This window comes from Aptenodytes patagonicus, chromosome 17 (genome assembly GCF_965638725.1).
Source record: "Aptenodytes patagonicus chromosome 17, bAptPat1.pri.cur, whole genome shotgun sequence".
In the NCBI taxonomy this organism is placed as follows: domain Eukaryota; kingdom Metazoa; phylum Chordata; class Aves; order Sphenisciformes; family Spheniscidae; genus Aptenodytes; species Aptenodytes patagonicus.
Window position 1 is genome coordinate 6,269,976 of NC_134965.1, and position 70,111 is coordinate 6,340,086.

The 70,111-nt window shown below is 55.8% G+C and overlaps 1 protein-coding gene across 1 annotated transcript; it reads right to left on the minus strand.

The window, feature by feature from the left end:
• Positions 1-32,500: 32,500 nt before the first annotated feature.
• On the minus strand, positions 32,501-58,375 carry TMEM132E (transmembrane protein 132E). The gene is made up of 9 exons (XM_076354754.1): positions 58,111-58,375; positions 44,433-45,330; positions 43,353-43,493; positions 39,630-39,822; positions 39,242-39,385; positions 35,187-35,392; positions 34,328-34,607; positions 34,055-34,246; positions 32,501-33,529 (listed from the first exon to the last, which is right to left on the minus strand). The coding sequence occupies exons 1-9, from the start codon at positions 58,181-58,183 to the stop codon at positions 32,501-32,503; spliced, it is 3,156 nt and encodes a 1,051-aa protein (XP_076210869.1). The 5' UTR covers positions 58,184-58,375.
• Positions 58,376-70,111: the final 11,736 nt, after the last annotated feature.

The following is a 70,111-nucleotide window of genomic DNA, read 5'->3' on the forward strand; positions in this document are numbered from 1 at the left end:
CCAAACCATCACTGCTGGTGGTGGAGCTGATCTGGGCTGTTTGCGAAGGTGAAGATCCGAAGCCAAATCCAACCCTGAAAGGTTCACCTTCAAGAGGGGCATCGCTGGTGCCCTTCCAGAGTTCTGCTATTAATAAGGAGTCATTAGCAGAGCAGCTGTTGGAAAGGGCCTCCTGGGACCCAGCATGTGAGAGCCATATGGTGTGGGAGGGATGGGTGGAAGAACGATGTCAGAAGCCTGTCGGCTTCTGCCAAGCTGGAGCAATCTGGGAGGCATCTTCTGCCACATGCCATGTGATAAATGGTGCTAGGAGCAGGGCTGAGATCTCCATTTGCTCCTCTTTTTTGTGTAGCTCCTGGAAATCTTCTTCATGCATTGGGTCGGGGCCATGAGTCTCTCCCACATGTGTGTGCTCTGGTGTCTCATGGAGCTGGTGGGAAATTTGCCATGAACCGTTGCTGCGATTCGGGATTTTCAGGTTGCTCTTTTGCACTGTGTTAATCTTCCGCACTCTGGAGCAGACTCCAGTTCCCAGCGCTGACTGAAAGGAGAATTTTCCCTTGGTGAGGAATCAGCTTCTTCCTGATTCCTTTTCAGTACCTGCCAGGATGAGAGGAAAAATCAAAATATGCTAAATCTCCAGCTGGGTATGAAAGACCCTTTTCGACCCTTCATAACCCACTTTGCAGTCTGTTAACACCAACTCCGTTATCTTATTCTCATTGATTTTTGAGAGCTCCTGGGCCATCCTACAAAATTCAGAAGCTGTCCAGGTCTCTTTTTTAATTTTTTTTTTTTTTAAAAAAAAGAGCACTTTCTTCCCAAGGCAAAAGCCAACTCTTCGAGCATGTCCTTTTCACGCAAGGCAATTGGAGCTCACTTTGAAAAAAACCACGAAGGCAGGCGTGAATCCCACAGCCCTGGGTCCCAGCCTTCCTCAGCTGCACTGAAGCAAATTAAAAAGCAATTTGCAAGTCCTCATTCACAAGAGCTCAACAAGGGGGAAGTACAAGGGCTGAGTTTACATTCACTCTCTCCTTGACAGAAGAGGGAAGTGGCACATGGCTTTTGTTTGTCTTCAGCCTCTTTTTAAATGAACAAAACATTGGACATGAGCTACTGATGGTGGAATTTCATCAGAAATAAGAAAGCAGTGATGGCAGGAGAGCAGCTGGAAGCCTTTTTGAGCCCATCCGATGTAGGCTGGGGTGTCTTAGCATCACCTTCATCTCGTTGTCCTCTCCCATGGCCCCTCTCAGCATCATGCCCATCTCCACCGCTTGGAAAGCATAAGACATCCCCCGCCCAGAGACTTAGCTCTGAGCTGAGACATGGCTATTGTAAACTGCCCCAAACCACTCAGTGACACACGAGCTCCATTTTCTCACAGGAAAAACAAACTCCAAAAGAAATTTTGTGCAAAACAAGAATCTTTTTTTCCCCTCCTAATTACAGACAGAAATTTGGCTTTTATTGGTGAGTTCGGGGAGGCTTTCTGTGGAAAAGGTGTGAATGGAGACCTTTACTTGCCTCCCACTTCTATCCCTATTTTTCTGACTTTAAAAAAAATTCTAGTCTCCATGAAAACCTCATCCTACCTAACAAGATCACATTGCTGCTAATGAAAGAATTCAGCTATTGTCATTTCGCGCTGGGATGGCTTCCTTGGCCTCGGCATGATGTCGCAGGCGAGGAACAGAGAGGCTCATGGGAAATGAGATGCGCGTAGGATGGAGAGGAGACTAAATTAAGCAAATGTCCAACCCCACTCGGTCCCTCCACAGCTTGGACCATCTCGGGGGCTGCAGTGTCCTCTTGCTGGTGCTTCAAGGTGGGGCTGGACCTGCCTTCCTGAGAGCTGGTGCTCCAAGGAGATGCAGTCTCTGAGATAACATCGTTACGCCCATCTCTCAAGCGTGCAAATGAAGGGCGTAATTAGGTGCATCAAGGTGCAACCAAACAGACTCGGGCCACAGCTGGCTGTCTCCCTCCATAGACATGGGACATAGCTTCAGGTTCCCAAAGAGCCCAAACTCTTGAGGTGACTTAGTGTCTGGGGACTGGATCCAGCTCCCAGACTCTCCGGGTGACCTTGTGCCTTGTCCTAACGCTCCAGACTGTCTGCACCCAGGGTCTGCAGTGTCCCAGCTCCCAATTTCCTTTGAGCTGGCCCAACCAAGGTCTCAGCTGCTCTCTCTCTCCCACCCCAGGCCAGCTCCAGCCCCACCACAGCATGCTCCAGGGGACTCCTGCCACCCCACAGTGACCCTTTCTCCATCAATCACCATCACGTTTCCTGCTCCCCTTTTCACCTCTCCCCGGATCTGAGCCATCAGAACAATTTCTCTGTGTTTTCTTTGCATCCCCAGAAGGCAAAATGTATTCAAAACCATGACCGTACATCTGAACTGTTGTGTTTCTCACTGTTGTTTTGAGGAAAAAGGGCTTGAGCTTGTAACTGTGATGAGTAAGTAGCAGTGAAAGAACCAAGTTAATAAATATGAGCAAAAAGAGGATCTAAGGGAGGAGATGGATCAAGACTCTGACTGCTCACACAAACTCTCCAACAAGTACTGTGTGCCACAGTATTGCAGGAGATGGGACTTTATTGCCCAAACCTCTTGCAGACCCATCTTTTCTTGGAAAAAAAACTCCTTTTTGCACAGCTCAGAGAAAAAACAGTAGATTCACATCAGTCTAACCTACCACTTTTTTTCCCCATCTCCAATATATTATTTCTTCTGAAAAGTCATCATTTTTCCACTTGATCCACCAAGCTCTTTGTACAGTATTACAAGGTGATAGTACATCCAAGGCCCATTTACAACATCACTTCTGACAGCGCAGACACCGGGGCTCTGTGTTTAGGAAGCTTTCCTTAGCTGAAAGCCTGTTCCGGTTGGATGGCTTCTGTCGACAGAGGCCGGTTGTCTTGGTCTCTCACCCTCGCTTACATCTTCCAAGGCACTTCTAGCAAGTGAATGCCCAAGACCTCTTCCCAGGATGAAGTGATGCACCTCTTTCCTTGAACAAAACCCAAGCCAAGAATTGGCTGACCCTCTGTTTTGCCTACACGGGTGGTATGGCTGAAATGGCAAAGACATTCCCCCCATCCCAGTGCATGGAGCAGGCCGAGTTCTCCATCTATGTCTGTTCAAGACCAGTCGAGAAGGTTGGACAGGCAGGATTTTGATTTCTGACTCTACAGCCCATTGAGTTTTCCCCCCAAAGCACCACACTGAAGCTGCTGCCAGTAGCCACATGCCCCGGAGCCAGCCCTCTTTATGGTCAACTGCCCAGATTTAAGTAGAAAGCACCTTTGGCTCCTTTGAATGTCAACCCTTCAGCTTGGCATCTCCATGTCTTATGCTGAGACGGGACTCTCCCCTTGACATACAAAGACTCTTCCAGGCCAACCCTAATATTACGTCCTCTGACAAGTCACTCACAGTGCCAACATTTTACTTGCCAAGTCCCTTAATTTTTGCTTTTTAGCCAATTTCTCCTGTTTGACTTGAACATAGAATTTTTAGCTCATGGAGCAATGGCATTTGGTACCAGACACCAATCTCTGCTTGCATGGCTCATGGCCAGCAGCTCTCTTCCTCGCCAAGGGTTGCATCTACATCCAAGGAATTGCACCCCTGGATGGTGGCTTGGGATCCTCTTTGCTTCTTGTAGTCTTGCACAGCATAGAGATTGGTGCTGGGAACAAGGTGTAATGGGAACAGTCACCCAGCAGTTGTTCTGGGAGATGTGGTGGCCTTCTTTTTCTCTTTGCATCGAGCTTGTAGCTGCAGATGGGCCCAGCTCAGACAACTGATGGACTCACAGCTCCATGCCAGAGCTAACGTGAGCCCAGTACCCAACCTTCCCAGACAGACCAGAAAATTTCCCCCTCAAAGTTTTTGCATTACGAGCTGATACAGCCCGGGCTGTCTTACCTGGGTCACTGTTCATATCTTCTCATGGTCCTAATTCTGTATCCTCATGTGACGCAGAGGTGATCTCTTCCTCTGTACAGATCATTGAATGCCTGGGAGGCAGATCTGGTGGGAGATCAACAGTTTTCTGGCCAAAAAAACCACCTACCTCATAGCTCATTGCAGGAATGAGCCTCAGCCCACCTTCCCGCTGGACTTTCTGGCTGGCGCAATAGCAGAAGACCTACCCTGACTACCAGCAGCCTGGGACATCAGCTGGAGAGTTGAGGACCAGCTCAGCTGGGGAGGCCTGACCCTGGGCTCCCGTGGCTGAAATCAGTCCTCCTCTGCTTCTCTCCCATGCACATCCCTGGGGAGCGTCTTTGTTTTTCTCACTTTGGAACAGGACTAGCAGAAATTGGGTGCCCCAGGCTCGGAGCAGTCTCTTATAGGAGCCCAGGGCAAGGGAGCGAGCCCACCGCAGCGGGAGAGGGTGAGTGAAGCACTCAGGGTGTTCTCGGGAGCCTTTTTCCCTTTTCTTTGCCCTAAAACCCAGGCTGGGTCATTGCAAGATTTATTAAAGATCCCAGTGATCTCCTCCGGCTTTTTGGGCCCCGGCTGGGGCTGAGCGGGTGGGTGGTAACTGGAGCAGGTGCTCTGGAGTTGGGGATATTTCTGTCTCATCTTGATTGCTCAGAAAGCCCTTCAGAAACCCTTCCCCTGAATTATTGTCCCACTGTCACTGCTTGTCCCCACTCCTCCGGGAGGAGATCAGAGGCTGAAGCCAGAGACAGTCGGTTCCTCCCCAAGCGGGGCTTCATTTTCCCAAAACCAAGGAAGGTTTCTCCTCTCCCCAAGCCCAGTGCAAAGTCAGAACATGGCATAATTTAAAGGAAAAAACAAAGTTGGTTGTTTAAATCACTGCATTCACGAGGAAAACCGGTCCTTTAAGTGCGCGGCTGGACTGAGCCTCACCTGCAGCCTCCCAGGTGATGGGCTGGGGCAGGATCAGGTGCTCCTGGGCTGGCTGGGAGCTCTCTATAGAAGGAGTCCCTGGGCTCTTAGAGAGGTTTTGGCTCCTGGGTGGTGGTGAGTATGTTTGGTGCTGCAGTAAGAGAGACCTATTTTTGTCAGCCTTCTGGTGCCGCAAAGGGGACAGGCTTTTTTTGGGGATGCTGGTGATGCTTTGCTCTCGTTTCAGATGAAGGGGGGGCTGCCAATTGCATGACTCAGGGTGGTTTAAGGAAAAGTGCAATGAAAATATGAGGGTGTTGGCTCCCACCTCCTGTCTCTTCTGCTGCTGGGGTTTGTACAGCTGTTTCCTTTAGCTCAAAACTTGATGCTAAAAATACTTCTGAAAACTTGGGGGTGCTAGCATCCCAAATTGCCTTATTTTGAGCTTTTTCCATGCTTTTTTTTTTCCTTTGTTGCTTTCTCCCTGAACAAAGAGGCTGCCAGGTGCTTCCCTGCTCTGTAACAGGGGTTTCCAGCAGCAGGGTTTGGGACATGCCATTTGCTCCCTGTGAGAGGTGCAAGGATGTGGAGGAGGCAGATGAGTCTAGCCAGGGATGAGCAGAGCCCAGCTGAGTCAGAGCTGGGGAAGTGACCCCTGGGAGCAGCCAGATTTACACCAGCCCCAGGCTGTTATGGGTCTGGCAGAGAAATATGCCTCTTCTCCCGCCCACTGCCTTCTCTCCACTGGCCGTGAAGCAGGAGCCATCCTGCTGTCCAGCCTGGAGCTGCTGATGGGATGCTGTTTGCCCCAGGCAGCTGGGGCATCCCCTGTCCTGGTCCCTGAGATATGATCCTGGGCAGTGGGGAGAGGAGCTGGGGGAGCAGCACGATGCTCTCAAGCTGCATTTATCCTCCTTGCTGCTGGGCACGGTCGGAGGCTGGGTTTGGGAAAAGGCTGGATTTTGGGCTGACCCCGTACGGCTGTTCTGGATCACCAGCCCATACAGAGCAATAGCAAAGAGCAGTAGGAATGCGGTGGCCTCTCCTCCATGTCATCCCTGGGGGAAACTGAGGCAGCAGACAGGTGCCCTGTGTGGTCATGTGCATCATCTCCTCCTGCTCCCTGTTGCTTCCCGCACTGAAAAGAGAGGGACCAGGTGGCTGTAATGTAGAGAAAAACCATCAGGAAAATCCACCCTGCCTGGGGATTTTGTTCTCTCCCCCCTGGCCTGTTCTCCCCCATCCCTGGGGCCCTTCCCTGTGGCACAGTGGGCTCCAAGCCCCCCTTGGACAGCGTGTGGCCCCTGTTTCTGCTCTTCAGAGCAGCCCCCACAACTGTGATTGAAATGCTTTCTGGATGCTGAGAGATCCAGGTGCTATCGGACTTTATCTGCAATCACCCTCTGGGATGCTGATCCCCAGCTGAGTAGAGAATTACTCCGAGCAACATTTCCTTTCAGATACTCAATTTTAACTTCCTCTTTCTTAATTTAATTCCATCATTCCTCCATTTCACCCCCCGGGAAGCGATATCGTATCCTGATATCCAGAGAGAATTTGCTTTGCTGTCTTTAATTTGGCTCTGCTATTAAAAGGCGAAGAAGAGGCGACACTCCAATTTGTCTGATGGGATCTTCGCTAGCCTCTCTCATTTCACCCCTCTTCCATGCTTCCCAAAGCCCCGAGTCTGTGCTGGCGGCAGATTTAGGAGCTCCTGGTGCTGTGCCAGGAGAGGGCAGGATGAGGCCCCATACCCTGGTCCCCATCCATCCCGCTCGGTCTCCGGCACGGGGTCAGCCCCAGCCCCTCCATCAGCTAATCCCTTAATGTGTTCTGCCAGGATGCTTCTGCCATGCTCCCGTTTCCCAAGTGCTTCCTCTTCCCCCTGGAGCTACTTTTGAGGCCTTTGTTACTTCCTAAATTGTCCAAACCACTCTTCCACATTTCTCTTGATAAAGGCAGATTTTTAAAAGCAGTTCAGCATCTCAGCCATTTTAGAGTCATCATCTGCTTCATCCCTTTTATTGTTTAGCAAATGGCCTACTTTCACGAGAACATTTTTATCCCCCCTTCCCCCCCCCCAACAGTTGATTTTTTTTTTTCCCTTTTTTTAAAGGCTTTCTTCTACCTCTTAAATAATTCCTCTTACATTGGCTCTTTCTGCCTTTATTTTATTATTTTATTCCCACCCATTTCTCTGCTGGGCTAGCCTCCGCAGGCTCTGCCTCTCTCCCAGTGCTGGGACTTGGGTTTATTTTATTTCCTTTTCCTTGCAAACCTCTTGGGTTTGGGGCTTTGTTGTGTTTGTTGAAGAAGGGGAAGCGCTGGTACTGGGTTTCATCCACCCACGGCGATGTGCTGGGAGTACAGGGCGATGGTTGGCATTACAGCGGTCATATGAAGCAGGGTTTGGGTTTTTTTACTTTTCCAGCCTTTTTTAGCCAAAAAATGTTAAATACATCCACTGTTCACGCGCAGCTTCAGCCCTTCTCTGGTGTTTCCCAAAGAAACCAGTTGTTGGAGGAAAATCCCAACCACCCCCCAGTCCTTTACCCAAGTAAAGGGGGAATTTGGCCCCAAAACAGAGCCCTTGGAGCTGCCAGGGGACTGCCATCAGCCTCGGCAAATTATTTCCTATCAGAGGGAATGAAATGGAAAGGAGGCAAAATGCATTACTGCAAAAGTTTTGTTTCCAGATATTAAAATAAGGGGCATGAAGGGAAAGGGAACTTTTAATTTTGGAGGCAAAGAAACCCTTTCCCTCCAGTTGATGCAGGTGAGATTGCAGGAGGCAGGTAGCAGATATGACAATTTGTTACTGTTTTCTAAATGCTTTTTAACTCCTCACCAGCCCTGCTGCGCCCAGGCCAGCCTCCTTTAGGTTGTAAGGATACAGAATGCCAAAAAAAAAAATCCCTCTGGGAGGTGATGCTGAATCCCACCCTGGTCCAGCTGAGTCCCGGATTGATGTATTTTGGGGGACCGGCTTTGCTATAAACTTGACAGAAACAGGAGTTTTGCATTTGCTGTTTAAGACAACTTTTTAAGGGAAAAAAAATGTCAGGAAGATCAAAGTTTAGGTTCGAAGCAAGCCTTTCTATTAAACCTCCTGAGGATTCAAATTGTGAGGTTTGAGCAAAGTCCTCGGCTGCAATAGCAACATTCAGCTGGATTCCAGGTGTAACAAGTGATATTTTAACTTTAAAGATATGTGCAGTGCATCCCTGTGCCCGCGCAGAGCTAAGTGGAAATGGCAGGCCAAGCGTGTCAGTCCTCCAAGCATGTGTAGACGGTCTCTGTGCTGGGAAATGTAGGGCAGCATGTACTGTGATGCCTCAGTGGAGGGTGAGGATGGAGGGAAGGATCCAGCTGGTGAGGACCATGCATGCCCATGGGCTCCTTGTGTCTGGCTGAAGCTCCTTCCTCCTCCTGGTGCCATGGCCACAAGCGTGGGACAGGAGGTGACTGGGTGGGTGAGAAGGCTGCCAAGTGGCACAACTGTGTAGTAGACACCAGAGAATCCACACAGGAGAGCAGCGGCATGATGTCCCAAACAGGGGGAAAGCTTCCTCTGCCAGACTTGCCCCAGCATGCCCCAAAGTACCTGCTGCCAGATGGAGTTTCCTTACTGGTGGCTTCTCCACTGGCTAATGCAAATGCTGACCAAGGCTTTCCCCCTGGGGACTGCTCTTAATTGCCTGTAGATTCTCTGAAGTCTAGTAAGGAAAACACTCACAACGTGACCTTTTCCTCAGTGGGGTCATTAATTATGTCTTTCACTCCTCTGCCAGGCTGTGGATCTTCACCAAGCCTGTTGGAACATAATTCTCTTCAGATTCCTATTATTACTGTCAAGTTTGGTTCAAATTGCCTTGTAAGGTATAAAATGACGAGGGAAGATGCGCTGGTTGTCTCGGGCACGGGGAGTGTGATTGCATAAACCTCTTTTCCTTGGGAAACCAGGCTTACAGAAACCAAAATACCCTTTTTTTGTTTGTTTCTCTGGAGCTCAGCACATTCATCCTGGCACTGCTGAGGGACGGCAGCGACGCAGCTGCGGTGGCAGCTCTCCGGCAGGCAGCAGCATCCAGGGACCACTCCCTCCAGGGATGCTCGCCCACAGTCTCGGAGCCTCGGAGCGCTGCCAAAACCCCCTCCCAGCAGAAGCCCATGATGAATGACCTGTCCTCGAGTCACAGGAAAAGCTCCTGACCAAACCCCGCCCTGAATTTTTCACTGAGCTGGAAGCACATGGTGAGCATCGCAGTGGGAGATGCCCTCTGCCTCAGGATTTCACACCAGGGGGTTAAATGGGTTTTAGCTATAGGATAATTTCTTCTTTTTTCCCCAAATAACCTCTGTGGGGTGCAGAGCTCAGTGCTTTCAGGGACCAGGAGCACCTCTATTCTGAGGGCTCACAAACCAGTTAATGGGGCATCTCCATCCCTTCCCTGGGATGCACTGATGTCCCTGCTCGTGTGCAGTTTGGCACTTGCCATCTGCAGAAAAAACAGAAGAAAAATTGTGTTATAAGGTTAACCCCAGGGGAATGGTGTCCATCCTTTGTCACCCTCACATCTCCATAAGTGAGTGCCAGGGAGGGTGGGAGTGGCTGGCCAGGGCTGGAGGAGGGATCCTGAGCAGCCAGATCCATCTCGACTCTGCAACAAACTCGAATAAAAGATTAAATGTTTTCTCTCCCTTTTTAGTGTGCCTTATGCCTTATTTATGACTCTCATGGAAGGCAGGGAGTGAGCGCAGGGACGTGGGCAGAATAATGCACTGGCTAAAGGTGGGGGAGAGGAATTACAGGTGAGAATAACTTCTTGCAGCGAAGCCAGGGCTGTGCTGGGGGGAGCGATGCAGGGACAGGGACCTGTCCTGGATGGGGAGCATCCAGGCTGAGCGTGAAGCATGGCTCAGGAGTTATAATATAAAAGGTTTGAGGAGAAAACAGGGATCTGGTGGTGGATGAGGGCTTGGGAGTTGGGTGCAGGGTGAGAGCAGGGAGGCAGGGCAGGACCCTGGGGGCAGCTGAGCCAATGTGGCCTTGGTCAGGCTGTGCCTGGGGACGAGAGCATGAGCTGGAGTGTCCTGCAGGCTACCAGGGCACCCAATGGGAAGGTGAAGGATGAGGACCAATGTGTGCTTACCTGTCCAGGAGGACACCTTGTACGGGCTGCTCGGCCCCTGTGGACAACTGCAAGGAAAACTCTCTCCCTGAGCGCTTGGAGGCTTCACTTTTCTCAGCCCGTCCTCGCTGTCTGGGTTGCAAAGCTGATGTTGAGCGAATGGAGAATTGAGATGGTTGGGATGAAGGTGCTGAGCTCCCCTCCGCTGCCTGAGGATCCAGCCCCGAATCCAGTGTGCAGCTAATCTAAACCCTAGAAGCCATTTCAGAGGGAAAAAACAGAAGTATCGCTTCCATTCCGAGCGCTTCACAGCTTGCAGAAGTTGTTTGTGCTGCTTCCCCCCAACGTGGAAAGGCGTGCATGCAAACACAAGCCCTCGCTTCCTCCGGTGTAAAGTAACCTCCTTCTCCCAGGGAAGGAAAGCAATGAAATTAAATCATCATCCTCCACAAAACACCAGAATGCCAAAACCAGCCAAGATCCAGCTCAAAAATAGATCACCAGGGCATTAGGTGGTTTGATATCACAGTGTGTGTGTGGCTGTACATGGGGGAAGGCATGGCATGGTAGTTTTGTGTGCGTGAGTATTTGAATGTGCCTGTGTGCCCTTGGTAACTGTGGGTGAGTGTTGGGCTTACCATAAACCCATTGTAAAGGACCACGCTTCACTTCAGCATGCCAAGAGCTTGGAAATTCAGAAATGCTGGAAGTTGGGCTACCAAAGTGCAGTTCATGCAGCTGCTCTGTGCAGAAGCCTTGCAGACTGAGCTCAATGCCTCTGAGCAGATGTTGCTCATCCCATTACACCAGCACTCACCTGCTTCACAGCTGCTTAACAAGCAGCTACTTTCTACTTTTTTCCCTTGTGCTGTGGGTCATCCTGGGTCTGAGTGATTCAAAAATATTCATGGACCGTGTAGCCCAGCACAAGTCAAAGGGTTTTGCTGCGCCATGTGGCATTGGGAAGCTCTGGTCCAGCGATTGACTGGGAGGTGGAGTTTGGGAGCCTTTTAAAGTCTCTTTTAAACCTAGGATGAAGCAGCAGGGTTGATAACATGGTATATCCCTCACTTTTCCTCCAGCAAACTCCATCTCAGGGCTTTGGATGCTGCAGCACAAGATTCACCCGCCGTGGTAGAGGATCTGCGCAGTAGGTGGTCTGAGAGCCCCCAAACTTGTCGCACACAGGATGCTTTGGTGCCAACAGCTGGTCTTTTTCAGATGAGGGACTTTGGAAGGGAATGTGCATCCTACCTCTGACATCTCCACTGAGCTGTATTATTAGTTTTGGCGATTAAATAGAAACCCGTTTGCAGGTGACAATGCTGTAAAAATAAGTAGGTACCAGAGCCGACATCGTGAAAATAAGGCAGGAGAACAGAGCTCAGGCAGCATACATAATCCGTGGGGAAATAAGTGTGTGAATAATGAATGTGCACTGGAAAAATAAAATACATTATTGTGGTAAAGATAAGTCTGTTAAAGTCTTGCTGCAGAGCCTGTGCTGGGATGCCTGATAGATTACTGAGTTCTCTGCCTCCAGGTGCAGCTCTCTCCTCTGCTCGGCCGTGTGCCCCCACCTGAGCATCCACCCGGTGTGGGCTCGCCAGATACCCCCAACTCGCCTGGGGCAGACACCTCAGACCTTCTTGGGCCCCTTTTCCTGCTCCCCGTAAGTGCCCTGCAGCGGCTTTTAGCTGAGTTAAGGGAATCGTGCACTGGGATGGGAGTTAGGTGCAGCTGGCAGTGCTGGACCCCAGCCCCCCTTACCCCCCGCCAGCGCTGCAGGGCTCAGTCCCTGAGCGCTGGTGGGATTTCTATTTAATCCCACTGCAGGCTCTACCTGCGCACAGGCTCAGCCTCCCGGCATGGGGACGGTGTTGCACCAGGTTTGCTTTTGAAGAAGCAAAGCTTTCTGCTTGCCAAATCCAGAATTACCGTGCTCGGCTGCGAGAGGCCATGGGACTGCCAAAGCTCGACCATCACCCCAGCATCTCCACGAGCCAACTCCCTCTCCTTTTTTCTCTCCTAGTGCCACCCATTGCACCTTCATCCAGGGCTGAACTGCCCTGAGATGCCCGCACCCCAGCAAGAGTAGGTGGTGAGGGCTTGAGGGTCCTGGGGGGATTCATCTTTTCATCACCCTCCTCTGCACACACCTGGGCAGGGAGTCCCTGGGGCAGACACTCATGTCCTGTGGGATGCCCACAGCCATCTCACATGCTGCCCTGCGTTGAGTCCTTCTTGCAGAGAGACCCTAGTATTACAAACTCTTTTCCTGCCCCAGCAGCCCCACAGGTGCTGGCAAGGGGGAGGACATGTCCATCCATCCCTGCCCAAACATGAGTGTAGCTGTCGCTGCTGCTCTGGAGGGTAAAGGCAACCCCTTGCTCACTGTCTGGGCTCTCCTCGATCTCCAAAACTACCCGAGCTGAGCAGGTGGGGTGACCTGGGTAGCAAATGCTATTTCTTTGCTCCATCAACCCCAAAGCAGTGGCAGCTGAGGGCGCGGTGTGCCCAGACCTTGTGGACGGCGTGTGTGGACAGGGCTGGATTCACATCTTGGGGCAGGCAGGCAGCTGGCATGGCCCCGTCCCCAGGCTCAGCCCCACAGCAAGCTAAGACTGTCTTTGCAGACCAGGTGGGCTGCCCTAATTAAAAACGCCCAAATTAATTGATGTGGTGCTTTTCCATCACAGCCTCTCCGGCTCCGAGAAGAGCCTGTGTTGTTCTGCACTGACCTGAAACGATTTGTCGGCGGTTGGTTCAGCCATGGTGGGGGACGGTGTCTGCTCCCATTACGGCTTTCCCTTCTGATCTGAGCTTGGTTTCCCTGTTTCTTTTCCCAAAGAAAAGGGGTTTTGTTCGTGCTTCTCCTTCAGCAGGAGGAAATTTCCAAAGGAGCAGTCACTCTGAATCAAAATCTTTCCCTTCCAAATGGGCCGGTGCAGTTTGGGGTGATTTTGCCCATTTCTTTTTGAACTTCTCCTGGATGCAGCGTGGGTGAAGCGGGGTGAAATAGGGTGTGGGGCCACTCATGGGTGCCCTCCCACTGTGGCAGGTGGGACCCTGGGGCAGTTGGTGGCTCTGGGCTTTGAGGAAGGTGTGTTTCTCTGTTTGATATTCAAAGAGCAAGAATTGCTTTTTTTTAAATGCAAACGCCTTCCCTAGCCAGTGGAGACCTGAGGATTCATCACCTTGCCTTGTCCAAACTCAGGCAGGATGCCAGCGCTGAAACCGATACAAGCGACACTCAGACCTGTAGCTTTGTGGTCACTTTAGTCTTCGAAAACTATTTCAGATCTTGGCTCATGCTGATGCCCTCGTGAACATTGGCCCCTGCATTAGCCCCGCAGCTCCATCACCCACTGAGAGGAGGGTGGTCACGGCTTCAGGAGGGATGATGGGCTGCACTGACCACCAAAGCTCCCCAAGTTGGTTTTTCACCATGTGCATGAACTGGTGATGCGCATGTGCTGGCTGGCAATGGAAGCTCTGCTTTTGTAGGCATTGCCTGAAAATGAGGAAAAAAAAAAACCCGAGGGTCGAGGGGGGAATAGCATGAATTATACACGGAGAGCTTCACAGGAAAGACACAAAGTGTAAGGATGTACTGGGGCGGGGTGGAAAGGCACCCTCGATGCTTTCGGCTTTGAAGATGGAATTGGAGACTTGAAGGTTTGTAGATGGGTTCAGTTTGCTTTGGCTTGTTTTTTCTTATTGATAGGGGTTTTTTTCTCCTTTCAGTAGGATATTTTTAACCTGGATTCTCTTTTTCCAAAAAGGTGGCAGTTGGGAACATTTTATTTTTTCTTTAAATCCTTTTGGAGGAAAAGGACAGGAAGGCGATGCCTGGGGCTGGGGCAGCTCTGGCATGAAGGATGCCGGCTGGGATGGGTGGGTGTTTCTGAACTTCCTGAAGAGCCTGTCGGTGAAAATCTGGGTAACTGGGCTCTTAAAAGCCAGATAAAGGAAGGTAGGTAGAGATTTCCAAGCATAAAAACCCACCCATCTGCCCCCTCCTGTAGAGCCATTTATCTAGCCATGAATTTCCACTTCCATTTCCTTCTCCCCAGCCTCTGCATTAAGCAAATGTCTATAAATCTGAATGCCTAAAACACTGAGGCTTTTGGAAAAAAATCCCAGACCTGGTCGCCTCTCCCACTGGAGCCAGCCAGCTCGCTGCTGCCAGCATCCCCAGCCCACCCGACTGGTGCAAATCAGCATCGTGCCCAGGTAGCATCACCCACGGTGAGCCCAGCTGGGGGTCAGGGTTGTCCCTGTGCATTTGTCCCCTCCAGCCCTTCTCCATGGCACTGAATTTGATCCCTACAAGAAATGTGGAGAGTTTTACCAGCAATTCTTGCTCCTGCTGGGAATAGGTGTGAGCTCTCCCAGCGTGACCCCCTTTCAGCTCTGCTCTGTGGGAGAGCAGGGGCAGATGTGAGAGGACAAACTGCTGCCTGATGTCAATAGCCTGTTAGCTGAACTCCTGCCTTGTGACAGATCAAGGGAAGTGGCTTTGGGGTCTTTATCCCCCCACTTTAATCTGGAGCCGTGACAGCTCGGGCTGTGGCTGAGCATTTGTCACCGCAAACAGGGCAGCTGGAGTTGGGAGGCTCTTTATGTTCTCAGCTGAGGCTCAGTCCTGGGCCTTGATGGGGAGACTGGGAGGACCACAGCGCTGATGCTCCAGCGAGGAGCTGCAGGGCCGCAGCTAAGCGGCGTTGCTGCAATCGATATATGCATGCAAGTGTGCATCGAGGAGTAGCTGAAAGCAGCTCAGGGAAATCCTGCCCCCGTCTCAGCCACGTGCCTGCCGGGCCTGCTGCACGGGAGAGCTGTCAGCTGGGAGATGCTGCAGAGCACGCGTCTGCTTTGATGATGAAAGGTAGGAGTGGAGAAATCTCTGCCATCATGGGAGAGGGAAATCTGTCAAGTTGGGCTATGTAGCTAGCCGCCCACCTCCAGAAAAGTACTATGTACCCATCCCCATATATGCTTCCTGGCCTCCTCCAGATAAACGTCCATCCCTCTGTCCGTCCGACTGCTCTCACTGGCAACGGGGCTTGTGAATAGGGCACAGACTGACACTGAGCAGAGGTGGGATCTCAGCCTGATCCTGGGACCGTCACTGTCCTGCAGCATTTTGTAGTGGGAAACTGCACCAACATGATTATCATTCTGCTGAAAGATAGAAAAAGAGAGCTGCTTTGGGATGGTCATGTAACTTTCAACAAAGGGCAAGATAGCCCTTGCTGGGCACATGAGCACTGCTGAGCATCGTTTCCTCGCTCAGAGCTGCATCGAAGGAGCTCAGGGATGTTGTTTTAAAGCAGTCTGGGGTTTCGCACCCGATCACAGCACTCGGTGCTGGTGCTGTGCCCAGAGGGGAACCCAGGTTTGCCCCATCCCAGGGTGATGCTCACAGTCTCCATGGCAGAGCCGCAGCTTGCCCTTCTCCTCTGTGAGCTGCCGTCCTCCTGGGAAGGCGCTGGGAAGGTTTCTGCAGCAGAGAGGAAGCACCAGCCCCAGTTTGGTGGTTGAAGAATGAGTTTGATGCACATTGTGGGATTTGGGGAATTGCAGGGGGGAGAGGGTGGTGGAGGAAATGGCAGCTAGGAATATTGGGGGTAAAATAACATCGATAACGAAAAGCGAGCAAGAAGGAAATCAGCCAGGGCTGCCCGTCAGCTTGCTGATTTAAGATTCACTTTGAAAACCTATTCCCCTTCAGGGGAAACACGTGCCTGCCCCGCCGGCAGCCGACCCCAGCATGCTGCTCTGCGAGAGGCAGCATCGTGCTCCCTGGAGGAGGCATTTGGGCAGGGAAGTAAGTGATTTCAAGAGCTGCCAGTGTGTTTACAGCAAAGGGGAGTTTTGCAGTGCCGAATCGCTTGGAGAGAAGAGCTGGGCTGGCAATTCCCACTCCCGCAGCCCCATCACACTTTGACAAATGGAGTGCAGGGCCACGGGTTGCTCAGGGCTTTGTGCTGGGAGCCAGGAGTGCGGCCAGGGCTTCGGCTCGCGGTGGTCATGGGGAAAGTGCTGCAGTGAGTCCCAGGGTGAGGACTGGCCTCGATGTGGGAATCCAGGCAGATCTTCCCAGGAAGAGCTTCAAAGGCTCTCCCTCCTTAAATACCTTTCCTCCTTATAGCCTCTGCTTTGCATTTTCATTTTTCAAACACCTCATAATCACACTGATTAATACATTCTGGGATAATTCTTCCTGGCCTCCATCAAATTTAAATCAGCATTTATTAGCATATTGCCGTGTCTGTATTGTTTGTTAAAGTCCAGCATAACCTTGTACTTCATTATGAACCCAGGAACTGTTTCAGAAACGAGCTGCAGCGCTGGAGAGCAGTGAGCTGCGATCAGGATGCCTGCCTTTATTTTCCTCCCAGGTCATTAGAACCCTTCTGGGTACTACAGTAGCATCTTGCTAGCACCGTGCCCACAGTGAAATTCAGCTGCAGCCAGCCAATTCGTAGTCCGTATTTGCCCCCCAGGCATTTAGGCAAAGCTTGAAATCACGGTGGTGAGGCCAATATGGTCTTGTGCATCTGGTTGACCCCAGCAGCTTTCCTTGGGGATGCTTTGCATTGTCTCCCCAGCGCAAGTGGGTTACGGTGTTATCTCAGCTGGGTGCCAGGTCCAGGCTACCCTTCCCCGGCCACTTCCTTCTCCCTGGAAGGTAACACCATGAGATAAGTAGAGACTGGCTAATGCTGTTTGAAATCAGTCCTTGCTGCTAAAAGAGGTAATTTTGCCTTTTGCCCCTGCTCTCTTCTTGCCTTCCCTTCCCGCATGCCAGCAGGAGTGATAGAGCAAGCTGGGGATGGGTCAGGATGGGGTGGGACGGGCACTTGGGTGGCTTTGACTCCCCAGGGCCATCTATCAGAGCCAGGCACAAAGCAGCTCAAACACCTCTCGCTCTGTCCTTGTGAAGGCCCAGGGAGAAGGAGGGTATCTGGAGAGGGCCGGGTCGTGGCAGGCTCTGCCCTGGGGAAGGGGTTCAGTGTGCAAGTCCATCGAATGTGGGATGTGAGGTTGCGTCCCGCTCCCCCCTGCCTGCCATCTCTCGCAGGGGGAAAGTGGATGTTTAATCCCTTTGATAGCCAGATTTCTGTGGCCAGGGGGGTGAGAAAGTTTGGAGGCTTTACAACACAAATCACTCAAGATTTTGGCCTTTATGTTTGGGGTCAAAAGCCACCCTGCCCTGTCCCCTCCGTCCTGCCCTCAGCAAGCGCAGAGAAGGTGCAATGTGGGTAACTGAAGAGGCTTAAGGATCTTTTTGGCACATTTACTCATGTCCCCTGGGAAATTCCCACTGCAGAGCAAAGCCAGCCCTCCCTCCCCTCCCCGTGCGCTCTCTTTCCTGCTCCCAGCAATAGCAATAGCCGCAGCCACCGTGATCAATTCTTGGTGTCAGCGCCGGCCCCCACGCGCTGGGGCAGGTCAGGCATCCGCGCCCCCAGCGCTGGCTGGGATGCGGAGTAAAAGTCAGCCAGATAACCGTCACAACCATTAATCATAATTAGAGGTGCCAGGGCGGGTCGGAGCAAATATACCCGATCTCATCTCGGCTGTCACATCGAGGTCCCGCGGGGCTGAGCCCCTCCGTGCCCTGGGTCGGGCTGCTCCGCACAGTCTGGGTCTGGAGGGACATGATGTAGCCCCTGGGAAGGAGCAGAGAGAAGGCAGGGAGGCTGGAAATTAATGGGGAGGAGGTGTGCAGAAGTCTTCTTTTTTTTTAAAAGATAACACATATATTCAAGCCGTGCCCTTGCTGGGACAACCACTGTCTCCCTCTCCCTTTCTGTCCCAACAGCAACAGCTCCAGGACCACCATTTCACAGCCTGATGCAGAAGCCCCTGAACGGGCCAGAAAACAGCACAGGTTACACCGAGATTAACGCTATCCCTATTGTTTTCCAAGCAATGGTTGTTTGCATGGAAAATCTCAGAGGCTTTTGCCTCTGGCTAACACATTCCCCCATCGCTGCACTTCTCCTCCTGAAAACGTTCCCAAAATATTCGTGGAGCTTTTTTCCATCTGTCTGGCCAGTTAGAAGGGCAAAAAATGATCAAACTCCACCGGCTGCTCGGTGCACGAGCACTCTGCTGCTGCTTTAGCTGTATCAGCTTGGAAAATGTATCCTTCAATCAGTTTAAGCCCCTAGGCTTGATGTAATTTTACTGCTGCCTTCTCTCTAAGGTACTTTTACGGCTGCTATCTCTAAGTATTTATTGATGGGGAGAGCAGCAAAGTGAGAAGAGACTTTGCTCAGTTTGTCCCCAACATGGGCAGCAGCTCGAGGGTCGGCAGATGGGGCTTTTCCCCTCACGGTTTGGAGGGACGCACGGTGGGACCCATCCTGCTCACTGTTACGGGCAAGGAGCCCATTTCGACACCAGCAAAACCTCCAGCCTTGCCAGGAACCGCGGCATTTGCTGGTCCTTAAATCTTGCCATTCTGGATCTTCCCTTGGGGTGGGAATTGAACTTGCTGTGGGTGCAGCACCTTGCAAGGATGCTCTCTGATCTCTGCTACCCACTTCTGTCCCTCCAGTCCCCTCTTTAAGGTCCAGCATCAAGTTCCCGGGGGCAGAAAACCACCCTGGAGATGAGCGAAACTGCAGACTGGGTTGTCATGCTGCACAAGGAGGCACGTGCGTGCCCACACTGAGCTCTCCACATGCTGCCACCCCATGAAAACCGCAGAGCTGATGGCTTTCTAATGTCAGTTTATAACTGAGTTAGATTTTGCCTCCGTCTCTGTTCATAACAATTATTGTTGGACAGGTCTCTGAAGCTTAAACTGTCAGCAGTGCTACATTACGTTTTTAAATAAATCAGTCAATAAATCAAGTGCAGAATAAGCAACAGAGTTGGACGTATGCTTAATCTGGAGTCAGTGAGACAAAAGGACCTGCTTAAAGTTAAGCATGCGCTTAACTTCTCTTCGGGGTGGGCCAAGTTTGCTGAATCCAGCCCTGCAGAGATCTTTTTAAGTATAGCTAATTTCACAGTGTGTGTAATGGGCAAGTTCTCGCCTCCGAAATAACCAACAATTAATTATTAGGAACATTCTTTAGCAGTCACATAATAGACACCGATGGTGCTCTGTGGTGGTGCCTGTTCCAGCTGTATTTGCAAGGTCGGTGGCGTTTTGCTCGCTTATATATAATAAGTGGTCTATGAAAGCAGAATGGGGGCTGTGTTTCAGACACCTCATTTAGAGTGGCCCTGAGCCATCTCCCACCAGGATGTGTCAGAGTGGGACCCACACAGCAGCCAGAAACCCATGGGGGGACCAGAGGGGGGAGGGTAGAAGTGATGGGACCCCTCGCCATGAGCATCACTGGCCTGCAGCTCTCCCCATTTATCCTGCACCCTGCAAACGAGGTGGTTTCTGCACTGTTTCTGCTTACCGGCTTCTTCTCCCTAAGTGCAGTTCATGCACGGGGGGAGCCCTGCTGTCCCTGCTCTGTGCACACCCTGGCAGAAGCATTGTTATCCCTCTCCTCCTCCTCCTTCTCATGCGCTCCTGGGCTACTTGGGTTGATAACTCCAGCAGTGTCCCATGTCTGAGGGCAGTGTTGTAGTGTTGTCTGGGGATGCTCGGGCAGGAGGGATGTAGCAGAGCCAAAGTGTCCCACCTGGGGGCTGCAATGACAGCCTCAGCCTTGACTCTTGGGGACGTTCATCCCCACTCGCTTTTAACCTGAACCCCGTGAACCCCATGAAACAGCTCATCCCAGAGCCAAGGGTCTTGAACTCCATCCAGCTTCTCTTTCCTTGGATGAAACCCATCCCAAACCCACCCCATGCCCATGCAAGACTCTCTGACTCTCTAAATGCTTTTTATAACCTACTTTTTATCCCACCCTGCAGCTAATTGAAGTTAGTTTACCCACACGGCCCCAGAACTACCACAACCTTCTCCAGCGCCTGCTCTTGGGTTTTGACATGTCGCACCCAACTCTCCCTCTTCCAGTCATTTTACAATAGCCCTGTATGGACTGAAGTGCTCCAGGTTTGGGTGGCAGAGATAGGAAATGACCACGGAGAGCAACAGAAAACTTGTCCTGTGATTTTGTAGGTCTCCTTTCATCCCATCCCTGAAAGGCATGAGGGATGCCCACCAAACTGATGTGTTTTCTGCCAGGTGGGGCATTGTGAGCAGCATCATGCATACAAAAAGCCCCTCTGTCCATCCCTCTATCCATCCCTCCATCCACTGCATCTCTGTCTATTTGGCCTGCGCTGAGGCAGGGCCACTTCTTGCCTTGACCATGCAGATGAAGGTATGGTTGTTAATGCAGTAAATGAAATTCATTAATCAAGGGGGAGAGAAAAACCTGAAGGGAAGAGCATTCATTCATCCACTTACTGACATGTCTAATGGTGCTTTTGTTTGCCTACATCTTCATTTTTTTCTTGCCTCGCAGACACGCACGCAGAAATTTCAGGACCAAGCCGAGTTGGAAATTCCAGCAGAAGAAAGACAAAAATCCCCCATCACTACCTCCCTTCGCATCCTCCAAACTGGGGAGGTTGCTAAGTGACAGCATTTCTGCTCTCACTAACTCACTGAGAGAACCTGAGCACTTAAAAGCAAGAAAATGGCTCTTTAAGGACATGATAACTCACGTTCTTCGGTAGCGACCAACAAGCTGTTTCACCCAGAAATTAAATTTGGAGGGGATGGGTAACAGCTTCGGTGAGAACTTGGCCTTATCTACACCTTGTCTGCAAACACATGCTGGGACATGGACCGTGCGCAGGAACCCGCGTGCACACGTGGAGGGATTTTAGCCCAACTTGTGGCCACGGAGCCCATTGGGCAGAGCCCGGGGGGTCCATGCACCCGTGCCTCAGTTTTCCTGCCCTGTGCAAGGAAGCTCAGGACCTTGCTGTAGGGGCAGTTGCGTGCCACATCTGGGAGTCCAGCACCATGGATCCTGTCCCAGGTGTGATGCTGAAGAGCTGATCCCAATTTTACTTGCAACACCCAAGACAAAGGAGCAAGGGGAGCTCACTTGGACCTTTGCAAGCTCGCTCCTCACTTGGCTTTACCCAGGCAAGTTTCCGAGCAGGTCAGCTGGATCCTGTCTCCTATATCCCATGCTGGTGGTTCCAGTGCCCGTCACTGGCGGCAGAGCCTGAATGCAATGAGCGCGGCCGCTTCGCTTCTCCTTGCTGCCGACAGGCTCCATTTATTTTTTTTTATTCTGCTGTTGTTGGGATTGCTATTCTGTGATCCCATTTAAAATCATTGATTTACCACAGAATCCTCAATAAGCAATTTGGAGCAATTGAAGCTGTTATCTTGCTATAGATCACATGGTGCTGGGAGTGGGGGAAAGGGGGAAGGAGAGGAAAAATAAGAAAGAAAAATGGCTGGAGCTCCCCACAGCCAGTCTGGATCCGTCCTGCATTGCATTACACATCTTGGAGCCCCATGGAGGTCGGGCGGTGGTTTGCACGTTATGATCCAGGAGGGGAAAGAGGGTCTTTGCTCCCTTTATTAGGATTTAACCCAGATTTACCAGTGCAGAGAGCATGAGCTCGGGCTGGGACCCAGGGGCTTTGCAGGGCAGGCAGGCACGGCATCTGCAGAGCCTGCGGGACGGGGGAGACTCAAGGTGGGTCCCAAGGGTCAGAAAGGGAGAAGGAACTGGATTTTTCCACCATTGATTGGCAATGACCACAATCACGGACATGAGCACTTGTGGAAAGTGTAGCACAGCCCCATGCACCAGCGGTTTCATTTCTTCTTCAACCTGGGTTCAAAGGTTTCTCCTCTCGCTGCTGGGGAGGAAGGTTTGTAGCCCAGGATGCCACCTCCCCTCCTGGCTGCCTTTGCCTCCTCTGTCTTCTGCCATGCACTTTGGTAAAACACCTTTTTTTGAAACACTGAGGGTTTTTTTGGGGAAAGGAAAAAGAAATCGCAACCTGATTACAGGGGAAATTTGCTATCTCTGCATCAGTGAGCTGTGAAACAAAACATTCCCTGACTACATTAGGCAAATAGCAATTTGCAGGGCCATCGAGGGGAAGATAAAGCATCTGGGCACCACGGGCTGGGGGCTGTAGTTTTTACCAATAGGTTTTTAGTAACTTAGTAAACCCCCAGAAGGGAGCTCAGGTCTTCAGAGTTAGAGATGCCCCAGTCCCAAAAGCACAAGGAGGGCTGGAGTTAAGGTACCTGTATCTTCTCAACCACAGCCATTAGCCGTAAGAGCCCAGGGAAGCTATCCCAGAGAGACTTTGCTTCCACGCTAACGGATGGAGAGCTCTTTCCTGATCATAACCTGCAATGCAAAGCCTAAATACAAAATCAGGTAATAGAGAGAGGACCTGGCAAATGTGTGCACTGCAGTGATTTGAAACATATTGTGAACGTTTTGAGTGCGGAGAGAAAATAAACCGATTATAAAACAGCTACCTGAGAGCCACAGTAAAGATGGCTTTAAAAACATACTAATGAAATGATTCAACTGCTTTCAAGAGGGTTTGGGAGCTGCTGTATGCGGGCAGAGACGTGCAGGAGGGTGCTTGTGCCCTGGCTGCATTCACAGTGTGCAGACCCTTCATCTAGGCAAGGCGACACCATCAGCTGTGGTGGGACCAGAAGTGATGTTTCTTGGTGAAATGGCACTGAACTTGTTGTTGCCATTCCTGGAAAGCCCTGGCTTGTCTCTCCCACACCTCCAATGCTTTCCAAGCCCATAACTTCTGCTTAGCCTAGCTGAAACAGAGGTGACCTATGATGCTTCTCATGTGGACTCATACTCACCCAAGCAAACACTGCCCGGTCTGTGTGGTTACCCCATGCAGTGTCCCATGCGATCCCAGCCAGCTGAGAGGGCTGGGGGCCAGCAAAAACCCAGCAAAGTACCAGAAGGAAATATCTCAGCTAAAATAAACTTGCAAGTTATAAAGTACCCTAAGGGTCCATTTTTTTCTTGGGGGGGAAGAAGGAGAACTCAACGACAGTGTCAGTATTTGATGAGCCTGGGCAGGCAGCTTTCCCCGTGCAGCAGGACCTGCTGCCTCTCCATCCCTCTGAGCCTAGATGAGAGACCAAATACTTGAAATCTCCCCCAAATGGGATCATTTCCATGCTGGAGGGCCTCATTTTGGCTTCAGGGGTGCTCCTCCATCCTCCCGCTGCCAAGCACCCCAGGGGCCCTGCTCCTGCACCCCCCCCAGCTCCCCTCCAGCTTTTGTTGGAGGCATTTTGGCATCTCTGGCTGTTGGTAGAGCTGAGCCAAGGCCAACCCCCCCGGAGACCTCCACATGCTCAATATCTTCTTCTCAGCTGTGCCAACAACAGATTTATTTGGGGTTTTTCTTCTTCCCAGTTCTGGAGCAGTTCAGGAAAAATATCACTTTCCAGAGACATCATCTGTGCTCCTGCTCTGTTCCAGTCAAAATCAAAAGGGCTTGGGTTGATTTCCAGCTTTTTAAGGCAAAAAATAAATAAATGCAATCAAAGGACGTGGCGGGGGGAAGAAACTTCAGATCAAAAGATTGAAGCGGCTTATTGAAAGCCAAGAAAACATGTCAAAAGGAAATATTTTTATTTTTGAATGTGTTTTTTCTGTCCTTTTTCTCCTGGAGTGTCTTGGTGTTTCAGCCATGAGCAATCAGGCGAAGCAGGGACAAATCCAAAGGACTCAGAGCAAACTCCTGGGATGCACCATGCCCATCGTTCCTGAAACAGCCAAGGTGATGCTTTCCCCAGCCCCCAGCAGCATCTCTGCCACCGCCTGGTCCTACCTATTTGTCTAACGCCACAAGATGCGTCCTGTGAAGCTGAAATCACACAGCAAGCTGGGAGTGCTAATGAAAAGCCTCACTGGAGTGGGTGATTTGGCCGGGGCAGGCTCAGCCTCAAGCCCCTGTGCCCAGCCTGGGACACCCGGGGTGACACCACCATGGTCCCCGATGGCCCCTGTCCCTTCTCCCCCTCCAGGGAGCATTTGCTTGGGCAGCTTTTGGCTCCTCTCACCTCCAGACCTGTTTTGTGCATCCCTCTTTATGTGGAAGCATTCACCCTTTGGGGTTTGAATATCACTGAGACGAGCAGCATCCAGTGATAGATCGGGAGTGGCGAGGAGCCCTTCCTGCGCTGCAGAAGGACTTTACGAGCTGCTGAGACCACAGAGCCAGCTGGGGCAGGCGTCTCTCCCACCATCACCTCTGCCTGCATTTGCATTTTGGGTTTTTTTTTTTATTGTTTTGGGTTTGTTCTCCCCTGCTTATTTATCTGGCAGTTTGCTGAGCCTAATCCTGAGAAGCAGCAGTGTTCAGCAGGTCCCTGTAGGCATCTGGGGCAGGGAGAGGTAGTTTAGGGGAATGCACCGATTCCCCATGGAGCTGCCCTCTGCTTTTAGATGTTCCTAAACCTCCTGGTCAGTGCCCAGAGTGGCCGGGAGGAATGAGGATCAGCAATATGGTGGGGGGAATAGGTGGGCACATGAAGAAGAGTCACAACCCTTAGTAGCCACTAGAGAATCCATGGTGGGACTCAGACCCACTCATGGACCTTGCAGGGGTGATGATGAGTGCAGGTGAGCTGGATCCAGCTCTTGCTGGGTACTTCTCCCTGGCTCCTGGCTCGTGTCCCCTGTCTTGAGCTCCCCGGAGGACTCCGGCTCCATAAACCAGTGGTTGGATTACACTGATCTAGAAACGACACTTTTTTTTTCCCTTCCACTACAGGTACAACTCAGAGAATCCTCCTTGTTCACTAAGTAATCCCAGGACCATTCGATAGCAGCTGCCAGCATGATGTGAGCAGCAATTATTCCTCATTTTGTTTAACTGTGTGTGCGGGAGAGCCGGGAAAGGCGGCACCTCTACTCGCACACCCCCAGACCTAAACCGGGGCGATGTTTATTAATCTGCTCAGCAGGGTCCTGCCAGGCAAAATGTATTTCACTGTTGAAACAGAAAGAAATAGGCTCCCAAGAACAAGCAATATTATTTACATGGCATTGATCGGTGCAGAGCTTTTGCTGGCTCAGCAGTTTGAACCCCTGGTTTTCATCAGTGGAGTGCTTAACCCTTGGCTAATTGGATTTGCCGTCGTTAGTGTGATCTATGCTGCCTCCAATTACTCTTTGCATGGCCCCAGCTGGGCACCCACCACTTTCAACCAGGACAGGGAGCCAAAAGGCCTGAACCCCCTCAAGGTCGGGGCGGGCAAATGCGTTCTGGCATGTTGGGACATCAGATCCCTGGTAAACAATGCTGACAAAGCTGGAGCTGGAGCTGGGTGGCAGTTTGGGCCGAGGAAGGATTTTATTTGCTCTAAGGTGGGCTGTAGTTTTAACTGTCCTAAATGGCATCTTGCAAAGGGCAGAATTAGACTCTATAAATCCAGGGAGGGAGACAGAGAGGGTGTGAAAATTGGCTGAGATTAATTACATAGCAGTGAATTATTATTTCATTAATTAGGCTGCATCTGAGACTGCAGCCCTGAGCCTACATAGTCACAGGCTTCCCAGCAGGGTAAGGACATAGTAGTGTCAAGGCAAACTGAGGCACAGATGGATGAAGCCATTTCCCAGGGCCACCCAGGGGAGCTTTGAGGCACCAGGGCTCTGCATCCTGTCCCCATCATGCGGGATCATGACAGGGATGCTGTTTCCATCCCTAGTCTGGTCTTCCCAGTTGCATCCCAGTTTAAGCCATTTTTCCCTCGAGGCTGAGCTGGATTCTCCCACCACAGAGGTCCCCGTCCTGCAGAGCAGTTCCTTCTTTGGGTTCCCAACAAGGAAACAGAGTGACAACAAAAAAAAGCCATAAAACAGCTAATTTGCAAGGAACGAGGATTCATGATTTTTCCTGCATGGCCAAAAGGCTTCGTTTTCCCGGGACTGGCACCAAAAACCACTCAATGTTTTGGCCCCAAAAGTGCAGAGGCCCCAGGTGCTCAGCTGTCCCTCAAAAGCCAAATATTTGAGAGGTGTTTTCTCCCATGGTGGGCAGCCTTTCACAGGGAAAATGAAGGGGCCCAGCCACGTGCGGGCCCTCGGAGCCTTATTTTCAGTCATGGCCAAGAGAAACCCTTTAATCGGACAGAATGCAGAGCCTCAACAGACGGGTAATTGGGTGCCATCCACTGAGCCGTGTCACAGGGGGTCAGACACGATGCTCTTTCATGACCTTTAAATCCATGAACTAATGCAATTGGGGCCTTTCTTTAGCCGCACTGCTGGGACCGCCAGCAGCATCTGCTGCCTGCCCTGCCTGGCTCTGCTGCGTGGGCAGGGACCGGCCAAGAATAGCTGTATTTAGCAAAGCAGCAGCTGGGCACTCGCTGCACCCCTCTGTGGGAAGCAACCCACCTCCATCACCGTGGGCGAGCGCTCCTCATCGGCTCCAGCGCAAAGTCAGCCTGCTTCGCCGGGCTGGAGGGGGGACGTGGCATCGCTGGGCGCAGTGGTCCCACCTGGCTGTGCCAGCGGTGCCCTTGGCATCGGCTGGAGCCGGACCCCCACAAGGACGAGCCCTGTGTCACCCTGCCAGTGCTGCCCTGGGCACGATCCCACGGGGTGGGAGCGATCTGCGGGAAATTATTCCCCCCGGTGCTGAGTCAGCGAAATGAGAATGAGCATTTTACCTTACGGGAAGCAGTGAAGCGTATTTAAAAATGCAGTGGCGGTTAAAGGGCTCTGCCTCTCCTAATGCCATCTTAATAATATCTTTACTGAGGCGCTTGAACAAAAGCCCAGAGCAGGTCTGGGGGAGCAGCCGCGGCAGCTGGGAGCACGTCTCTCTGTGCCGAATGTGGGGCCTGGTGCCATAGGACCCCGCCACGATGGAGCACCCCACCACTGCCCATGCAGCTCCATCCATGAGCTCCATCCTCCCATCACCCAACGGTGCTTTGATTTTTATTTAAGGGGAATTTCTGGACGTGCAACGATTGCATGATGTCAGCTGAGGCAGAGCATCCCACGGCTGCTCACCGACAGGCTCCGAGAGGTAGCCAGTGCCTTGGGGGCCACAGACAGCTGGGGAAACTGAGGCACTCCTGGAAAATCAAACCCTCTTTCCCTCTTTCTTGTGGTCTGGGCACTGCAGTGTTTCGAAGCTCTACTGACCCAGCTATTGATTCGCTGAAGCTGTTATCCAAGGTGTGCAGCCAAAGGTTTGGAAACCAGCTCTGGATCTGGGAATTTATGAGAAGCTACAGGAAATTCCTGGAAAGGGCAGGGAAACCCCAGAAAAGCCCCGGAGCTCCCGGCAAGCCAAGGGCAGTCCTAGGGAGCAGCAAAAGTCCCCAGCAAGCCCTGAAAACCTCCTAGATGGGCTCCGGTCCCACAGTCCCTGGAAAGTGCCAGGGAATTCCTAGAAAACGGGGAAATTCATAGCAAGATCCTTGACCCAGGAACTGCTGTCACCTGGGCGTTTCTGGTTTTCATGGACCTAAAACCTTGCGGAGACTCCTCGGTGCTCCCATGTGTTTTGGGGATCTGCAGCCTGCTCCCACCCCAGGGCTGCCGGCTGGGGGGCCGGATCCAGCTCCAGCTCTTCTCCCTGCACCAGAAGCCCTTGCCCAGGGGAATATTTTGGCAGCACAGAGGGACCCACAGTTGGCAGGAGTGCAACAGCTTCCCAGCACAGAGGAGAAGCCCCAAAAAATTTGGGACCTGATGGGCTTTCCTATTCCCGCTCCCTGGAGCCACTCAGGAAGCCTGTCCTCAGCTCCAGCTGGTCTGGGGAAGGGAGCATTCCTCCTCTTTCCTCAGGGAGATATCTTCACTGAGCCAGGCAAAAACGCAGCCGAGAGCCCCCAGAAATAATGGTGCAAATTACCAAAGTAATTATCCTGGCCGCTGTGCAAATCCTGCCCAGTTAATGTCAACAGCGAGGGTGGGGCAGTGCGCGGGTCCCGCCTGCATTAAACTTCGCCCGGCTAGTCGGAGGAGACAGCTGCAAAGAAGCTCTAGTTACCGCTTGTATTCCCAGAAAATAAATCTCTCCCGCTGTCGGGAATATCCCTCCATCCCCTGTGATGTGAGGCAGCTCCACGCACAGGACCACGGAGGGTGGAGGTGGCATCATGGGGCGAGAGCGGGGATGGAAAAGCAGTCGGGTCCTCCACAGCCCCTTGGGTTTTGTGGTCCCTGTCCTTGTCTGAAAAGTCCCATCATGGGGACAGAGCCGCACGTGGAGGGCATGTGGCTGGAGGCATCTCAAGGGATGGCACAACAGGGATGTCCTGGGGTGGGATTGGGGAAAAGGGGCCCTGATAGCTGTTGCTGGTCGAGAGGAAACCCAAGGCACGAGAAAATGATGGGGGAGATGATGGGGGGGGTGGATGGAGGAGAAGGAGTGGGGGGAGACTGGGGCATGACTGGGGCTGACCTCAGCAGAGGAAAAATTCCAATTTTTCACCCTCCTTTGCTCCCTGCTCTCTCACTGTTGCATGAAGGGGTTGGATGCTTTATGAGGTTTGTTGGGGGTTTTTTTGAGTGTATCATTTTTTAAGGGATTTTTAAGGCAGGATCGGGGGGAGCCGAGCATCCCTCTGGGAGGTGGGGGCATCGGGGTGCAGGGGTGCCCATTCCCAGCTCTGCCTCCTCCTCACAGGTGGTTGGTGCAGCCTCACAACACTGCATTAAAATGCAAATTTGTCCCTGCCTGCTGGAAGCAGATAGTAAAACGCTAAACAGGAAAGAGGCAGCGGAGAATAAACAGAGGGCAGCGTGAGAGGGGAGCTGGAATAGAGGCTTCTTTTTAATTATTTTTCCTCTTTCTTTTTCCTTCAGTGAGATTTGGCTGTTTGGTGGGGGTTTATTTAATGGGATCTGAAGCAATAAGGGAGGAAGTTGCCGGTTTTGGACTAGCTGGGTGCTGGGGTGCAGGTGGCCAGTGGCCTGTCCTGGTGGGTGCCACCAGCCCCCAGTGCGGTGGTGGTCTGCAGCCTAAATCGCACCATCTCCGACTGCTTTCTTGGGTCTTTTGTTTTTTTAATTCCATGTCCCAGCTGGTCATTCCTGATGGGAGAAAAATAAAATCGCAGTAGTAGGAGTGAAGAGGACCAGCTGGGGAAAGGACCAGGCACCATCAGACTCCACCGGAGCCTTTACAGTGTTCCCATTTTCCTGGGGTTTGTCCCCAGCATTTTGCCTGCTGCCTCCTGATGCATTTGCTGACAGGCTTCAAGGGCATCAGAAGCCCAAATAAATTGTTGGTGAGCTGCTTTCCTCCTGTGTCGAATGTGCAGGGGGAGCTTTTGAGGGCTGGGGTGGTGGGTGATGCTCAGGAGAGGGGGGGGGGGAGGGAGGGAGAGTGTGTATTTATATGTGTATGTGTGTGTATACAGGCACCTTTATACCTGAGCAAAGCCCTTTGCATCAATCCATACAGGGCGTACACACATACATCCTTTTTATATATATATATATATAAAAAAATAAAAAATAAATGAATATATGCACACACACTATATGCATATATATACATATGTATAAAGTATAAATATATACATATGTATGTATGAACTATAAATATATACATATTTATATATCAATAAATAGATAGCTATACAGCTATATAGAAGGTTTCGCTCTCTTCATGCAAAAGCTGAAGCTGTCCTGAGCAGGTCTCTCACCCTCCCCACTGCCCATCGCCCAGCACTGCATGGTCCCCACTGGCTACAGGGCGGCAGCGGTGCTGGCAGGGGTGAAGTGCCTGGATGGAGGTGCCTGGGTGGCGAGAGCCACTCTTAGGACACAAGCTGGGGATGCTCGGGCATGAGAGCATCATCAGCCCCTGCAAACAGCTCGGGCTCCTCTGGTCCATGCGCGCTGCCTTCCTAAAGGCTCATGGAGACCCGAGCTGGATCTGTCAGCTGAAATGGGAAGTGATGGGCTGGAAAACCGCCACTGATGCTTGGTGTCAAACCTTGGGCCCGGCTATAGCCACTGAGCACCAGGAGGAGACGATGGGCGAGCAGCCAACGCTGCTCAGGGGGGCTGGCGGAAAGTAGGCAGAGGAAGGGGAGCAAAACCTGGTGGAGGCTCAGCCACAGGGACACTCCACGCCAAGTCCAGCCAAGCTACTTTGTCCCTGACCCCTACGTGTCTGTGTCGTCCCCCCCCCCCCGCCTTCCAACTTCGCAGCCCCCAGACACGCTCATGGACCAGGAGTCGGGCACTGCCGTGTCTTATTACAATTATAAAATTTTATTATACACTTTTCTTACCTTTCCCCCGTCCTTTTCTTCCTTTTTTTTTAACAAATATTCATATATGTTAATTTAATGAGGAGGTTTGGCAGTTCCAAGCAGGGAAGTCGGCTATATTAATTTTACTGCTCAGAGCCGCTATCAGCTCAGCGGCTCGTTCAGCCAGACCTGGGTCCTTTAGATAACAGGGCACAGTAAAACCTAACTGCATCATCCGCCTGGCCTTTGAGCACATCTCAATTCCCCCTTATATATGTGTATATGGATATATAAAATCAGCATAGATCTATCAGGTAAGTTTTAAGGCCACTCGGGGGAGAAATCTTCATAGCCCAAAATTGATCAACTCTTTAAAAAGGCTTTCGAAACACCGCACACCACCACGGACTGCTGCTTGCCTGCCAGGGAAACTGAGGCACAGGGGCCAGCGAGGATGGGGCTGCAGCATTGCCGGTCTTTGATCAGGCTGCCCAAGAGGGGAGGATTTTGGAGGAAGGAGCCCCAAATCCACAGCTTTGACCCCAAAGTGCTCAGAGCTTAGGTGGGGGTCAAAGCTGAGCCATGCCCCCAGAACCCTGGCAGTGTGTGTCCTCCCCCCAGCAGACCCCGTGCCCACCGGGGCTGACCCCCAAACTGCTGGGAGCACCCGCCCCAGGCACCGCAGCAGAGATACGGCCCATCACAGTGCTGCAATGCCTTTTGGTTTCGACTTTTTGTTTCATTGTTTTTTTTTTCTTTTCTGGTCTTTTATTTAAGAAAAAAAAAAAAAAAAAGAGACACAGTGGTGGGTAACTTCCGATCCAGAAATAATCCGCTGCCAGCTCCACCTCCCCCCTCCACCAGGTGATGCCAGGGGGTGGGGGGGGTCCCTGTCCCCACGCGCTCAGTGCCCATGGGTATGACTGCACAGGCTGGGACCCCCAGCCTGCCAGCCCTGGTACCGCAGGGTTAACCTGGCTGAGGATGCTCTGTGCTGGGCTGGGAGGTGGGGTGGCCCTGGGCTGGGGGGGCTGGGAGCTGCCACCAGCCAGCACAGGGTGACAGGGGAGGCATTGGGTTATGGCAGTCAGAAGGCACCACGGAGGCTAAGCCTGGCTCCTGGCATCCCTGCTAGGCTGGAACTAGCGGAACTGGGCTGGCACTGGGAGCCCCAGGCCAAGTTTGGTTGTGGGTGTCCCCACCCAGGCTTGGACCCCCGGGGCAGTGGGAAGCCCCTGCACCACCTCCCAGCCCCAGAGCTGCATCCAGGCACTGGGGGGGGGGGGGGCAGAAACCAGGGGCTGGCCCCTGGAGGTCCCAGCAGGGCTGCTGGGGTGGGGGGGGCCCAGCACCAGTTCCACAGCTGGGAACAGAGGGAGAGGCAAGGGCAGGCAAGCAAGCTTGCTGGCCACCCCCAAACTGCCCCTGCCTGGGGGCCACAGCCCTTCCCAGGCAGCTGGGGGGAGGTGACACAGGCAGCTGCCCGTGGTCCCCAAGGGATGCTCCTGTGGCAAACATTACTGTTACCATCCCGCAGGGCCTATGCCAAAGGGAGCGGGGCAAGCCTGGCATTTGGGGCTGGGATGCAGTGGGCGATGGGGACAGCAGTGCCCCAGAGCTGTGGCCATGAGTCTCCAGCCCCCCAGCAGTCGCCCTCCCCTCCTGCCTCACCCAGCATCGCCCACAGCGTGGGGCAGCAGGCTCTGGATGGGGGAGCTCCCCAACACCCCAACAGCCATGGGGCAGTGAATCCCTGAAACAGGATTCACCACCAAAATTGTGCAACCGAGTGCAGTGAAGGCAGCAGACATTGCCGTCAGGAAGCCCCCACCCACCACCTCCCCGATGGGCTCCTGGGGGGACCGGGACATCTTCCCTCTTCCACCCCCTGCACAGCAGGACCCGTAGCATCGTCCTGCCTTGTTCGCCATTGGACATGCACACCAAGGTTTTGACCCCATCCATCGCCTGCCCCGCAGCTCACCTCCCTTGCTTCCCCCTGGCCATGGGCCAGCGGGCTGGGGGGCTGCGCGTGCGCTGATGCCTCCCTTGGGAAAACCAGACGCTAAAGGGCAAGAAAAGAAAACAGGCCCCCGGGAGTGCCTTCCAAGGGGGTGAGGAGGACGTGAAATGTGTGGAAGAAGGAACGCGCAACAGAGAGCCAAATTTGGGTCTCCAGCCCCGGGGAAGCAGCCAGCGTGGTGTGGCAGGGCGTGGTGTGGCACGGCATGGCATGGCGTGGCACAGCATGGCAGTCCCCTCCCTCCCGCCCTGTCCCCTCTGCCCCTGCGTTAAGCGATCTCTTTGATTCTGCGGATGTAGTTGTGAAGCTCTTCAGGGTCTTGCAGCCCCATGTCCTGGCAGACCCACTCCAAGTCCTCCTCATCAGCGATGGGGATGGAGTTGTAGGCCAGCTCATCGGAGGGCAGCGTGGCGAAGGTGGTGAACTTCACCCGCTTCCGTTTGGAGGTGGGAGAGTTGAGTGGGTCCTCGCTCTGATCCCGCGTGGAGCCCCCCGAGGAACCGTCCCCGCGACCATGGACCTGGCTCTGCACGCTGGTCTGCGAGCTCCCGCTGCTGTGGTGGTCCCCATGGCAGCAGGTCTGGACATTTTCCAGGGGGTTCCCGGGGCTCTCGGGCTGGGGGGAGAGGTCATTGTGAGCCCGCAAGGGCTGCCCATTGCCCAAGAAGACCCAGTGGTGGGAATGGTCCATGTTGGTCTGGCCTTCAGGTGGGATGCGTTTGTGCCGGTATTTCAGCACAAAGACAATGCAGTTGATGAGGAAGACCAAGATGGCCAGACAGAAGACGCCCAGGAGGGCATACATGCCTATCTCCAGGTCCGTCAGGCCCCTGGTCACTTGGACGAAGCCGGTGGGGATGGTGGGGAAGTCCTCGGTGGGGTGAGACGCACTGGACATCCTACTGTCCTCGCTCGGCTCTGCTTTCCTCTCCACCTCTGCCCGCAGGGTGGTGCTCGCCCCCGTCTCTGCCAGCCCTGGCTTGCTGGACACATGGTCGTAGTCATAGGTCGGGTCCTCCTCAGACCCAAAGTGGACCCGCACGCTGGCCAAGGCTGTGAAGAGCACACTCTTGCGCTTGGTCTTCTGGCAGCTCTCGCAGATGACCAGCTCGGCCCGCAGCAGCTCCCCTGCGCCCTCGCTCTCTGCCACCACCAAGGGGAATGCCCGGTCCTGGGTCACCGAGACCACCTTCTCATCCAGGCTGCTCACCACCAGGTTGTAGTCCTTGGGGTCATAGAGGGAGAGGGGGGCTGTGGTGCCATCGCTGTAGGAAATCCACAGGCTCAGGAGCGCTTCCTGCGGGACCAACACAGGCACCGGTTGCCCAGCACGATGCCAGTCCCACCTGCACCCGTTTGTCCATCCCTCCTCCTTTGCATCCTACTCTCCATCCAATTCACCCTTTATCCCTCCATCATCCATCTTGTTCCTTCCAACTATCACCTAGTTTTTCCCTTTTGCCTCTTCTTCCCTCAGTTTTCCCCATGCTTGACCAGGCTCTCTCCAAATCCCAGCCCCAGAGGTGCCAGATGTGGCTACCAGAGCTGAGCTGGGAACTGTATAGGATTTCTTCCAGACCCCTTTGTCCCTCCCCATGGTTGTGTCCTGTCCCCAGGCTGGGCAGGGTTGGTTCATAGGTCTGCGTGAAGGTTTCTGGGGTGCTTTGGGAGTCACTAGGGTGTCTGGAAGACAGCGGGTGCTGTGGGGGCCTAGGATGACTGTGGGCAGGATTTGGGAGGCAAGGTTTGCAGATGGAGCCCTCATCCCACCCCAAGTCCCCCACAAGGCCCCCCAAGCCCGAGTGCACCCCCCTGGCCTCACCTGCTTGAAGAAGCTGAGGGTCTGCTGCACGGACGTCCGGGCAATGATGGTGTGGCTATTGCCGGGGCTGGGGTGGAGGGACAGCGAGAGGCTGGAGACCACCTGGGCCTTCAGGTCCGTGATGCTGACCTTCTCCTCCGCCACTGTCACCAGTGTCTCGCCCAGCACTGCCTCCATGAGCGGGGAGACTACCTGCAGGGGATGAGGGTGCCCATCACCGCCTGCCACCCCCAGCCAAACCTGCGGAGGGGGGCAAAGGTGGCCGGGGGGTACCTTGAAGAGCGTGGTGCCCGGCTCCCTCCCGGCCAGCGTGAAACTGTCCACCATGTGAGCCACCCGCGGGTCATCCACGCGCATGAAGTCGCTGACCAGGTCGGTGACCTCCACCAGCCAGTCGGGCCCCAGCATGGTGACCACCTGCCCCGTGCCCTCCGCTGCTGTGGTGTGGAACTGGGTGAAGACCTGCAGCGTGGCGTGCTGGTACTGCAGGGCACAGCCCCGGCTCTGCTTCCGCTCCTCTTCATCCTCCTCGTGCTCGCTGTCCCGCACTGACCTGCAGGATGGGGCAGTGGGTGGGCAGCGTCACCAAGCTCCCCCCTGCCGCTGCTCTTCAGCCCACCCCAGGAAAGGAGAGGGGTGGCCAGGCAGGGAAAAACGCAGGGTCTCCCCAAGCATGGGAAAAAACTGGTGGCTCCTGGGCAAAAAGATGCCTGTTGCGCATGAGGTCTTCGAGGGCTTTAGCAGAACTTGGCGAGGGGGGTCACTGGTATCTCTGCCCTCTAACCAGCCGAGAGGACACGATATCTCAGGTTGGGATGGACACCTGGAGGTCTCTAGACCTCAAAGCAGGGCTAACTTTAGAGTTTTGACCATTGCCAAGGATAGATGTCCCCCACCAGTTCCAGCGTTTGACCACCCTCATTGTGAAATTTTCCTCCTTCCATACAAACATGCAACCTGTGTCCATGATCTCTCACCTTTTCACTAGGACCCCTGAGATGACTCTGGCTCCACCATCTTTAAAACCCCATCATTAAGTAGCTGAACAAAGCAATTAGACCCTCACTACCACCTTCATCTTGCCTTCTCCAGGCTGGACAGACCCCAGGCGCAGTGGCCCCGAAGCACCCACCTCCTGTCCGGCAGGATGGGCACCCTCCAGCCCTTCACTTGGCTCAGCCGGGCGTCCGAGAGCTCGATGTGCAGTGGCAGTTTGGGCACCCACACCGTCATCTCCAGCGGGGCAGAGAGGTGCTCGTAGGTGAAGGTGACCCGGGCACTCATGGAGCCCCGCGACTCCTTCCCACTGACAAAGACGTAGTCACAGCTGCTGGAGACCTGGGGGAGAAGGGAGGATGGGGGGTTGCAACGCTCCCACAGACATACCAGAGATCCTGGCAGGAGGCTGCCCGGAGAATGGGAAGTGTCGGAAGAGGAGAATTTCACCCGGCATGTACCAGATTCAAGATGGCCCCAGGAGCGGGGATGCTCTCTTCTCCCCAAGGTCCCTGTTCAGAGACGCGGACCCACACACAACACATCTGTAACATGTACTTCCCCCTGACCCAGCTCCTCTGCCAGACCTCGCAGGCACCCTCATTTGGTGCCTGTGAGCACCACATTCTTTGGCCCCCGCACCAAATTGTACCCAGTTACCGCACTCGAGCTAGAAGCATACACGGGTGCTTCACAGAGGTTGCAAACTGCTCATCCTGGACATTTGCCCCAAAATCTCCTCAACCCATGCCCAGAGGGCACAGACAGTGAGCACGGACCAGCCGCATGCCCGTGTGCAGGTACCCACCAGTGCCTCATCCCTGTCCCTCCTGCTAACCCCAGGAAGATCTTCCCAGAGTCCATCTGAACCCTCACGTTCATCTTCTAGCTCTTTCTCTTTTAATTCCCATTTATGCAAATGCCATTAGTTAAATGTGTTATAAAATAAATACATCTTGCGGGGGCCACTTATTACCGACCGATCCGAGCCAATTAAGGTGCTAAGAGGATGCCACTGCAGCATCGCCCACGTTTCGGCTTCGGCAGTCAGAGTTAACAGCACCTTCTCCTTCCCAGCAAGGGTGGCAAGCTCCACCCAAGCTGGGAAGCTCCAACCTCTCACCTGCAGTGGCCCCATGGCCCAACCCTGACCCCCTTCTCCCCCACACACCATCAGGAATTGCATCCGAGTTGTTTGCTGCTGGGGAAAAATAAAACCCGTTTGCTCAGCCAGCAGCACAGTTGCACTCTCGGATTCGCCGAGCATCTCAACAGCACAGAAAGGCTTATTTCCAAGAAGCTGCTATCCCATGTGGATTCCCTGATGGCTGATAAGGGGTTGAGTCCATCCTGCACGGTAGCTGACAGCGGAGGTGATAGCATCGCTGTCTCTCTCCCCACCTTATCTTTGGGCACCTGTGGTCATTCAGCTGCAGGAACTTTGTATTTCCAAGGCCATGAGCAGGGCCTGACTTCTACAAGAGCTCCATGCTTTGGCTGCAGGAGCCCACTGTGAGGCGCCCGCGGTCCCCGGGGCTGGTGGAGGAGGCAGAACCCGGGACCTGGGCTCCTCGGGAAGTCCCTGCTCCCCAGACACGGGAGGGAAGTGCAATGCAGGAGGGCTTGTTCCTTGTCTTCCTATCAGAGATACCAGCTCAGCACGTCTGAAAAGACAATCTCATCTCTGGCGGGGCAGCGTCTGAATAAAGATGAGCTCCTGGGCAAATCCTCCAGCAAAGGAGTGCTCTGGATATTGTGCCATTTATCACAATAAATATGATGGGCTGCTGCTTGCATTACCTTAGCTAATAAATCCCCCCGGCATCGTCTTCTGGGGACCACTCGCTTTGCAACTGGGGGGGTTGAAACTATGACAACAAAAAATCCCAGCACGTCAGGCCTGTCCTGATGATGGAGTGACTGCAGATTAGCTTTTAAATGAAGTGCACTCTTGTTCGGAGAAACTTCCCGGATTCGCAGCAAAGCGTCGGGAAGCGAGAGGCTGAGGTCTGCCTGGGCTCCGAGCCAAGGCACCACCGGCTCCACTTCTGCAGCCAGGAGCTCCCCCCTTGACATGGCCTCAAGCGTGGGATCAAGGGGACACATCTTCTCCAAGGCCCTCAGGAGTGGGAAGAGACACCGTGGCTGGTGGGACCCCATGTTGGCCATCCAGGGGTCCCGGCAGTGGCTGTGGGTGACCAGGGTCCCCGAGGCTCAGCCCCACTGAGCTGACTTGCTCCTGGTGAGTCCTCAAGCAGATGTGGATGGTGGGCTCCTAAGAAATTTCACATAGCAGGTGAGGTTGAGCATCTCCCATTGAGCGTCACTGGCGGCAGAGGTGGCCCTTCCACTCCCTGTGTGTCCCTCAACATATATGCGGTCCCCGAGGCCACAACACAGGCAGGGAGGGGGGATTATTTATATGCTACCTTGGGTGATGAGGTCCTTCTCTCTGGGCTGAGCACAGGCAGTCCCCCTGTGTCACCGCAGAAGGGGATGAGGGTGACAGCTCCCACCTGTACTCTCCCACCATCTTTCACGGGTGGCCCTGGCACCTTCACAGACGTGTCTCCACCAGGTCCAGGACATGTTCCCTCCACGTTACACACGAGAGCAACCACCACTGAGCCACAGGCGGTGTGGGGAGAAGCAGCTCCCCAGCCCTCCTTCCTGTTAAATTATTTACAGTAACAGATAGCGCATCCCACTATGTAAGCTTTGATTTATGTAACAGGTTTATATCCCTGACACTGTAATCATACTCCCCAATCTCAGCAGGTAACTGAGAGCTCCCTTGGAAACGAAGCTCCGGCACAAACACAAAACTCAGCGAGAAATTGCACGGGGCTCCAAGCAGCAAGCGGGAGGCGAGCCGGGGCCGGAGGGCTGCTCCATGCATTATTCATCCCAGCTTGTGTGCATGTGTCTGCTCCCCCCAGGTCTGGGGACAGCGTGTAAATAGATTTATGAGTAGAAAGGCAGCACATTAAACAGTTTAAGTGTCTTGGAGTCCATCCTGAAGTGTATTATTGCTCCAGTGTTTTATCACGCTGTGGAGGACCGGTCTCCATAAATTAGCCCCAGTGCTGTAAATCGCACAGATCGGAGTTTTAGTCAAGAACTTGGGTAAACAGTTTGTGACAGTGACTGTCACCAGCCTGCATACCCACGGACCACCAGGGAGAGCAAGTCCCAACGTGGCTGGGGCATAGGGCAGTGGGGCCAGGGCTCTGCCCATCATCCCTGGCTCGGCTGGGAGAGCAGCCAGCAGAAAAGGGGCCATGCCACCCAGCCCGGGGGACCCGGGAGAGCCCAGACCCCCAGTGTGGCTCCCTTCCTCTTCCCAACGCAGTGGGGACATGGAGAGGGTGGGCTGGCTGGGTGCATGCAGGGAGGGGGGGTGGGTGGTGTTTGGGAGAAGGTAATGATGTCTAGGGGTGGATGGATGGAAATAGTGATAAAATAATACGGGCAGGTGGGTAGATGGATACATACAGTGATAGAAAAATGTATATGGATGAATGGGTCTGGTGATGGAAAAATCATGGCTGGATTTGAGGATCGACTGCTGCCTCAGCGGCTGGGGTGGATGTGTGGGCAATCACTGCTGCTGCAACAGCGAGCCTTTTGCATTTGCCTTATCAGCATCTCTCCCATGCAGCCCATCTTGCTCCTCTCCCTCAGCCCCCCTTTTCCCTCCATCGTCCCCAGCTGCCCGGCTCGTCCCCCCATGCCTCGCTGGGGCCAGCCCCCAGCCAGAGCTCAGCCCAGCGTCTGATCCGAATGGGAGATAAATGTCACCCAGAGGCACAAGTGAAGCCACTGATGGAAACGTGCAGCTTACACTGCGAGGTGACAATATTTCACCTTATCAGCACTAAGTGCCGTGATAACCCATAGTTATTGCTGCTGCCTGGTGCCAGCCTGCGCAGCACTGGAGCATCCCACGGCCTCTCCAGGAACAGTGACAAAGTGTCTTGTCCTTCTCCTGACAGATCTCAGGGAGAGGCACACGTGGACTGAAGCCACCGAGGGGATGATGCTTGGGATGGGGTGGGCTTGTGTGGCACATCAGCTCAGCCACCAGCCCCAGCTCATCCAGCTCCAGCCTGCACCACTATTGGGGTCAGCACCCCTGGGGAGAAGCTCAGCCACTCGCTAGGGCCATGAAAGCCCCCTCCCCGCACCCACCTTGATGATGTCTTCATTGTTGGACTTGCACTCGACCATAGCCGAGACATCCACGATGACACCGCTCAGCTCAATGGCGATGACCTTCACAGGAATGGCCACCGTCCGCCCCGTCAGGATGGCCGTGTTGATGATTTCTGTGTCCTGGGTACAGGGCACAAAGGGGACTGTCACATTAGAGTGTAACCTGTCCCTGATCCCAGCTGGCCCCCCTCCTGCTCCAGCCCTGGGGCACAGAAGGACCCATGTGTGGGTGGGATGTATGGATGTATAGGTGCTACAGGGCAGATGGGCTGGTGGGAGATCCCTCAGGGGGACCCAACCCATCCCCAACATCAAACCAGATAAGCTAAGCAGAGGGCAGGGACACGACTCCAAACCCACTCACCATAGCCAGGGGCACGATGGCCCGGATGTCCCTCTGGATGACTGTCAGCTCCGTCACCACCTTCTCCAGGTCAGGCGGGGGATTCCGGCCCCGGTAGTTGATGTGCCACATGATGCGGCGTGTCACCGACTGGCTGGTGAAGTTCTCCATCTCAAAATCCAGCTGCATGATCTCGGAGGAGGAATCCCCATCCCTGGGCAGGAGGACAGGAGGGGGGATGCAGTGAGCTGGGTGCCCTGGGTCCCGCAGACACCTCGGAATCAGCATCGGATGGTCCCCTCTAGTGATGCAGAGCATCCCCAGCAGGTCCCTTCTCGGGGTCCTCCTGCCTGCTGGGGGTACCATGCTGTGGGTGCCATCATGATGCTTGTTCCCAAACACAGCAGTCCTGATCTCCCCCTCTGCCAGGGACTGCTCCAGTGGGAACCTGCAGTTCCCATGGGAATCTTCCCAGTGGGAGAGAGAAATGTATTTCGCTGCCTCTCCCCACGGGGGGAAAAACCTCAGTGGCTCAAGCGGACGCTCTCCCAAGGCTGCTGGGTGATATATTATCACAGGGTGAGTGTGTGGCCACAGCCCCGGGGGACAGCGGGTGGCTGCAGGCATTGCCCTCGTCTCCCCGGCTGTCTTCCCGGCAGTGCGGCTGGATTTACCACCCCAGGCTGCTCCCGCCTGCACACTCATCTCCCACAGGTCAAACCCCAAGTGTCCCACACCCAGGAGGACAGCACACCTGGGGACAGCAAATAAGTCCCTATACAAGAGCCCAGCTCAAGCTGTTGATTTTACAGCCCCTTCCAAGAGGATCACATGGGGAAACTGAGGCACGGGAGAGCTAGCAGACAGGGAGCAAACCCTGGGGCGTCCCCAAGGTGGGACGGGATGGAGAGGCTGAGCACTGCCAAACCCCGCACATAGTGCCAGTCTAAGAGGACAAGGGGACTCAGCAGCTGGTGTCCCTTGTCCTTGCATCACGGCTTGGACATGGTGAGACAGCAGCAGCATAAATCGCTCTTACACCCCATCCCTATGAGCAAACCTCCCCAGATGCGATCCTGCCCTCCCACCTCTGTGTCCAACCTGCAAATCCCTTGGGGGGACTCAGGGTTCAACCCCCCCACCAAGTCAAACTTCTCCAATGCTCCCCCAAAACGGAGCATCCCCAGGGGACACCCCAGAGCCCCTGTGAACAGCAGAGCTGGCAAAAGCCCCCCCAGGGCAGGAGGAGGGAGGGGGGAAGGAAAGGTGAAATCCCTGCAGAAGGGGAAGCTGGGACCGGCCCTGCTCTCATCGCGCCATGTAACAGCCGTCAAGAATGTCCCATCGATCTGGGGATGCAGGATACAGTCGGGTTTCTCTCTGATAAATATCTAATAAATATGAGTGAAAGGGAGCAGAGAAAGGGGACAGCAAGAAGCCGGGGCTGCTCCAGGCCACAGCAAGCCCTGCTCCCTGCTCCCACGGCAGGGATGACGGGCTTTGCAGTGGAGCTGCCGCGCAAGGGCTGGTGGGGTCCTCCTGGGACTTTGTGTCCCCAAGGCAGCTACGGGGGTGCAAGGGTTATCGCCAAAGGCCACCCAGTCTGAAGAAGAGGATTTGGTTGCTCACTGCCTCTTCCGATGCAGAAGTATTAAATACAACCGGGAAGAGCCAAGTTCAAAAGCAAACCAGAGCTGCGGCTTCATGGCAGAGGCGGTTCAGCACTGGGACTCCTCGCCATAGGGTGCCCCCCAGGTGTCCCAGGAGCCCTGCCAGGGGCCAGCCACCATCTTCTGCCCTCCCCGAGCATTGTCTGCTCTCAGCCATGGCAGACAAGAGCCAGGCTGCCCAGATTGGGGGAATAACTTAGGATGCAGCTGCTGGGGTGCAAAACATCCAAAATTGGCCATCATCACCCCAAAGCTTAGGGCCCTTGCCCCCTCCCCGTGCAGCCAGCGCTGCCAAAAGCCCCCAGAGCCCCGGCGAAGCAAACTCCTCCAGCTGTACAGCCTGGAGGGCAACACGGCTTTGAGTCATTCATATTTTCCATTCTGTTAATATTTGATGGAGTTGTTTGTCTAAAAGGTGATTGTAATCACTTTAAATTCATCCTCCGTCTCTAACATTTCCAGGCTGATTTGAAGCGGCGGTGGCAGACAGGGAGAGGGGGAAGGGGGAGAGGAGAGGATCTCGCTGCCAGCAGGTCTGGCAGCTGCGTGCAGGGGCTCTGGGGTGGCCGTGCAGAGGATGGGGGGGGCTCGTGGCCCCAGGGACACTCCGATGTCAGCCACAGGGCTGCGGGCTCGGATGCTGCAGTTGCATTTTGTGTCTGGAAGCAATGGTGTGGGGTAAAGGAGAATCCACCCTCCGGGTAAGCCCTTTGGAGGGGTTTTCTGCAGATAGCTTTTAAGCTCACATTCGAAGCAGTCAGAGCCGAGGATCTCCTTTCTGCAAGAGCTCATCCCCAGTTTCACTCAGTTTTGGGGTGGGGGGCAGATAGACGGGGATATTTCCAACACAGAGGGCAGGAACAGCTCAAGTGCATCAACTCGCTTTAACCCAGCTCCTGGAGACATTTGTCTCCCTGTCCCCAAAGACACAGTGATTGAGATGCCATAGCCAGGGAATAATTGCATTCTAGCACTTGAAAGTTTTTCCTGCTAGTGATTTTGAGCCCATGCCCATCCCCTGCCCTTGCTCGCTGTGTCCTGCCCACATGGATGCAAGGGGCAAAGCTGCCCCTCGCCCTTGCAGCCTCTGTGTGCTCGCAGGCCAGTCCCACATCTCCCCATCTCCAGGCTGAGCAGCCTCTGGGTTTTCAACTTGGCTTTGTGTGTCCTCACTCCTTCAGATCAATCTCATTTCTACCCCCTGGACCCTCCTCAACCAACCCGAGCCTTTCCTGAAGCCCCAGGAATAGGCACCGTCCTTGTGTCGAGCAGGGCAGAACTGACTCTGCCTGTCTCAAGTGCTGCCTTGGTTCGTGCTCCCCATCCAACACTCATCCATCACCTTGGGGTCCAGACGGGACCTTGCCTGGGGACTGCTTCCCTTCCTTCCCAGAGGAGACACCAGGATAGTCAGGAAAGAGCTGCTGCCTCTCATGGTATTAAAACTTCTTAAAAAATTAAGATACTTCCACCCCAAACTGGGCGATCCTCCATGGCTTCACAATTCAGCCCCAAAATCCACCACATGTGCCTACCAACATCCGACACGGCCAGGCGATCCCAGCTCAGAGCCAGGGATGCAGCTGCTAAATGGTACCGATGACTTACAAGCGCATTGCTTGAGCCCCAGCTTGGTCACCTGTGTTGACCCAGAGCAGATCCCACCTGCATGTACCACCTCACACAGCCCTTGGGCAGCTGCCTGCCTGACCACAAACCTGCCCACCTCGGGCCATGAAACCCACCTTCACCTGGCCTTTAGCTAGCTGCACGGTGCCGGCCGAGGTTAAAAACCACACACAAAATTAAGCTCCTTCCCATGTCGGTGCGGGACCTACCTCAGCTGGGCTGAGGGTTTGACCCCAAAATTGCTTATCCCCCTTCGGTGCCTCCAAGTCTCACAGTCCGGGCCATGCACTGCCATGCCTCAGTTTCCCCTGCCAGCACCCATGTGGCACTGCAGCCAACCAGACACCCAGGGTGAGGGTAAAGGGAGAACTGCTCCGGGCCAAACCCCAGCAATTTCCCCAACCCTCCCGGTGCTGGGGTGGGGGGAGAGGGAGGGGTCGCCTACCTGGGCCTGGCACCATCCGCCCTGGCCACGTCGACAGTAGCGGTGGAGTGCTTGCCGCCCGTCAGCAGCTCTGAGCTCACCAGCCACTGCCCACTCCTCGACTTGGTGCTGAGCAGGTTGACGCCTTTCTTGGCCTTCACCCTGCAGAGAGCGACGGTCAGGGCCGGACCCTCACGCCTGCACACCCCTGGACCCCCCCTGGCACCCTGCCGTAGGCACAGGGGGATTTTTTGCCCCCGATCCCTCCTGGCCGTTGGAAACATCATCCAGGCTGGGAGCAACAGCCATGGGGCTGAAACCACCCCAGCCCCTCTTTTTCATAGGATTTTGTATCCCACATCACCCCTCCAGAAGGAGTTTGGTCCCCCAGCCCCAGTGCTGTCCCCCAGGACAGTAACGTCCCTGTGGGGCTGGGCATCCCCAGGGCGAAAGACAGGAGAGCCTGGCATGCCGTGTCCCCCATGCCAGGGGCTCGCTGCTGTCCTGGTGGCCACAGGGACACTTGTAAATGTCCTTTGAAGAGATGTGGCTGGGGGTCATCCCCCCATCCTTAGGGACATGCAGCAAGGGGAGTCCCCCCACACACCTCCCCGTATTGGGGTGCTCAGTACTAGGAGGTGGGTGCAGGGGTAGGATGGGGGGGGGACGGACATGGGGAGCCCCTGCTCTCTCTGGAGCAGCGCCATGGCCATACTGCACCTTGTCCCCAAAGTGGCTGTGAACAAACCCACATCTGCTGGTGGGGCCCTAATCCCAGTGCAACTGGGAGGGCGAAGGCAGCAGTCCATAGCAGCAACGCAGAGATGGAAACCCTGGATGGACAGCCCTTCCCTTCCCTCCAAGAAGCTCCTACTGCAAAGCCCCAAAACATTGCAAAACCACATGCCGGCAGCTCCTCTGGCCTCCCTCACCTTCCGAAAGCCCTCAGACACAGTCCAGCCCCCAGCAGGTCCCCTAAATGCAATACGCCCTCCCCATCCTCTCCCTCCTGCCCGCAGCTGCCTTCGCACAGCCCAGCTGAAACAACCACCCCCTCGAAAGGCGGCTGCTCCCAGATTGGGGACAGCCCCAGGACCTTACCTGAGTGTGAAGTGCTCCACCGTGGAGTTGGACATCAGGTAGAGGAGGATGCTTAGCACCTCGCCCGGCTTGAGGGGCTTGTCGGGCAGGCGTATGAAGACGTTGCCATCCAGCCGATGCTCCTGCATGGGCTGCCCAGGGGTGGGCTGCAGGAGGCTGATGCTGCCAATGCGCAGCAGCGGGTGCTGCGTGGGACCCTCAGTCCTGGCCCCCCCGGCCCCACGGCGGGGGGCCATCTCCCCAAGGCACTGGCCGGCCCCATCGGGGGCATGCAGGGTGTAGTACAGCTCGGCTTGCTGGCTCTCACCTGGCACCTCCAGGCTCTCAGGGCTCTTCCGCCTGCCCAGTGGCACGGCTGGGGGGCCGAACCAGGCGTGGGGCAGCTCTGCCTGCACCAGGCACGTGGCCAGGCTGCCCCGCAGGCGACACGAGCTCTTGATCTCACGGGCATCGCGGAAAGCATGGAGCCGCACGCAGGGCAGCCGGTCGGTGACGTCAAAGTCATCCCAATCCCGGCCGGCTACATAGAAGAGCACTTGGACCACGGGCTGGTTGGCCACCAGCCGGGGCTGGATGATGAAGGCGCGCACCTTCCAGTTGACGGTGAGGCGGTCAGGGACCTCCAGGGTGCTGGAGGGCTGCAGCTGCTCTTTGGGCAGCACCAGCCCCGTGCTGAAGGGCCCCAGGGTGACGTTGAGGACAGGCAGCTCCTTGGTCTGGAAGACAACGAAGGGCTCGGCGCGCTGCAGCGGGGCACTGCCGTTGCCCACTGGGCCAGCTCCCACCTCCTTGAGGAAGAAAGCCAAGCGGGTATTGGACAGGCGGTAGCTCACAGGCAGCATGACGGTGCCAGGGGGCTCGGCAGGCTCGGGGCTGGGGGCTGGTCCCTTGGCGTGGGCTGCAAAGGGGATGGAGAGTGCAGGTTAGTGCAGGGCATCCCCCCCAGAGCATATCCCGAGCCCCGGAGCAGGGAGAGCAGACCCAGGTGGGAGCGGTTCAGCCCCACAGCGAGAAGGAGCTGGTGCTTCAGCCCCAGGACCCCTCACAAGGGCAGCGAGAGCCTGGTTGGGTTTCTCTCCTGCAAAAAAAATTGTGAAAGACCTCCCCAGGGACCTCAGGCATCATTGTGCTTCCTGGTGGGTGGCTCCAGCCTCACCAAACCTGCCCTTGGAATGGGATGGAGCGTATGCTGAGGCGGGATGCTCAGGGGCTGCCCAAGGCTGGGCCAGGATGTGTTGAAGCCATATCCAACCTCGGTATTGCCCCTGGGAAGTCCAAAGCACTGGTCACCCACCTTGGCACCCATGCCAAGTCACTGGCCAAAACAGCATGGACCCACTCATAGAAATAGGGCATAACTGGCTACATCCCTACTTCCAAATGCACAGAGAAAAGGATGCCCTGTTTATCCAGAGGCTCATTACCAAAAATAGGGCAGGTCCAGGCTAATTTTTGGCTGGCAGATCCCACCAAGTATCAAGGCTTTCCTCCTGCTTTTAGCTCCCAGATCACACGGGGAAGGTGGCTAAATCGGCTCCTTCCCCCCAGACCCTCTCCATCCCTGTGGACTGCCTGTAAGGGTGGTGTCACGGCCAGTCTGTCACCCATCACCCACTCAGGGCTGCCACCCATGCGCTGCTGTCCCCGTGTGCCAAAGCTGACCCAGCCTCAATTTTTCCACGCAAGGACACAGCCTGGTGGAAAAGTGATGAAGATGATGTTGGTGCCACCTTGTGCAAACCCCAGCAGCGCCCAGGTCTGACGGCCCTTAGAAAACCCCTTTTGCCCTTCATTTTAACCATTTTGCCTTAAAAAAAGAATAAATACCATACAGGCAGAGCAGGCAGCCCCTGCGCAGGCAGCACGCAGTGCCTGCCGGCCACACGCTCCCAGGGGCCGGAGCTGCCTGAGCCCCTCGGAGGGAGCTGGCTACCCTGCTGCCATGGCCGGCAAGCAGAAAGAAAACCCCTGAAAATCTTTCAGCTAAAGCAGATGCTGCAAAAGGAGGTCTGTGCAGAGCCGGGCCGATGGCACATGCTGTGCCGGCAGCTGCGGGAGCCTGGAAGACATCTCAAGGTCTTTGCATCCGCCAGCGGCTGCCAGCAATTCCCAGGAGGCCTGGGTCCCCCCTGCCCCCCTCGGCTCTCCGCTAGCCCCCTGCACCCCCCATTCCCGGCGCTGATTGCAACCGCTCCCAGGCGGCTCCCGAGCAGGAGAGCCCAAATTACCCGTGTCAAGCGGCGGCAAAAGGCGCGGATGTGACAGCTCAGTTCCCGGGAACGGCTCGGCTCCTTCCCCAGCAGGGGCTTCGGAGCATGCCGGGACCCCGGGGCTTTCCCCAGCCAGTAGCATGGCCTCGGTTGGGCTCCCCGGGGCCAAAGGGGAAGCGGGACCCCACAGCCCACCCGGGGAACTCTCTGCTGTGGGGCACGGGGGAGTTAAGCAGCTTAAAGGGCTCATAAAGGGATTAGCACTTAGCACTGATACGGGGATGGGCAGCATCTGCAGCTACGCTGCCTGGGATGAAACTTGTCTGAGAGCCAGGCGGCGAATTCCCTGGGGCCAGGCAGATGCCGAGGACACGCTGCCGGCATCACCAGTGAGGCCACCGTGCCGGCACTGCCATGGGCACAGCTCTGGCACCTGCCAAACTAACCCTGCTCACCACTGGCTGCTGAGCCCATCCCCCTTGCCTGCTCCGTTTTCCCACCTCCTGGAGAGCCAGGAGCTGCAGGAGAGGTGCTGAGCCCCAGAAAGCACCCATGGGTGCCACTCTGCTCAGAAATAACCACCAGCGAGGGGCTTTCTGCTCCTCCGGCTCACGGAGGTTGCTTTCTGCCATGAAACGTGAAGGTTTGTGTCCTCCCTGCATCCCGGTTGACACAGCCATGGCTGCTCCTGCCATCCCCAGCAATTAGAAAAGGGGATTTTTTCCAAGGCATGAGATTATTTGAGAGGAAGGATCCACCAGCTGGAGTGACACGAGCCTGACCGCTTGGGTGAGGTACCGGTGGGACCGAAGGAGGCACGGGCAGCCAGGGAAAGAGGCTATGACTCATTGAAATAGCATCAGTTTTATCCCTTCAAAATCTCTGAGGTTTGGGGATCAGGTCATTTCACGAAGAAAACCCACCCAAAACCCACCTGACTCAATGCCCAGCATGGCCCTGAGCGAAACCCACCCTTGGGATGGTGCAAAACGCCTGGTGTCACTGCCTGTCACTTGGGTGGGGGGACGGGAGAGCCTCTGTGCCGCCCCGGCAAGCACCCAGCCCACACCCAGCCGCCTGCCGGTGAGGGGCACCTGCTGCCACCCACTGCACTGGGAGGGCAAAAGCAGCCAGTTTTTTGTCTGCAATTTGGCACCCAGCCCCGGCTCGTGGCAGAGACCCCCCAGCCTGAGCCCCCAGCAACCGGCTCCTTCCTCCTTGCTATGGGGATTCTCCGATGGCAAATAAGGGTTGTGCGCCGGGGGGGGCAAGGAAAGCCCCTCTCCTCTCTGCAGCCAGGCAGGGCTCTCAGACGTGTGCTGGGGACCCTGCACGACTCAGATAAGGCACCACGGTGCCAAGCCCTGCTGTGGTGGGTACACCCAGGGTGGTCCCAGCACCAAGCCCATGCACAGACCTGCACCCTGGCCATGCCGGATGGGGGAAAGGAGCGGGGACGAGCTGGGATGGAGATTAATGCGACGGTCACGATTAGCTCGGTGCAGGCAGATTGCCGGCACCCAGAGAAGCTATTTCCTTCCACAGACAAAATGCATTTAAATGATGCTGTAATCTGTCGCCAGGAGGGGGACGGGATCGGCGCCTCCATTCCTTAGCCGTAAACTAATTCTGCCAGGAGAGGGTCTAGCCCAGCCCGGGGTGGGTGCCAGGAGGGTGGATCACAGCCCAGCCTGAGCCTCTGTGCTGCAGAGGGATAGAGGGTGGGGAGGGAAGGAGAAGGAAGGAAGGAGATGCATGGACATATGGATGCATGGACATATGGATGCATGGCTGCTGGCTAGGTAGCAAGGAAGAAAGGGTGGATAAGGATAGATGAACCAGCAGAGAGACTGGAGGGTGCATGGATGGACGGATGTAAGGAGATAGGCAGATCAGAAATGGCTGGACAGCAAGAGAATAGCTCTAGGAAGAAGAACAGGCAAAGGATGGATGGAAGGATGGACAGCACAACAGCTCAGGAGATGGGAGGAAGATGGATGGAAGGAGAAAGGATGGATGGAAGGATGGACAGACAAGCAAAACAGCTCAGGAGACTTCAGTCCCCACACCGCTGTCCCCAGCCCCTGCCCTGGTTTCTAGCAGCCCCTGGGAGGGAAGGGGGCTGCTGGTGTCCCCACCTCTGGCTGGGTTTGGGGGGAGAGAAGGGTTAAGCCCCGGCCGTTTCCTCTGCAGCCCACTGCGGTTAATGGGATTTGCAGCGCCTGACCTGCATTCCCAGGTTTATTAGGCCAGCACAGAGAGGACCATATGGTCCTTCCACCCTTGCAGCTCAGCACCGCAGAAAAGCAGATCTCCGTGCCTGGCCAGGCTCTGACAGGCCCGGGGGCTGCCTGGAACCCCTGGGCTAAGGAGCCACCCCAGCCCCACAGCGGGATGGGACAGGACTAGTGTGTGTCCCCTCCTTCCCACCCCACGGCAGCCCGCAGGGAGCCAGTGTGACCTGCGACCCACAGTGGGGACAGGGGGGAAAAGAGGGAGATGGAAACGCACAACTGCTGGCGACCGCCTTGCCGAGTCCCCACATCTGCCCAGCCAGATGTGCCCTGTGCCAGCCGCAGCCACGCAGCCAGATGGGCTGAGCCACTCCCCCCGCCCGCAAGGCCACGCAGGGACAGCAGCAGCACCCTCCAGCCATGCCCTAAAATCAAGAAGACCCCCCAGGCCGAGGGGTCTTGCTGCTGCAAAAAGCAGCACCAAAAGCCCCTGCCCATCCCCCTCTCAGCGAGGTCTCCACCGCAGGGTTTCGGTCACCACCGGCCACCCTCTTGCTCCGTCCCCCCTGCTTGGGGATGCTGGGGTCAGACAGACTGATGGACACATGGAAAAAGAGGCTGACAGACAGACTGGACGTAGCTATGGCTGGTGGGGGACACCGGCTTGTTCGCCTTCCCTTCTTGCCCCCAAATCCCCAAACGGGGCACGGGGGAAGCGCGGCTCAGCCCCTCCATCCTGCAGCCGCTGCAGCCTCACCAGCCCCATCCCTGCTCCCATCCACCATACCGAGGCCGAAGAGCCACCTCCTCCTCCTCTTCCCCTTATCCAGCTTCAGCTTAGCCCCAGCCCCAGCCGTCTGCCATAGGGATCGCTTTAGCCACGCTCCAGGGGGGATCTTTATCCCAGCTTATCCCGTGGGATGCAGCAGGGGGCTCCCAGCACGTATATCCCCACTTAGCAGGGGAAGAGCACATAGGAAAAAGCTCTGGAGAAGAAGAGGAGGGAGGGGAGGTTTGAGGTCATGCCAGGAGAGTTAAAACCTCTCATGGTGTTAACAGGCAGCACTGGGGGCTTGGTGCATCAATGGGCCAAAAGCAGCTCTGAGGGAGATGCCAAAATACTGGTGATGTGAGACACCAGCCCCAGCTGACCGGTCTCCTGCCAGGCCACCGCCACACACCGTGGCCATGGCCCACGCCAGCCCATCATGGGTGGGCTCCCGTGGTCGTCCCGCCTCAGAGCAAGCTGGGAAAGTCATCCATAAAGCAATGACTTGAGCTGACACGATGATAAAAACCCTCAATAAATACATGGGAAGGGCTGCGGGGAGGGACAGCAGGGGGTGTGACAGGGAGCTGCGTTACTGTCCGTAGCAGAGGGCTTCATGCTGGCTTCAAGCCTGGCTCAGGACTCCTGTGGAGGGGTTTCAGCACTCGCCGGTTCCCAGGATTCCTGGCCACAGGATGAAAAGGCAGCAGGATTTCATCAGTGGCCAAAGACCCCGGACACGGGCCCCGGGACCCTGCCAACTGCAGCAGCCCAGGGCACAGCTATCATCTCTGGCTCTCTGCAAATGCAAGCAGGGGATGCTTCTCCTCCTGGCCGCACAGCAATGTCCCTCCCACGGGGCTGCCAGGACCACCAGTGATGCCGGGACCACTAGTGCTCCCATCCTTTCCGGATCCTGCCCCATATCAGGGCGACAAGGTGACGATCCCACCCCTGAATCAGGAAGACAAGGGCAGGACATGCCGCTGCCTCAGTTTCCCCACATGGATCAGCACCCAGATGAGACAATGGGGTGACGGGTCCACCCAAAACACCGAGAGCCAGGAGACCACGGCAAAACCCCACAGCTGTCAAGGAGGAAGCCCAGCCCGGCTGTTCCCCACCAGGACACCAGCACGGATGTCCCAACTGCAGTTTCATTTCAAGCCAGCATAAAGCCACCCCACTCCCCCGAGCATCCCGCAGACCCCCGGCTGAGGCTTCAGAGCCCCAAAATCTGGTGGTCCAGGTTTTGCCCCCACAGCCATCAGGGCCAAGCGCAAAGGGGAAACACAAGCGGCAATGGCCCCAAATGCCAGGGCTGTCCCACACCTGGAGCTCCCGCATGTGGATGTCCCAACAGCTGGATGTTCCAGCTAGAGGCAACCCCGGCTCCCAGGGAAGGGCCGGGCTCACACACTGTCTCACCACCTGTCCCGGGGCATCGCACCCATCCCTTTCCCTCCCCACCCTGCAGCACCGATCCCAGCCGCATTACACTCCCACCCAAGTGGGGTCAGCACCCCCAAACACCCTAAAAACCAACAAAAAGGAGAAATGGAGGCCTCTACCTCCACCCAAAACTCAGTCAGTCCAAACATTAGCCCCCTTCCACTCCACACTTCCATGCAGCCAGGGAAAAAAAAACAGCCAGTAATAAAACAGAAGCCGAAATTAGAAAATATAGGCGGGTTCCTTGTGGAAACCTCCGAAATGTTTCCCAGCAGCCGGAGCCTTGAAAATTGTTTTCGGCGACATAAAAGACAACAAGCTCTCCCTTCCCTCCAACGCGCTGAGAGCCTCCATCTCCAGTCCCAGCTAATTGGAACTCAATTAAGTGAATAATTGTTACAAATGTAAAATTACCTTCCCCCGGTGCACAGCGGTGAGACGCCCCGGCTGCGGCCGCGGGGAAGGGAGGGATGTGGGGACATGGGGATGCTCCCATCCCCCAGCTCTGCCCACGGCCACGGCGGTGATGGGGCGACAGAGCTGGGAAGCCCCATGGTACCAAGAACTGCCAATGCTCAGCCCGGGAGGTTAAACTGGTCCAGGCTTCCCAAAACCAGCCCAGGGTAGGAACTGAGCAGGTGCTGGCCAGGAAAAGTGAATCAAGCCTTCCTGTGAGCAGCAGTGCCGGCTCTGAGTGGATTCTCTAGTGCCTAATACAGGGTTGTGCTTATGCCTGGTGGGCACTGTTATATTCTCCTTTCTTTTAGATCCTTGAGACTTCTCCCACTCCAAAAGGTCCAGCCCGGCTTCACCGGCAGAAGCAATAAAAGAAATGCTGGTGGGACTCAGCCCCAGGCCAGCACACAGCCTGTATTTCGGGGCCGGCAGCACTAAGCAAAAGGGAACCATCCCAGCACCACACCAGGCTGTGGTGCTGATCTCTGCATTTCCCCCAGGAAATTATTAAAAGGGAGGGGAAAAAAAAGCAAGGAACCTAAAGGAATAAATAAATATGGCCTAAATGGGATATGCTGTGCAGAGGCGCAGCCTGCCATAAATTCCTGGAGCAGGCAAGCCTTTTACGCGGCAGCTACTTTAGAGCAATTTCCACAAATCACAGCAAGGGACAGGCCGGGGGACAGGAGGAGAGGGCCTTTACGGAGGAGGAAGAAAAATGAAGAAATGAATTAAAAGGGGGGGGGGGGGGGGGGGGAGGATGAGGACGTGCCTGACCATGAATGTCCACAGGGATGCCTGGGGGCTCCAAAAGGCAGTGGGGGGGCAGCCCGGATAAAGCCGGCAGCCCCTGAGCCCCCAGCCCCCCAGCAGCAGGCGGGCATGGATGGTTTCCCCAAATAACCCCCCCAGGGAGCCAGAAGTGGGAGGACAAGCAGCAGGGAAGAGCCCTGAAGGGCGGCCTGGGGAAGCAGGGACAGAGACAGCAGCTCCCGAGGGAGAAGTCCCCGGCATCACAATGTTGGTGCAGAGGCAATGCAATGACCCCCCCCAAAGCCACATGTCTTCTCAGATCTCCCCTGTCCCCTCTCTGTCCCCTCCCACCATGGCCAGGAGCAGGAACATCCTCCCAGCACCCCCCAAATCTGAACACCAAATCTGCCCCTTGGGCTGTGTGTCCCCCCCTCCCGCTGCCACCACCAGCCCAGGCTGTGCCGAGTGACACGTTTCAGACTGATTAGACGCCGATTAATTTTCCCCCCTGGTGACGTGTGTCAGGCTGCGTTCGGAGCCGGAGCAGGATCCAATTCCAGAGGCACTCAAGGAGCTCAAGTTGCCTCAGAAAAACCCAGTCCATAGCTGGGGCTGGGGTCCAGCATCAGCCCCAGACCCCACCCGGTGGCCCCAAAAGCAGGGCCGGGGCCAGGCACTGGGCTGGGGACTTCACCAGCTCAGCACTTTGCCACCTGGCAAAGCAGGCACAGCACCAAACACGCACGACTCAAATACATCCCCTTCCTTTTTTTAATTTAGCTGGTACCCAGAGAGGAGTGCCTCCAGCAGCCACACTGAGCTGGCAGCAGGGGGTATTGCATTTTCTACCTTATTTATCTTCAAGAGGGAAAACACAGCTTTTCCTCAAAAAAAAAAAAAAATTAAAAATGAATTAATTCTCAACTTTTGCCAGTCCTGGGGAAGAGCCCAGCCCAGCCCAGCCAAGCCCATTTAATCATGGCAAAACCTGCCCTATTAACTCTTTCAGGGGCCGGGAGGTGACAGTGCCTGCGAGCAAGGGCAAAGCCACCCCAGCAGCATCCGCTTGGGCTTTTAGCAGAGCTATTGAAAAATCAAGGATAGCAAATATTGTCCAAGCGATGGAAAAATGCTTGCCGGCAGGAGATGGCAGCTTCATCAGAAGATTACGAATTGCCTTGATTACGGTATCCTCCCCAGAGGCCAGATCAGCGAGCAAGGGGCTCAGCACCCAGCCGTCAGCAAGGGACGTGTTCCCAGCAGGGAGCGGCAACAGCTTAAGAAAAATGAAGGGACCGGTCCCCAGGAGAGCCACGTCCCAAGGAGCAGCCTCTGCATCCCAAACCCGGGGCGTTTGGAGGAGAGGTGACAGCCCATAAATCCCCCAGCCCTGCTGGTGCCTCCCCGAGTCTGGGGATCACTGGGCCACCTTCAAATGTGGCTGGAGGACCCAGTACCTCCCAATTTTCAGGGAAACGGTGAGCTCCAACCTCCTCTCCCCTCGGCAAGGAGCACCAGGACCTGCCTCACTTTCCACCATTGAACCATTTCTCTTCCTGGTGTCATACGTGGACAAACTCCCCGGGAGGGACCCCGTCCCCAAAGGCACCGCTGGGGTCCTGGCCCCATCACAGTACATCCCATCCCAGGATCAGTCACCTCCCTCCCCAGGGGGCTGCTCGTTAGCAGAGCCGTGTATTTAATAATAAAAGACTCTGATTAGATTAGCAAGAGTGACCTTTTCCAGATGGATGGGATGCTTGTACGGCAGGAGCGATGGGCGCCACGCGGGAGGGGAACACATGGGCAGGTCGCCGATTCCTCCACACCCCCATCGCAGGCTATTTCAGCCAGGAATTGCAGGAGCCAAAAAAAAATCAGGTTATGCCATGTAAGCACCCCTTCCTTCACCCATCATCTCCCCGCATCTCCCAGGATGAGGCCGCATCCTGCTGCCCACCTCCCTGTTAGAGCCTGGGAGGGGGCTACGGGAGGGGATGGAGCTGGGATGTGCTGGTGCAACATCAGGAATGCTCTGCAGGGACCCAGCTGGGTTGGTTTTTCCTTTTCTCCTCTTTTTAGGATGCAGAGAGGCTGGGCGAGGAGGGACCTCAGCAGCCAGTCATGGTGGAGTGAATTACATAGTAGCACTTAAAAAAACCCAAAATAGCCCGGTTTCTAAAAATCGCTGAGCAATCCCCAGCCAGGGGGTTGCTGCCACCCGATGCCCTGCCTCAGTTTCCCCCAGCGATGCAGCAGGGCTGAGCCCAGGGTGCGGCATCATGCACACACAGACACTTGCACACACAAAAGGATGGTTCTGGCTGAGGGTATCGAGGCACCTAACGCATCTCAAAATCCCCAGGGCCAAAACCTGCAACTGATGCTCGCCAAAATCATCGCTCAGATGATTTCCATCATGCCGCCAACAGCATCCCTCATCCTTTTCTCTTTCCTCGACAACACCAAGAGGACAAAAGGGGTAGAAGAAAAGGCAATTTCCCGGCGGGGTGTCCAACTTCGCACCCCCACATCCCAGCACAAGCATCCTGCTAGGATTTAAGGTATCGGGGCTCGGGGGAGATGGAGTGGGCCCTGGGGTCATGCAAGGGCACCCTTTTCTGTGGCACCGAAGGCAAAACTTGTGCCAGGTTTAACCCCGTTCAGGGGCCGGATCCTGTCCTCTCACCTGCCTGCCAGGGCGAGGAAAGATCCTATTGCCCCTTCTCTGCTCCTGGCTGGAGCTAAGGATGCTCAGCCACCCCGACCCCATCGGCATGGCCAGGATGGGGGCTGTTAAACGAGCAAACGCTGGGTGTACGTTCTCAGTTCAGTCGTTAAATGAGCGAAGGCCGGGTGTACGTTCCCGGTTCGGCAGTGGGTTATTCCATATCTCCACCTGCTGGTCTGAAAATCCCCGAGCCAGGAGATGCTCTGAGCCAAAATGGGGATGGGGGGTGGTCCATATCCCCGCCGCTGGGGTTGGGGTGTGCTGGCTGGAGCCCCCCACCAGGGATGGAGCCACGGGCCACAGTGTTGTCCTTCACTCCCTGCCCCACGCCTGAGACTTGCCCATGGTGGGAATAACCGGTGGGAGATATGGGGAGAGCAGCACGGCCCCGTCCCCACTGGCAGTGGGATGGAGGCATCAGGGCTGTAGGATCCAGCACGGGACCCCAAGCCCGCCTTGCATGCCAGGACAGGTGCTAAATAACCCCAGCATCCCTGGACCACTGCCTCTGGGTGAGTGCTGCCTCCAGGAGAGGGGAAACCGAGGCATGCTGCAGGGACGAGGCTCAGCGGGTAGCAAAGAGAAGATGCAGGAGTCCAGCTCAGCCCCATGGACAGGACAAGTTATTTCACAAACCAATGGGTAAATCCCCCTCCATGCCGTATCTGACAGGTCCCTTGCAGCTTCGTAGCACAACTGTGCCAAGCACACACCACCAGCACCCCCCACCACAACACAGCCCCAGGGCCCGTCCATCCCTCCTGCAAGACCTGGGGCTATCCCACCCTGGAGGTGCCAAAAAAACCCTTTCTGGAAGCAGCTGATGCAGGGCCGGCGGCCGAGCAGCTCCTGGAGCGCAGCGGGGGCGAGGCTTGTGCTGAGGGTTGCTCTTAAATAAAAACCAAGGGAAAAGGGAATAAAAAACACCGGGCAGGAGAGCAGGGTGCTGCTTCACCGCTGGCTGACCCCCGCAGCCAGCCCGAGCGATTTGTAAGAAAGGCTGAGAGAATTAGGAGCTCTCAGCCTCTTTTTCCGGCTCCCTCCAAGACCTTTATTTGTCCAGGAAAGGCTGAAGCAGCAGCGAGGGCAGCTGCGCATCCTGAAAAGAGCCGAAAAACTCCTGGCAGAGGCTTCTCTCCCCACCGGCACAGGCATCCTCCCGCAGCAGTGCGGTGAGCCCCGGCCCCACATCTAGCACAGGCCACCCTCGCCCGCCTCACGCTGGCATCGCCGCCATGGGGAGCCCCTACCCATCGCATCCCCCAGCCCAGGGGCCAGATCCTGCCCTAGGATAAACCAGAGGCCTGACCCACAGGGCTGTTGGTGTCCCAGCAGCAACAGGGGGGCTTGGAAATGCCCAGGAGGGGATGGGGAGCTGGGGGCCACATCTGGCCCCTGCACTGGAGGCGATTCCCGATGGATCGCTTCCACAGGGATATTTCCGATCACCTGCCAGCAAAGCCGACAGCCGCCTTCAGCAGTGCACCCACCGTGGGGAAGCACCAACCCAGACGGCTGAATCTCATCCAGGCAAATTGAGGAGCGGAAGGAGACCACACTTCCCTGCTGGCTGCCAGACCCCTGCCTGCAAACACCCCGACCCGGTGGTTCCACAGAAGAGAGCTCTGCCAGCAAACCCTGCCTGGGCAGCACCCCAGGAAACACCCAGTCTCGGGGTAGAGGGGGGCAGCATCTGCCACCCCAAAGGATGCTACATAAAGTTGCAGTGCTTGCCAGCCTGGAGCATCTCTGCTCTTGTTCCTCCACTGTGGTCAGAGTTTTTTAAGGGGGGAAACCCCCTGCCAGCTCCCTGCAATGTTCCCAAGGTCCCCCCTCCTCCTTTTTTCGCCACTGTGGGTGAGCAGCTCCCCAAGCTCCTCAAAGAGCCTCGGGGGGGGCTGCAGATGCCCGAGAAAGCCCTGCCTGAACCCCAAAAGTGCCTTGGCCACAGGCTGTTGGTGCGAAATGGAGCCGGGCACAGTCCAGAGACCCCTTTGGCTCCTGGGGGGTCTCATTTGAGCTGGACAGCGCAGCCCTGAGTCCCCAGGGACATTCTGAGCCTGCAGCCAGAGCTGGGCCAGCAGGAGGGGTCTGGGTGGCTCCCCCCAAACTGCAAGCAGCCCCCTGCTTTCGGCTCGGCCAAGCTGGCTGCCAGGGAAAGCAGCTTTGGCTGGGGCATTTGCGGGTCTTGGCTTTACACAGAAACCATCCAAAAAAAACATCCACAGAAACCAGCCCATGTCCCCCAGGGTGCGTGACCCCTCTTCTGCCTCGCTTGCCAAAAAAAGCCCCCAGCAGCAGGTGCTGGCATCCCCAGGGCTGTCACCGGGACAGGCTGGGCTGTCACCGAGGCAGGCTGGGCTGTCACCGCAGCTCGGCCATGGCATGGCAGTGATTTGGATGCAACTCAGGGCAAGTAAGTGCAGGCAGCGGGGCCCCCCCTGCTCAGGCCGTGGGCAGGGGCAGCATCAACAGCCCCAAAACCCATGGGGGGGATCAGAAAGAAACAGAGGGATGGCACGGACTGCACCTCTATCCCCACACCCCAAAATGATGCCACCTCGGCAGCACTTGCCCTGTAACTCAGCACAGGCTGGGAAAGTGCCTGGGTGCGGGTCTAGGGGATAAGCGAGTGGGTAATAGCGGATAAAGCCCCTGATCCTCCTGCTAAAGCAGCTCTGCATTAAGGAGACAAGGGGCAGGAGGGGTTGGGGGGGGACACCAAAGACCCCTCGCCCTATGTCCCCCACCACCACCCCATTCCCTGCCCAGGGAAACAGCCTGCTGCAAGCGCTCGCAAGCACAAGCTGTCATTTTATTAAGCCAGGAATAAACTCTAATCTTTACCCGTTTCGCTGGGGGGGGAACGACACAGAGGACCAAGAAAGGTGGCGGCTGCGGGAAGGGGGGGTCCCAGCTGGGCACAGAAGGGCAGGGGCTGCCCCTGGGGGGGGCAGATGGGGCTGGAGGGGGGAGATGGGTGCAACCCTCCCCCCCCCCCCCCCCCGTATTGCAGACACACACATAACATATATATTCCGTCCCCACCCCGGCCGGTGCCAGCAGCACTTACCGGGGAGCAGCAGGGAACAGAGGCAGCAGAGTAGGGCGGCCGGCCCGGGGTGCATCTTCTCCGGAGAGGCCATTGCAAGGTGGGGGGGCAGCCAGAAAGCCGGGGGACCAGGCGGGCCCCGAGCCACCCCCGTGGCAAAAAAAAAAAAAAAAAAAAAAGGAATCCAAGCCAAGCACCAAAAAACCTGCAGAAATCCCCTAAATCCAACCACGTGCGAGACAGGAGCAGCAGCCAACGGCGGAATTTGGGGAGGGGGGGGACCCGGCTCAGGTTAGGGGGGGCTCGGCTTTGCCCCCCCCAGCTCAGCGAGCAGAGCACCCCATCTTCGGTTCCCCACCCCTCCCCTCACCCCAAACCTGCCACAACTCTCCCCCCCCCCCCCCCCCCGTGCCTGCAGGGCGACCGGGGGAGCGCCCAGACGGCGGGGGCGGGTCCCCCTCCTCTTCCTCTTCCTCCTCAGGAGCCGGCGGGGGGGGGGAGAGAAAAGCACGTGTAACCCCTCCCGGAAAAAAAAAAAGATGCGCTGATGAAGGATGATGCTGCAGGGCTAGCAGGTCGCCAGCCCCCCCATGCACAAGAATAAAAATAAGATCTCCAAGCGCGGTTCTTAAAAAAAAAAAAAAAAAAAAGCTGAATTAAAGCGCTCCCCCCAGGAAAAAAAACCCCAACGGTAACAAAAAAAAAACAACCCAAAGCAGGCGGGTGAATAATTAATCCCAGGCAGATGCAATTAATCAGCGGCAGGAGCAGCTCGGCGGCGGAGTCCCCGCATCCGAAGGCAAAGTTTGGGGGGTGCAGGGCCGGGGAGCGGCCGCTCCGCAGCCGGGGGTGGGCCGGGGCTCACCCGCTGCCCCCCTGCGAGGGCTGGAAGCGGGGGCACCCGGCCATGAGCATGCAAAGGAGGGGGGTCCCCGCCTCCTCTCTGTGTGTGTCCGTCCCCTCCCGGATTAAAGAGGGGGGGTGCACCCCCTCCTGCTCGCAAATAAAATTAAAGAGGGGGCGCAGGAGCCTTGGGGGAAGCGGCAAGTTTGGGGGGTTCTGCCCCTTGCCCCCCTCCGGGCCCCCCCCGCCTGCCGCCGGGGCCGGCCGTGCCGTGCCCGCCGCCGGGGGGGCCCCGCCGCTGAGCGCTCCCGTGGCCGCTCGCCCAGTCGGAGCCGCATCGGGCTCCGGTGGGTGCCAGCGAGGGGAGGGCGGCAGGGGGAGGCGCCTTCCTCCTCCTCCTCCTCCTCCCCCCCCTCCTCTTCGGGCGAGGAGGTGGAAGCCGAGCGGAGCCCCGCTCCTCGCCGGTGCAGTGCGATGTGATGCGATTCGATGCCAGGGGATGCAATGCAATGCAGCCCCCACCCCCGCTTCCCGACCCCCCCCAAGCTGGTTCCCAGCCGAACAACCCACCCCAGCACCCCGGCGTGCGGCGGGGGGGCGGAACTGCACGGCCGGCCCTGCCCCCTCCCCTCCGTGCCACGTACCGCCACCGCTGCAATGCAAGGGGATAATAATAAAAAATGGGGTTTGGGGACCCCCCCCAGGGCAGGAGGTGGGCGGGGAGCAGAGAGGTGCGGAGCACCGGGGGGCACATGCCTTGTTACCCCCGGGATGGAGAAGGCCAGCTGGGTTTGGTCACTTCTCTCCAGCCTGGCGGGGTTTAGGCCCCTTCCCCATCCCCGCTGTGGCTGGGGTGCCCCCTGCCTCTCCAGCCCCCTCTGCCAGTGCCACCCAGGGGGGATTAGCCTTGTCACCCTGCTCCATGCAGCACTGTGCATGCAGGCAGGGCCCAGCTGCAGTCCCCACACATGGCTGCAGATAGCTGGGGACCCCCTGTGCCCCCCTGGGGATGGGGGACCAACCACTGCCTCACCCCAGTCCCTGGTGGGCTGCCTGGTCCCCTCCACACCACACACCCAGGGATCCTCTCCCACAGGGCCCGGAGATGCTCACAGCATGGCTGGGGAAGGATTCCCCTCGTCCCAGCTTGCCACTGCCGGTACGGGGCCACAGGAGAGCTGGGTTTTTGGGGAGCATCGCTGCCTTTGCACCCTGGGAATGCCACGCTCCCCTAAACTGCATAGTGCCCAGCAGGGATGCCGGCGTTTGGGGACTGAGTCCCCACCGCAGCCATACTCTACGTGGTTCACGTGTCCCCTCCCTGCGTGCACACACCACATGCGGTGCAGCCGCCCCAGCCCAAGCGTAGGTTTTCCTGCCTCCACTGGCCCCGTGAGCACCCCAGGTGCCTTCGCCCTCCCTCCCTGCTGCCGTATATTTCCCCATCTCCCTTCACCAGGAAATATTGGCCGGCGTGTTCCTCCTGGCAGCCTCATTTACAGTGGAAGTGCATAAGACATCTCCATTAATGCCAAAATAATTCACGGCAATTAATGGCATTGACCTTGAGCAGTGACAGAAGCTGAAGATGCCCCCAAGAAGCGGCAGCCCGGCAGCACCAAGGGGGGAGGACAGTCCCTGGGCTGAGCCCCCATGCACCCCTGGCACCTTTGGGTGCTGCTGGGAGGTCTTTGCAAATGATGCTGGGGGATGGCAGAGGGACCAGGGCGAAGAAGAGGAGGGAGATGCGGTCTGCCCTGAAACCCACCACCCAGAGCCCTGCAGGAAAGGCAGAGCATCATTTTTGGCGACCGAAAAAGGCCCGGCTGCTGCAGCGAGTGGCCCCACACCACCACCCAGGCGACTGATGCTTGTTTTCATAAAAATCCCATGATTTATAAGCCAATCTCCCAATTGCTTTGGGCAGGGGAGGGCTGACTCACGGGCTTGAATCCCCAGGGATGGTGAAGCAGCAGACAGAGCAAAGCAGTGGCCCGGCCATGATTCATCCCTCCCCAGCCTGCCTGGAGGGTGGCGGGGCAGACCCTCAGTTTCCCCACTCCGACATGGGCCCCAGGGTCGGGGAATTGGGGACGGTGATGGGACCACGCGGCATCCTGCCCCATTCATGGGAGCCTTTTCCTGCTGATGGATGAGGGCTTTTAAAGCGGGGTGTTTGGGTGCCATCCCTCCTGCTTTTCCGCAGCGCCTCTGGCAGGTTCTTGGCACCGCCGCTGGGATATTTTTCAACTGTTACAGAAATAAGTATTTTTACCCCAGTTGGATTTTATTTATGGCTCAGGCTGTGGCAGGCGGAGGAGCTGGGGTGGGCAAGAGTGGGGAGCTGTGATCTCTTCCCTGAGTGAAGACGGAAGCCAGCGTGCTGGTGGGGTTGCCACTTGTACCAGGAAGATGCCAGAGATAAATCCTGTTATTTTAGCAGGAGCCAAGGCAGGGAAGGTCAAAATGCGACACCAGTGCAGGTCCCGTCCGTCTTCGTGGGGACCCACCTGAGCATCTCCTGCTCTTTTGGACATACGATGCACTGGAAAGCCCAAGGATGGATTTCCCAAGGAGTTGCCCCAAAAACATTGAGGGATGTCCAGGCAGGGCTGGGTCTGGCTTTCCACATCACCCCCAGGCAGCCTGGGGACACCAGCTGGCACTGGTAACCTCCCACCATGTGTCCCGCTCACCCCGGTGGCATTGGTTTCACTCCCGATGGCATCACATCTGACCCAACCGCAACAGCCCCTCGAGCCCCTGCACAGGGAAGGACTTTGGGGTGCAAACCCTACGGGCTGGAGGCACTTTGGAGCCACTGACCTCTGCGCGGATAAATCCCAGCTGCGGGAGCAAACCCCAAGCAAGAGCATTTGTGCCGGGTCGGGCAGAAAGCATCCACAGTGCTGGGCAGCCCGGCCTCTCCCCAGTAATCCCTGGCTGGCATTTCACCCGCCTGTAATCCCGGGGCAGCACTAATCGCTGGGATAACAGTGCCCGGGAGGCTCTAATCGCTGAATCCAGCCCTAATCCCTGTGGGAGTCACTGCGGAGGTGTCACGGCGGAGCCGTCACGGCGGAGCCGTGTCGTGGAGGCAGGTGGGCAGTGGGCACAGGGGCTGCTGTGAAGGCCCCCCTGGGTGATGGGTGCAGGGTCCAGGGGGGACCCCCCTTTCCCCTCGCATGGGGAAACTGAGGCACCCACAGGGATGATGCCCCCCAAGGCACATCCGAGCTTTCCCCAGCTCTGCTGGTAATGCAAGGACGGGGCCATGAAAGGCGGCAGGGAGGGCTCACGGGGTGCAACCCCTCCCGAGATGCGGCAGCGTGGGGAAATGCAAGCACTGAACCCCACCTTTTGCAGGGAGCTTTAAACAAAAAGCCAAGAGCCAGGGCTGGGGGTTTGCACCTGGGGGACACCCTGGGCTGTTATTTTTCACGCTGTGACCCCAAGGACCCTCCAAAGAAGATAAATCACCTAAAAACCAGAAAGAATTTTTTAAAAAAGCCCTGGGAAGGCCTCAGGTCAGTGAAACCCTCAGCCCAAGCCTCCAGTTTTCCCATTATTTTCCAATAAAGATAATGCAGGCGGGGAATTTCCTCACCCGCAAGCTCTCTCTGACGGCGGCTGCCTTGTTAGCGGCTGGAGCACTCACACCCCGGCCCAACAGCTAATTCTGCATGGGAGTTGAATGGCTGATCCTGGAACGTGATTAAAAATATATATCAATTCCCTCCCCTTCAAAGCAATGCCCGAAATACATTTATATCATCTGCCTTTCCTTATATAGTTCTGATAATGACATAAATATAGAAATCCCGTAATTGCCATAAATTAATTTTATATTATGATTTCTAAGGCAAGGGAAAAAAAAGCCTTTTATTGTAATTAATTGTCCAGCTGGTTTCCTTGCGGAGTTTGTGGCTCATTACGTGGGTCCATGGCTCTGCCCTCCTCTTCCCCCCTGTCTCTACCCACCTGGGGACTGTCCCCATCACTGGTCCCCAGGGCCACCCCATGGGTCTCCTTCATCCCAGGGTGATGCTGGCAGAGGAAAATGGGTGGGAGAAGCAAGAAACTTGCTGAGATATTTCACCACTGAGATGCTGCAGGTCCTGAGCACACCCCACGGTATCTGTGGCCAGCAAATTGTTTTGACTTTCGGGTGCCCCAAACAGTGTAACGGCGCATTAGATATTGAATGTAATATTTATAATATTAAAATGAATATTTTAATAGCATATAAAAGTAACGGAAGGGCAAATCAAAGCAGTAGTGCCAAGCCCTTTTCTTCTTGTGAGATAAAAATGTTTCATTTCAATTTTACTGTTTGGATTTGTCTTTGCCTCAATTTTTACGTTCCATTAAAATATTAATTTTGGGCTATATCATAGACCTTTAATATTTTACCTGATATAACAAGTCAATATTATCAAAGCTGTTGGGGCTCAGCACGGGGCAATGGGGGGAATGAAATGGCCCCGTCAGTAGGAAACCCTGCGGACTCAGCAGTTCAGAGGGGAACATCTCAATAGACCAGCAGTGATATTTTTTCCCCTTTCCTTCCAAAAATGTTTACCCCATGGGGAAATTTCTCCATTTCCATTTTTGACTGTATTTCTGAGGAAAAAAAGAGGCAAATGCCAAAGCTTGGGTTTCCCTCGCAGGGCAGGACCGATGGTGTAAATCCCTGCGGATGGGTGCCAGGCTGTGCTTCGTGTGCACATGAGAGCATCCATCGCACGAAACACCCCATACTAAAAAAAAGCATCCCGGCATCCTCACAGAAAATTGATGAACACCACGTTTCTCCAGCGTCGGGGATTCAAGGCACCTAATTACAGCAGCTCGTTAGGAGGGGGCGGTTATCTTGGCAGTCAGGGAGGCCAGCAATAGCGTTTCTTTTCTTGCCTTGCTGTTTGCTTTTTTTTTTTTTCCCCAAAAATAAAAAAACCCATGGAGATTCGGGGGAGGATTTAGCCACTTGGATGAGTTCAAAAGCAGCTCCTCCGAAATCAGCAGTGGGCTGATGGCAGCGCTGAGGCCACGAGCACGCGGTGCTGGGTGCTGTTAGATGCGGGGAGCAGCATGGTGAGGACCAGCCCGTCATTTTGTTGTTATTTTGGAGGGGTTGAGGGGATTTGCAGCACCTAAATCAAATATCAAGCCCTCGAGGTGAGCAAGGCATCTGCAGACGCCGGGAAACCGAAGGCAACAGGTTCTGCCTTAAACAAAAGCATGTTTTGTATCCTGACCTCGGGATTTCGGTGATGGCCAGATCCCGACCTGCCAATTGCCAAGGCCCCTGCGGTGCCTGAGGGTGCAGGAGGGCTGACGGGAAAACCCAGAGCACCGGTGGATTCAATGCCTGGGACACAGACCCTATAGCCCCTATGGATATACACCCACCCAGAGCAGGGCGCATGGCAGGGCAGGCAGCAGGCTGGCAGGCAGGAGCAGGCAGGGTGAGCCTTGCCCCCGGCCCCGCTCCCTCTCACAAGGCTGATGAGTTTGCAGCTGGTTTCTCCTATGAGTCAGAAGGGACAGCCGGGATCTGTCAGGGGTGAGGAGGGACGTTCATCATCTCCAAACATCTCCGGAGCTGCAACCATTTATTTCTAGACCTTGAGCAGGCTGGAGGGCAGCGAGGAGGCAGGGAGAAGGCAGGGAGGAGGCAGGAGGAGGCAGGGTGGGTGTCTGCAAGCCCCTGCCTGCAAAGGGACCTCACTCTTGGAGGCTTTACTGCCACCCTCCACCCAGACCTCACCAACAACTATACAAATATATAAAACATATTAAAAAATGCAGAATCCCTTCTTTTCCAGCCTCACTCCCCATACTGTGCTGTTTGGGACCTTGCAGGGGTGCAGGAGAGCGTGTGGTGGCCGTGTCTCCAGGACTGGTCCCCATCAGCATCCCCGTGCTCTCGCTGAGGGACACCCAACCACCCTGACTCACCTTTCCATCCCTGTCTCCCTCCCCCTTCCCTGGCTCTCTGGCCAAGACAGAAAGACAGACAGGGAAAAGCACTTAAGAGGAGGAGAAAAGCCCATTTGCTTTGGTTTCCCAGTCGCCCCCTCGCTTGGCTCGACTCAGGCAGTTTGATTTTCCCGAGGCTTTTAGGCCTCCCCCGGTCCCTAATCAGATAAGGGGCCACGGGGTGGAGGAGGGGTGGAGGATTTAGGGCTGCGCATCCCTTAATGGTGCTGCGGGGATGAGCTCACTGCGGGGCACAGCCTTCCCACAGCCCTGGCGTGGCCCTGGTGTCCCCTCCATCATGCCAAGTAGCTCCTGGACAAGCCTCCTCTGGTGCATGCGTGCCCGGTGGGGCAGGATCCGAGCCGCTTTCTCCCCGCACCTCCATCTCCCCAGCTGGGATGCTCTAGGCTTGAACCAATCCTGGGCAATTTGTGGGCAATGGAAAGATTGGGCTGGAGTTGGGTTGATTTGCAGAGTGAGGCATAGGGTACGGGAACATCCTGGGCAGCCCCAAATCAGGCAAGATGTGCTCATTGACGTGTACTGACCTGCGGGTCCTCAGCATCCTGCCACCCCGCAGCTCCCTCCCAGCGGGTTTGGCTGTCCTTAAGGTGGGTTCAGCTGGGAATTGCATGGAAAAGGCTGTTTGGCCACTTCCCCCGCTCCTGGGATGCTCAGCCCTGCGCCCACCACATCCCCCCGGCTCACCCCTTGCCGTGTCCATCTGCCACCAGCAATCCCTCCCGGGGAAGCGCATCCACCCAAGGCCAGCTGATGAACACTCCAACCCCTGCAAAATGGGTCCTGGTGGGATGAGGCAAAGACTGGCACTGTGTGATTATCCCAGTAATGGGTTTTCACTGTAACCTGGGGAGAAGGCGGCAGAAAACTGACAAAAACACACACATGTCTCAGCCTCGAAAAGTCCCTTTTTGGCATGAGGAGAGCCATGGCGAGACACAGGGTGGGAGAAACGTGGCAAGAGTGGCTTCTCCACCGGTCCAGCCCTGGCGTCGGAGCTGTGCATGCCCCACGGAGGTGCTATGGCAGGAATGGAAAGAAAAACTGGCCCTTCAGAGAGGGCAGAGGGCCAGGGGACCTGCCTGTGCCTGGCTGTGGGCTGTCCCCTGAGGGCAGGGGACCTGCCTGCCTGGCAGGTGGCTGTCCCCCAAGCACAGGCTCGGTAAACACCGGGGCTCACAGCTGGCCTGAGGTTGACAGCCTGGCAGTGGCCGAGCGGGATGAGATCCCACCAGCTCTCCAAGGCTGGGGTACTTACCAAAGGAGCATGAAAATGGCCAGTTCAGTTGAGAGCAAAGGTCCATCTAACTCTGGATCTGGTTGCTGGGACGGTCAGCTACTACCTGTCCAGCCAGCAGCCATCCCTCCCTGTATACCCTCTCTCTGTCCCTCCATTTACCTACCCACCCATCCATGCATCCATCCCTATGTACCCTCTCTTTGTCTGCCCTCCCATCCCTCCCTCCCTCCCTCCCTCTATACCCTCTCCCTGCCCATCTAACCCTATCCCTCCATCCCTCCATCCCTCACCCATCCCTCTATCCCTCCAGCCCTCCGTCCACCCATCTCTCCCTCCCTCCCTCCCTCCACCCATCCACAGTCCCTCTCTCTGCCTCCTCCCCCAGATGCTCCTTATCTTGGATCCCCTCTCTCCCCACGGCCACCATGACCTTTCCAGTTGAGGGCCCCCGTACCAGTGGCTCCACATCCCCCCGCAGCGGGGCCCCTCCACCACCTGCCCCGACACCGCCTGGCCAGGGCTGAGGACCATTGCCAGCTGAGTGGCGAGAGGCCCCAGCAGCGAGCAGGGCCTCCCTTTCCCCTTCGCTGGACCTGTCACAACAGCGCTCACTGGGGACGGAAACAGCAGCAGGGGTAGGCGCTGGGAGAAGGGCTGAGACCGGCTGAGCATCCTGCAGCCTGCCTTGTTTTTGGAGGCACTGCAGTGCATTTGGCTCAGTTTGCTCCTGGGCACAGGGTGGTGGCAGCTCCAGGGTCCCACCACCACCAGCGTCGCCTACAGGGCACCCATTGCAGAGTGGCCCTAAGCTGGGCATCCTGCTGCACCCCAAAAAGCACCCAAACATCTCCAAAATGTCAGACCCCAGCAGCAGGAGGGGGCTTTCCCCCATGCCCGCTCCATGCCTCCTCCCACAGGACATGGTTCAACACCAGCAGATACCTCCCCGGGGATCTCCCCCCAGGGCTGGCAACTGAGTGCTGGAGCAGCTAATTGCAAGCAAGGAGTCATCAAACACAGCCCTAATTCCCCCCAGAGGCTCCCGAGTGGCTGTCAGGGCTCCGCTGCGGGCAGATGGGGCACCTGCCCACCCCGGCAAGTGGAAACCTCCCCTGCCCGCCGGCCTCAGGAGGTGAAACTGGAGCCCGGCTTTTATCCCGGAGCTCGGAGCCCCATCCCCAGCACCTGCCCAGCTGGCATGTCCGGTGGGATAGTGATGGAGCAGCTGCTAATTCATCTGGGCCAGCCCCAGCGCTGCCTAATGGCCACCCTGGTAATGGCCGGGGTGTCCTGGGGGTACGGGATCCCATCTGGAGCAGGGCTCAGCGAAGCCCTTTCCTTCCTGCCATTAGTAGCTCCCAGCTGGGATTTGGGCGGCTCCCATCCCTTGTGGAGGGGAAGAACCCCCTGGAAGACCATTTAGGACCATGAATTTTTCAGGAGCTCATTTAGCAGCAAACATTTTCCCATCTGGTTTTGTGCCAAGTGGATTAACCCCTTCATCAGCCCTGGGGTGGGGATGGAGGAGGCAGATCCCGAATGGGAATGGGCTGCTGTGATTTGGGGGGAGGCGAATGCACGCGGAAGGCAGAGGTAGGAGCAGGGGCTGGGTTCGGCTCCTTGCTTTGCCCTCAGGGGCCAACAGCAACCTGCTGCCTGCACCAGAAGGACTAGCATTGTGGCCAGCACGGGTTTGAGCTGGCAGGGGGTAGGCAGCGGCAGCCCCAGAAACAGCAGAAATTGGGTCTCACCCAAAATATGCCTGAAACCAGCAGGAAAATTCCTCATTTTGCACCTGGGCACCTGCCAGGAAACCCATGCAAAGGGCTTTGCCTGCATCCCCCATCACCTGCACTGAGCCACTGGGACCGCAGGCAATCCCGTATCCGACAGAAAGGAGCCACCAGCCAGGGCTGGGAGGCGTCGGGGAAAATAGCATTTGAACCACATGCATTGCTGGAGTCTGGAATAATTATAGCGCTGGGGTCAAAAGAGCCTCCTTCAACATCATTTCTCTGCTCAATATGCAGCAGCCATTTAAAATAAAATAAAGCCCCTAGAAAGTCCAGACGTGGAAGGGAAGGATGGGGAATGGTCAGGAGAGAGGGAGGATTTTCCAGCGGGATAGCTGCTGGGCTGTCTCGGGGGCAGGCAGGGAAAGGATCACAATTTTGTGGCAAAAGCCGGTGTTTAAGGCTTCTAGCAACAATTTTGAACGAAACACTCCTGATCTTGACAGTATCTGGCTAAAGATGATTCAGTATTTGGCCACAGGTGGTCACATCTCAATTAAAGCCCCCGATGTCTTCGGTGACATGTCTGATGCATCCTTTACATCGACCCCGCTAATGGGGCTGGACGTGGGGTTGGTTTTTCTGATGTCTGTAGCCCTTTTTGGACCTCCTCGGGGGGTCTGATGGATGATTGCATCCTTCCTCAGCCTCATCTTCCTCTCCCAGAGCCGGGCGTGGAGGGCGAGGGTCCCCCATTTGCTTGGGGGTTGCCAGGGCACAGGCTGCATTTCCCCAGCCTGGGATTATGCTTTGCAATGTCAACTGGCCTTTGAGGGCTCTGCAAGAGGTGGGCAAAAGGGCTGAGCCCCTGCCACCGACTTGCAGGGTGTCCTTTGTCACCTCCCTTTGCCTCACCCCCGCTCACCCCTGTGCACATGGTTTTGCATTTTGCGTCATTTCCAGAAGGGCATGAAAGGGCAGCAAAGAGGGAGCTGCACCCTGCCACCGTGTCCCGCAGGTCAAAGAGTACGGCTGGGGGTCCCACCACAGCCCCCCGCCAGTCCCCCTGCCCCCTGGGGCTTCCCCCTCTCCTGCTTCCCCTCTCACTCCTCCCAGCCCCGGTCCTAGCCCTGCCCGAAGGTGAATTTTGGGGGAGCAGCACTGATTTAGGGTTTCATGAGGGCCAGGACCCCACAAATCACTGGGATTTGCTACAAACTGCCCTGACCAACATGTTCCCTCCAAGATACACACCCCCCCCCAAGCAACCAGGCTGTTTGCTCCCATGGGAAAGCGCTTCCCCATCCTCTCCAAGGACAGATGCCTAAGTCCCCCCATATCATGGGGCACAGATGGCACAAGGGGCTGAACCCACGGCACTGACACTGTACAAGTTTCCTCTCCATATCATCAGGCATCATCCTGGCACACACAAAACTCTCCCAAAAGAACCAGGCAGCAAGAAAAATAAGAATATGCAAAGGGCAGGCAAGGGAAGGCAGCGAGTTTCTGCTTGGCTGTGCAGGGAGGGGTCTGCGGTGCACAAACTGCATCCACTCCCATGTCTTCATACCAGTGACATTGAAGAGAGTTGCAAAAAAATCCAGTTTCTTCACCCAGAATAGAAAAAAAAAAGACATTTGCAGCCTTGAAAGATTTATGTTCCCCATCCAGAAGCCGACGAGACCACGCGGGCTCCGTGGAGGTGCTCAGTGCCAGGGCTGGCCCCGAATGGCCCTCCCAGGGCTAGGGGAGGCAGGGATGCTCCCCGGTGGGATGATTCCCATGGGAAAAGCCAGGCCAGTGGGGGCTGTGAGCACCTGCCCAGCCCTGCTCCATCCATTAGTGTTCCCAATTAATTATCCCCCTCTTGCACTACCACCTCTTAGTTATATGCCTCTGAGACCTCAGGGCAGCAGCAAGGGCTGCAGCTGAGCAGAAGGACCCCAAAATTAACTGAGGCACCCTGAAATGAGCAGAGGGACACCAAACTGAGCCATGATTTGAGCGGTGGGTCCATGCAGATGTGCCAGTTTTGGGTAAACCCAGAAAAAAATCCTTTCCACCCCAAAGCAGAGCCCAGTGAGAGCAGAAAGGACCCGACCAGCCCTGCCAGCCCCCATCCTCCTTAGGGGCTATAGTCTCCCCAGGCTGGGAACAGCCCAGCCCAAACTGGGCAAGCAGCCCCCTGGGGCCCTGCACC

Coding starts and splice junctions, on each gene's coding strand:
- TMEM132E (XM_076354754.1), bottom strand. CDS start 58,183: ATGGCCTCTCCGGAGAAGATGCACCCCGGGCCGGCCGCCCTACTCTGC. Junction 43,494..44,432: donor GTGGAGCACTTCACACTCAG/GTAAGGTCCTGG, acceptor CGCTCTCTGCAG/GGTGAAGGCCAAGAAAGGCG. Junction 39,386..39,629: donor CCATCGTGCCCCTGGCTATG/GTGAGTGGGTTT, acceptor CCCTGTACCCAG/GACACAGAAATCATCAACAC.